The 65,338-nt window shown below is 35.4% G+C and overlaps 1 protein-coding gene across 1 annotated transcript; it reads left to right on the forward strand.

The window, feature by feature from the left end:
* The first annotated feature begins 24,609 nt into the window (after window positions 1-24,609).
* LOC123554086 (sodium/potassium-transporting ATPase subunit beta-1-like) lies at window positions 24,610-59,945 on the forward strand. The gene is made up of 7 exons (XM_053548490.1): window positions 24,610-24,740; window positions 39,982-40,060; window positions 47,286-47,396; window positions 48,196-48,292; window positions 50,041-50,134; window positions 54,313-54,414; window positions 56,811-59,945. Exons 1-7 carry the CDS (start codon window positions 24,681-24,683, stop codon window positions 57,048-57,050), a joined length of 783 nt encoding a protein of 260 aa, XP_053404465.1. The 5' UTR covers window positions 24,610-24,680; the 3' UTR covers window positions 57,051-59,945.
* The last annotated feature ends 5,393 nt before the right edge of the window (window positions 59,946-65,338 follow it).

The following is a 65,338-nucleotide window of genomic DNA, read 5'->3' on the forward strand; positions in this document are numbered from 1 at the left end:
TGTTAAAATCTAGGAAGAGTTCGAAAATGGATCATCTGCGGTCACAAACTAGGTCACTAGGTCAAATAAAAGAAACCCTTGTGTATGCGATAGAGGCTGTATTTTTCAATTGATCTTCATGAATTTTGGTCAGAAAAATAACCTTGATGAAATCTAGGCCGAGTTCGAAAATGGGTCATCTGGGGTTGAAAACTAGGTCACATCAAAGAAAAAACTTGTGTATGCGATAGAAGCTTTATTTTTCAGCTGATCTCCATGAAATTTGGTAAAAATGATAACCTTGATAAGATCTAGTTTAAGTTCGAAAATGGGTTATCTAGGGTCAAAAACTATGTCACTAGCTCACATCAAAGAAAAACCTTGTGTATGTGATAGAGGCTGTATTTTTCAAGTGATCACCATGATTTTTGGTTAGAATAATTATTTTGATAAAATCTAAGCCGAGTTCGAAAATTCGTCGGTCTAAAACAAGGTCACTAGGTCTAATCAAAGAAAAACATTGTGTATGCGATAGAGGCTTTATTTTTCAACTGATCTTCATAAATTGTGGTCAAAATAATAACCTTGATAAAGTCTAGTCCGTGTTTGAAAATGGGTCATCTGGGTTCAAAAACTAGGTCACTATGTCAAATCCAAGAGAAAACTTGTGTATGCGATAGAGGCTGTATTTTTCATCTGATATTCATGAAATTTTGTCAGAATGATAACCTTGATAAAATCTAGGCCAAGTTCGAAAATCGATTATCTGGGGTCAAAAACTAGGTCAAATCAAAGAAAAACCTTGAGGTTGTATTTTTCAATTGATATTCAAGAAATTTGGTCAGAATAATTGCATTGATGAAATCTAGATCGAGTTTGAATATGGGTCATCTGGGGTCAAAAGTAGGTCACTAGGTCAAATCAAAGAAAAACCTTGTGCAATTCGATAGAGGCTGTATTTTTCAATTGATCTTCATGAAATTTTGTCAGAATGATTACCTTGATAAAATCTAGGTCAGTTTCGAATATGGGTCATCTTGGGTCAAAAACTAGGTCACTAGGTCATATCTAAGAAAGTATTTGTGTAAACTCAAGAGACCACATTTTTAGTCCAATCTTAATGAAAATTGGCCAAAATATTTGTTTTCATACAATCACTAGGTTAAACATGTTTACACTGTTATAGTATGTTTTTCAGGTTATGAGCTAGGGCCATCTTGGCCCTCTTGTTCTGTCGAATTGTTCAGGTAAATCGCTTATGTATCAATGAAAAGTTAAACTGTAAAAAATCGCGAACATCATTTTGTATAGTTCACCTGAGCATGAAGTGAGTGCTCAGGTGAGCTTTTGTGATCGCCCTGTGTCCGTCGTCAGTCGTCGGTCCGTCGTCAACACTCTAGAGGTCACAAATTTTTGGCAAATCTTAATAAAACTTGGCCAGAATGTTACCCTCAATAAAATCTTGGACGAGTTCGATATTGGTTTATCTTCAGTCAAAAACTAGGTCATCAGGTCAGATCAAAGGAAGAGCTTTTTAACACTTTAGAGGTCACAATTTCGGCTTAAAGAAATTTTGTCAGAATATTACCCTCAAAAAAAAATCTTGGACGAGTTTGATATTAGGTTATCTGGGGTCAAAAACTAGGTCACCAGATCAAATCAAATAAAAAGCTTGTTAACAGTCTAGAGGTTACAATTTTGGACCAGTCGTAATGAAACTTTGTCAGAATATTACCCTTAATACAATCTTGGACAAGTTCGGTACTGGGTTATCTGAGATCAAAAACTAGGTCACCAGATCAAATCAAAGAAAAAGCTTTATAACACTGTAGAAATAACATTTACGATTGTATCTTCGTGAAACTTTATCAGAATGTTAACCTTGATGATCTTAAAGTCCAGTTTGAATCTTGGTCATGTGGGGTCAAAAACTAGGTCACCAAGTCAAATCAAAGGAAAATCTACTTAACACTGTAGAGGCCACTTTTATGATCATATCTTAATGAAACATGATCAGAATGTTAATCTTGATGATCTATAGATCAAGTTCACATCTGAGTTAGGTGGGGTCAAAAACTAGGTCACCAGGTCAAATCAAAGGAAAAACTTGTTAACATTCTAGAGGCTACATTTATGATAGTATCTTCATGAAACTTAGTCAGAATTTCAATCTTGATAATCTTTAGGTCAAGTTCGAATCTGGGTGAGATGTGAACGTTAAGATGGGAAACATGAATAATACCAGAATGAAAATCCAGCTTAAATATGCGTAAATATCGAGCAATCGTAAGCACCATGATGAATTTCTCGATAGAACCGGAAGCAGACTTTTTTTTCGTATTTTGGCGGGAAAACTGCACATGCCTTCCATGATGCTCCTTTGGAAATGACCGTATGCTTATGGAAAACTACACAGCGTTATACTTTCGCGTTACCAGAAACGTTACAGTGTTGAAACTTTCATGTAATTGTAAACAAAATGCTCCACAACCAAATGAAAAATGCATGCTTCAGAGCTTGAATTTATATTGTGTCTGTACGTCCGTGACAGGCTCTGAAATGTCTTTATTTATAATAGTGTTCAGTCGAGTTCTTAATATTATATTTATGTGCTTAACTTCCAAAAATAAATGATGTTAACGTTTAGACACTAACAGGCATGTAATGACGATTCTTTCACTTGTTCAAGCGACTCACTCCTTGAAGTGCAGGGTTGGAAGCTGTAAACGAATGTGTTTTACGGGTGACCTGAATGAAACGTGTTTATAATAAATCAGGTAGATGGGGAACAGACATTTTTCTATTCTAACGGCGAATTTTCCAAGCGGAATGAAGTACTCTGTGACTTTGCCGTTTTTGAGATATAGAAATGGGAAACGGTAAATACTACTCACCATGTTTCGATTTCTGTACATTTAATTAATGATTATAGGCTGAGGAGGCTAGTGGAAAATTCGTAATTATGGGTAGTGGGGTTGGAGGAAAATTAAAAATCATGGGTAGTGGGGATGGAGGAAAATAAAAAAATATGGGTTGTGGGGTTTTTCAAAAAGTGCCTTCCGACCCGCAACCCCCATACCATTAATTCTGGAACTGCCCTTAATCAATTTTAACAGTTGCGATAAAGTTGAATCATCCTTTCACCAAAGTACTGAAGAACGCCATAGACCGCCATTTTGTTTAAATTTTTGTTCTGTATCAGATGAAACAACAGCACTCGAATCATTGAAACGGGAAACACTGTTCAAGAGGCGTGGTTTAGTTTACTTGACTTGAGAAAGAGATGTTATTGATTTCAGTGAAATGATAAAACTTTGTAACTATGAGTCGGTTTTATATCAATTATTGATATGCTAATAAATTTAAGTTTTAGCTTCACTAAGCTACGCTTCGTTCCAGAAAATTTAATTTCATTAGAATATAAATAAATAATTTATAACCTATATCTATCATTTTCTGACCAGCATATGCAATTAAACTATATAAACATCACAAATGATACTTTTTCTGAAGCTGGTTTTTAGCTCAGCTGAGCACAAAGTGCTTATGGTGAGTTATTGTGATCATGCTGTGTCCGTCGAGCATATTTATATTTGTCAATATGGGTATATTTTATTTTGTAGTTTTTAAAGGCATCAGAGATAGTATTTTTTATTTAACGCCCACCCGCTTAGTTCAGTACGGAGAGCGCATATCTAAGGATCAAGGGCATGTGAGTTCGATCCCCGGGTGAGACGTATGTTCTCCGTGACGATTTGTTTATAATTGCTCAAAATCCAGGAACACTGGTGTAAGGCTAACTGCCCGCCATTATATAACTGAAAAACTGTTGAAAAAGAAAAATGGCGATAAACCGAAACCAAACAAACATATTTTTTACAGTTGAATAAAATTATTTAAATCTAAGAATTTCAAAGCATTATTTTTGATTATTTCATATACCAATCCTCTCCTTGACAATTTGTATCTTTGGATAGGCGGAAATGTTGCACAAGATTGCTTTTATACGTAGAATTATTTTCCTATAAGTATGCAGGGTCTTGGTTGCATGTTATGATATCCGGAAAAATAACATTATTTCATAATCATGTTGCGTAATTGTGACGCTAAGGTTGTCATGAACTACCTGGTATTAATAATGATAAATGTATGGAATTTAGTAAAACATAATACATATGCTCCAAAGTGCTCAGTTACAGAGTTGTTCAGGGTAAAGCTCGATGGCTTTGAACAACTTGTTCATCTCCACACTTGTGTAACAATCAAAATGTTAAGTTATAAGTTACACGTGTACATGGAATAAAGAGTGTCAAAAGCAAGATTGGAATCTGCTATGTAAGGATACTTGCCCCTGTCGTTCCCACGTGCTTCCCTATCAGGCTTACAATGATGTCTGAACTGCCTGTGGTTTTATCAGATAAGTTATCAGATAAGTTAATACATTTTTATTGTTGCTTCTTATTCGCACAAGGGGAATTAAGATACATGTATAAAATGGAGCTGTGTCTTCTTTGATATCCATGTGTATATACTTCTTAAAATTTTTGAGTTGATACTCTATACTGTCTAATTCCATATATTATATGCTTTCGTGTCACTGTATGTCATGTCATTGCGCTTGTTTATGGTGAAATTGCATATTTGTCTTAGAATCACTAATCCCAATTAATGTTTACTGGATTCTCGTAGGATTTAAAGGCTACGATTTATAGGTGAAACATGCATTGTAATCTTGAAATAAGTCAGTAGAAGTGTTCTTTAGGGCCCAATATAACTGAATCTAGTATAATTCTACCATTATGGGAAAACTGGTGATCTAAGACTTTGCATGTATAAATACCTTCATAACATTATTTTATATCGATATGTAGCACTGAATAAAAGTAAAGTTAAAATCCTAAACTATTAGTTTCTACAGAATATAAATCAAGAGCAGTACAGCAAGCAATATTGTTCCGCCGGCGCACCTTCCAAGATCCGGGAAGAGTTTTTGAAGGTTTAGGGTTCGAATGCAGAATGATCACAGTCCAGGCTTAACTTCTAGCAAAGGCTGTAATCCAGTCTACATATTTATTTTCATGTCATGATTAAGCAATATACAGCAAATACAATCAATGTAGAGCAACATCTACAGTAACTTTTGAAGTCGAGGTAGTCCGTTACAATAATATAGGTTGTTATAGGGAAGCTCTCCAGATGACCACTTAAATACATTGAAACAGGGTACATGTACTTCTCTGGTTTTCCTTCTCTTGGACATATAAACTAGTAAGAGGAGCTTAGTGAGCTGAATATTTATCGGTTTCGAGTTACAGCGTTCTGTACTGGAACTTTGGTAGAGACGATTGATGAAACAAAATGGCCAAATTTCGGGGTTTATACAGTCTTGGAATATGTTCCACTAATGTCACCAGTTAATGATATCAGGAGAGCCGCTCCACTTTGTTCGATTTAATTTGGAAAAGGGAATCGGTAAAGCCCATCGAGGTACTGAAGTTATCGAAGTAACCGAAATAGAAAACCAATATATGAGGAGCTGAAATTGAAACGTACGGTTGACCAATATATTGAATTAATATGGGTGAAGCATCTGAATAGTTCGATAAAGTGAAGATGGATCTTTCGATCGAGACCGGGTGCTGTAAATGTCATGGCAAAATAAAGGGTAGAACGATGAAAAAAAATCTGATACCTTAGTGTTCACAGACACAACAATTGATACATGCGGTTTAGAATGAATAAGTAGCATTCCAAGTTCTGACGACCTAGCCTGACAATATCTACAACATTTCACTGTATGCTGAAGTTATAATTACATCTAAATCAATTTATTTGCAACCTGTCAGTTTATTTATTACTTACATAGTGATGAAATGTGCCGTTAAAGAGCAGAACAAAGTCATTGCTGAATGATCCGGTATCAGTTATTATAACAGATTACTTTAAAGATTCGCTGAAAGAAACGTTTATAAAGTAATGAAAGGGGTGCCACCGAAACATTAACAAAACATTAAAAGGAATGACAGTATGTTGTCATAATCATAACCAAGTATAATTGTTTTTTTCAGTGCCTGTTGCTAACGTGAAAGATGTACTTATCGAACGTTTAAGCATCCTTTTTTAACAATTACGGATGGTGCAGTTTCTACAATGATCTATACATTGTATAATACAATGTAAAAGCATTACATTTTTGTTTATTGCTAAACGTCTCGGATCATTGTAATTTGTCTACCTTCGATGTCCTGCGGCTTTAAAAGTCGCCATATGACCTATCATGTGTCGGTGCGACGTTAAATCCAAAAAAACAAAAAAAGAACATGGTGGGGGTAAGAGTTTGGTAAGGTGTACTAAAAACCTGTTTAAGCTCCCGAGTGGTGGTTTCGCCACTGACCGTTCCAAGGCGGTGTCCCACTATGTTCCTTTGTTTGTTTTGTCCTAGTTGCATGTGTTGGTTGTGAGCACATCTTCATGCTGTTAGTTTTGTTTTTGGGAGGCAGCGTTTTTGGAACTTGGCATTCCCTGTTTGATGTTTATCCTAGTTTTCTTTCACCTGGCGGGGATAACGTTTATTTACAGTCTGGTGACTTCGGAATACGGTGGGGGTAAGAGTGAGGTTAGGTGCACCATAAATCTGCTTAAGCTCCCAAGTTGTGGTTTTCCAACTGACCGTTCCAAGGCGGTGCCCCACCAATGTTTCTTTATTTGTTTTTTCTGTCCTAGTTTGCTTGCATTGCTTGAGAGTGTGTGTTGATCGTGTGCACGTTCGCGTGTTGTCTTAACGGCCGGGGAGGCAGTGTATTTTGGAACGCGGCTTTCCCTGTTGGATAGTTATCCTTGTTTTGTTTTGTACAATATCGTTTAGAAAAAAAATGTGATTTTCTGCTTGTAAATTACTTTTCGGCAGAGAGAAAGCAAATATGGGTGTGTATATTAGAAAGGGGGAAAAAAGAGTCGTTGTTCAATTCACAAAATATACGAAATGCTCATAATGATATCATAACTAGTATATTGTAGGAACACACTCTTGTCCAGTATATCAAATTGAAGAAACTAGTTTCTTTGATTTTTGCATGTTCTATTTCTAGCATTCTTTGCAATAAAGTGAATCATTGCGGAGACAAAATGTCGCCTTAAGGATGTAGGATCAAATTTCTTCTCAATTAAAAACCTTTTCATACTGTGTGAGCTTGAGGAAGATTAGTTTCTAAAACTAATAAGAGCAGAAAAAGCACAGGCCACTGCACTCGTTTTCTTCACCTGCTGTTTAAGCTTCCTGAAATTAAGTGAAATTGAAAAATTGGGGCACTTTCTGAAACATATAATACACCACTTAATATAAAAGGGATTTCAGGTCTTAAAGATTACTATTAAAACGAGGTGAGTATTAAGCAAGTATATTTGTCACGAACAAATCTGTTTCATTTTTACATGTTGGCATAATTACCACCATCTACTTTTAAATGGAAAAAAGCGTATTTAAAACTACGTTTGTACTAAAACATCTGATATTTAGAAAAAAGTTCAAATACTGGTTCATTTTGATATCTTTGTTTTTGTTTTAATTTATGTTTCCTAGGTAATATAAAGTACTGTGTTGAAAACTTCTATTTCAAATGTAGCTTATCACTGTAATATATTATGTATTAGTGAACCGATCCTGATATATTTAAAATAGATATTTGAAAATTACTGACACCTGCCCCATAGGGTAACTTACATCATATTAAGGCAAATGTCAGCTTGTCAGCTAATAATAAGGGTGAATTTTCTCAACAGAAGCGGTAGAATATGTTGAGTTAAATGGCAAATCATAAGATGTATTTTGAAGATTTAGCATTTATTTTCGGCATAAATTTTGTAAGCGGTAGAATATGTTTGGTTAAATGGCAGAAACATTTTTTATTCAAAATGGCGGATATCCTGTAAAAAGAATGAACATACACTCGTTTCGATTTATAGTTGTTTAGTTTTAAAGTTTCAAGCTTGTCTAACAGCCGATCTTTCCCCTTTTCTTGCAAATGTAAATAAAGAATAAATACGCAAACAGGCAAAGGCAAATATCTTTGCAACTTAACTTTACGACCCAGTTGTAAAATGGCTGACGTATTGACCGGCTTTCACGATTTATATAAATTCTGAGAGAAATTAAATGAAAAAAAAAACATACGAAAAAAATATTCACAAAATTGATATGATTACTAATTTAAAAACAGGCAAACGCACAAGCTACCACCTCCTTATATTCAGCGTTATCGGCGGAAATTGAACCGACCATTAATTCGAAAGGAAATGAACAGAACGAGTAGGGAGCAAGCACATTGGCGGTTCTGTAGGGGAGTTGACAGTGCATTTGAGTTTGGTAAATGATACAAAAAGGTATACAACGGATTACATTGCATTGTTTATGCTGCAAAAAATGTTATTATGGAGGAAACAAGACGCAGAAACCAAAAGCCTAGCTCTGGCACAGCGTTTCTACTATCAAAACTTGTAGCACTTGAATCACCCTGTGAGTACACCTTTTTTCTCCAGTCAATGTAAGGTAAAGGTAACGGTTTTGTTTATTATAGTGTCACCCCTATTAAAAGGGCCAGCCAATTTAAATGAGCCAATTCGTTTTACTCAACCCGGGGCATGCCGGTCACGTGAGCAGCAAGAACATTTTTTCGCAGGTTTATTAATAAACGAACGTTTCGTCGTACGCCCGCCACGAGAGCTGCAAATACAAAAAATAATTTTCCAGTTTATTATGATTTTCTCTTGTGGCCAGTTCCAAAGTTAGCAAAAAGTTCTTGCAACTTATGTTTCTATATTTACTGGTACTAACACAAGTTTCCAAATGTTTACCCGATTTCATATCGCGAAAATATATGATTTGCCGCTTTGCCTATCTCGCAAGACCGGCGCACATCGGTGTACGCCGGACAGACCCGGGAAGCCAAAGGAACGCCTAGCCGGTTGCACGCGGCGAAACGGCGTACGCCGCAAAAGTGAAACGAATTGGCCCAATTATAAGACACCTTTATTATGAGTACCAAATACCTCCCAACTCCTACCACTATGCCAGGCGGTTAGACGTCGGTAATCATTCATTTAATAAGCTCGCGGCTCACGAACCAACCTTTTCGGAACGAGTCCCCCGGACAAACGCTCCCCATGGGGCTCGAACCTTCGACCTCCCGATCCTGAGGGGGACGCCTTAACCACTGGGCCATATGCTCGGATCAAGATAAAGTTTAATACAAGAATGCAATTAAAGACTTAGTTCAAAAAATTTTTAACTTGATTAATCAAAATATATCAGAATAATTGTACAAACGTATGCACTTCTAGAAAATGATCTTTTATTAAGTATTCATTTTTTTTATCAAACAATAGGACTAAATGTCAAGACATAACATATACTACACAAAAAAGGTTATACCACAACTATCTACACAAGTCATTTTACCTTTTTGGAACATTTTCAACAATATCACTTTTTCCGTAGTTTACGTCGGGTACGGTATATGAGATGCTCGAGTTCTAAAGAAAGTATCAACATCTACATGATGAAATTTAATCTGAGTAAATAACGTAAATGTAAATCAGGGGAAGTTTAAACAAGACCTGTACGAGCAAAAGTATTAATTATTTATGAAAATTAATTTGTTATTACAATAGAATCAACTTATAAAAAGCTAGAATGCTTGGTGTGAGATTTCTGACGTTTGCTATCTTCTATGACCTACTATTTGGGTAAAAAACTTAAATTTCTCGTGACATTTTGATGCTACGGTTCACTATATGTTTATGCATGAAAAAAATATAAGTTAAAGGTAACGGCATGTCTTATCAAAAATAGTTGGGTATTAATTTTGTCCGCCCCTGCGATCTCTAGACTTACTTCTTAGCTACAAGGTACGAAAAAGCGCAAAACATAATACAATATGTATAGGAACATGATAACTAAACGTTCAGAATAAAATAAAAGTCCACTTTTATTTTAAAAGGATAAAAACTGTGTTCGCTTACATTTCAGCACGGAAAATTTAATTGTTTTTTTTTTTATTTATTTCAGATAATTGTAGAATGTTCTTTAATTATTAAAACGTTTAGTTCAACACTTTGCCTTACATACATGAAATTCTTATACATGTATCTTTTATTCCTACCAGAACGAGCTAAACAATATCAAAGTTGGGCGAAAATATTCATAATTAGTTTTGTATGAACATGTTTGAGAATGAATAAAAAAAATATCAAAAAGAAATAGAGGGATTATCTGCTGTCCAGGATCTCTACGGCTGATTGTAAATAGTAACTGTGTTCTATAACCGCTTCAGTTGATTATTAAGAGTTACCGTTTTCATATCAGGCACCGAAGACCACAATTATTTTCACTATATGTTCTATATAGACACTGGACACAATTGCAATTTTGCATGCATTCCAAAGCCCCTTAAAGTACTTGAACTTAACAGAGCTATTCAAGAGAAAAAAAATCCAGCCACATCAAACATGGCGTTTCCACTATTTGAACCAAATCACATGCGTATGAAAAATACTCTCTAGACGGCCGCAAACAGGCAAAACTGGTCCTATCCTATCAAAAAGTCATGTTATGCATATTCTGACATTCTCATTCTGTCAAATTGTACACGTACCTACTATTTCACATCTCCTCTATTCAATTATGTCATTTACTGCAGCTCTTTCACTCAAAAATTCACCAATATTCACCATAAAACAGAGGAACTATTTTCCGCGTAACCACTTCCTTATAACTGTGATCTTGAGCCAATTTCAGTGACCGCTTCGGCTGATTAAGAGAGAGAGTAACCGTTTAGGGCAGTTCCAAAATTAATTGTATGGGGGTTGGGGAGGGGGGGGGGGGGTCGGAAGGCACTTTTTGAAAAAAAACCACTACCCATATTTCTTTTATTTTCTTCCAAGCCCACTACCCACGATTTTTAATTCTCCTGCAACCCCACTACCCATAATTATGAATTTGCCACTAACACCCACCACCTATAATTATTAAATGTACAAATATCGAACCATGGTGAGGCCTATTGTTATAACTGACGGCGGTAGTATTTACCGTTTTCCCTTTCTATATCTCAAAAACGTCGGAGAGTCACTAAATTGCTTCATTCCGCTTCGAAAATTTGCTGTTATAATAGAAAAATGTCTATACCCCACCCACCTGATTTATTATAAGCTTACCCGTAAAACATGTTCGTTTACCGCTTCCGTCCCAGCACTTCAAGGAGTGAGTCGCCAGAACAAGTGAAACAATCAGCATTACATGCCTGTTAGTGTTTAAACGCTAACATCTTTTCTTTTTGAAAGTTGAACACATATAGTATAGAGAACTCGGATGAAAAGATATTATAAGAGCCTGTGATGGACGAACAGACACGATATAAATTCAAGCTCTTAAGCATGCATTTTCATTTGGTTGTAGAGCATTTTGTTTACAATTACATGAAAGTTTCAAAACAGTAACGTTTCTGGTGACGCGAAAATACAACGCCAAAACGTAATTTTCTATAAGCACGCGGTCAGTACCGAAGAAGCATCATGGAAGGCACGTGCAGTTTTCCCGCCAGAATACAAAGAAGGAACTTCTGCTTCCGTATCTATCAAGAAGGCCCGATATTTACATATATTTCAGCTGGATTTTCATTTGTTTTATTATTCACGTTTCTTGACGTTCACATCTGTGAACAGTGTACGAAATTGTATATATCGATCTAGCACTGTTTCTACTAAAATATGGTTTCGGAAGAATCATGTTGAGTCATTAAAACATACATGTATCATGCGCTGACGCCGACAAGACTTGTGATGTCTTTGGACATGATTTATGGAAATTTAGTATTCCGTTTTTAGAATAATGATTTCAAGCAGTAGGTCTACATGTATTTGTAAACTTGCTTTAAAGGCACTGACCTCCGGGTCGTAGGACATAAAAAAAGAAGAAAAAAAAAGGTAGATATCCGAATATAATTGCTTTATTTCTTAAGGTTTTAAAACTTAGTTAATACTGACAGATTATGTAATAGAAACACTCAAGAATTTGTTGATTTTCTGAATTTTTCATGATAGTGTAGGTAAACTACCTTAATCATAAAGCTTTATATTTATTAAATTCCCGACTCGAGCATGTTGTTTTTATCTCTCTCTCTCTCTCTCTCCCTCTCTCTCTCTCTCTCTCTCTCTCTCTCTCTCTCTTCATTTTGCATCTTAAGACAGATTAGAAACAAAAGGTCGTACTCTTATGTTCAAAACATGACCAAACTCAAGCGAAACATCAAGCGAAAATCTGGAGGTCAGTGCCTTTAAATGGCTAAACGCGAAAGTACGACTTGTGATCTGTTTGTCCATATACCGTTTAACGTATAATGGAAATAATTAAGACAGGTAATGTTTAGAAAAAGATATGAAATATTTCGCATGTCACATTTTTTTACTTCAACGTAAAGTAAGTTTTAAAAAGAGTTTTCTTTTTTTTTTCGATGCTGGCTTTGTCATTAATACTTTAAACAGCAAAGAATGCACCTATTTATGATAGGTCTGTCTATCATTTGCATTAATCTGGGGGCAAAATATGACTGGAAACTAATAGAAGATAAATTCGCCGAACAAGTGGCTTTTGTTTTTTATCATGCTCAACTGAACAGTTCGACAGAAAAATAGATAAACCGCGTGTGCAATAGTTTGAATAGTTCAAATACATGTTAGGCCACGTACTAGCAAGGAAAACATTTGCGTAATACTGCAGTAAATATGATGTGTGCGACATTAATGACTTCCCATAATTATAACCGAGAATGACTGTCGGGAATATCGTGATGTTGGTTTTCTTAGCGACTACACATTTTCTTGTAAAAAAGGTTTCAAAATCGGCTAGTGGCTTCACAAGTATATTGATATACCCGAGGCAGATATGTCCTTAATATGGATGATGACAATATCTTATTTATCGGTCGGTATCATTGGTTTATAAACATATGATCATTTTGTGTGAATTTGCAATGACCGCTTCGGTTGATATAGAGAGAGTTACCGTTTTCCATGACCACTTCGGCTGATTATAGAGAGAGTTACCATTTTCCATGACCACTCCGGATGATTATAGAGAATTACCGTTTTCCAAGACAGCTTCGGCTGATTTAAGAGAGAGTTACCGTTTTTAACGACTGCTTCGGTTGATTATAGAGAGAGTTACCGTTTTCCATAACCGCTTCGGTAGAATATAGAGAGAGTTACCGTTTTCCATGACCGCTTCGGTTGATTACAGAGAGTTTCCGTTTTCCATGACCGCTTCGGCTGATTATAGAGACTTACCGTTTTTCATGACCGCTTCGGCTGATTATAGAGATAGTTACCACTTTTGACGACAGCTTCGGTTAATAATTGAGAGTTACCGTTTTCTATCCCGCTTCGGAAGATTATAAAGAGAGCTACCGTTTTCCATGACCGCTTCAGTTGATTATAGAGAGTTACCGTTTTCTATGACCGCTTCGGCTGATTATAGAGATTTAACGTTTTCTATGATCGCTTCAGCTGATTAAAGAGAGTTCCGTTTTAAACGACCGCTTCGGTTGGTTATAGAGCGAGTTACCGCTTTCTATGACCACTTCGGTTGATTATAGAGAGTAACCGTTTTCCATGACCGCCTCGGTTGATTATAGAGAGACTTACCGTTTTCCATGATCGCTTTGCCTGATTATAGAGAGAGTTACCGTTTTCCGTAACCGCTTCGGCTGATTATGGAGATTTAACGTTTTCCATGACCACTTCGGCTGAATAAACAGTGTTGCCGTTTTCCACGACCGCTTCGGTTGATTATAGGGTGAGTAACCGCTTTCCATGACCGATTCCATTGATTATAGAGAGTTACCGTTTTTCATGACCGTTTCTGTTGAATATAGAGAGAGTCACCTTTTTCCATGTGATTGTAGAGAGAGTTACCGTTTTTCCATGACCGCTTCGGCTGATTATAGAGAGAGTTACCGTTTTTCATGACCATTTTGGCTGATTATAGAGAGAGTTACCGTTGGTTCACTGAAGTGTGAAGTTCTATGTTACTACGGTTGTTCAACAAAGAACAGTTAGCATAAGAACCGGTTGATCATAAGACATAGATTACGGCATCTGTCATTTTGATCAATTTAACAATGTGTTAATACTACAACACGTGTGTGCAGTAGGTTGAGCGCAACAGTATAGGAAATCAAAGTGGCATACTGACGTTAACGTAAGTATTGCATTAACTATTCATTTATATGTCATGAATATTGCAATTTCCCTTCAGTATTCATTTATATTTTGAGAATGTTAAAATGACCGCTTCCGTTGATTATAGAGAGTTACCGTTTTTTCATGACCGCTTCTATTGAATATAGAGAGAGGTACCTTTTTCCATGTGATTGTAGAGAGAGTTACCGCTTTCCATGACCGCTTCGGTTGATCATAGAGTGGGATATCGCTTTCCATGACCGCTTCGGTTGATGATAGAGAGTTACCGTTTCCCATGACCGCTTCGATTGATTATGGAGAGTTACCGTTTTCAATGACCGCTTCGATTGATTATAGAGAGTTACCGTTTGTCATGACCGCTTCTGTTGAATATAGAGAGAGTTACCTTTTTCCAAGTAATTGTAGAGAGAGTTACCGTCTTTCCATGACCGCGTCGGCTGATTATAGAGAGTTACTGTTTTTCATGACCGCTCCAGCTGATTATAGAGAGTTACCTTTTTTCATGACCGCTTCGGCTGATTATAAAGAGAGTTACCGTTTTCTATGACCGCTTCGGCTGATTATAGAGAGTTACCGTTTTTCATGACCGCTTCGGTTGATTATAGAGTGAGTTATCGCTTTCCATGACCGCTTCGGTTGATTATAGAGAGTTACCGTTTTCCATTACCGCTTCGGTTGATTATGGAGAGTTACCGTTTTCCAATAACGCTTCGATTGATTATAGAGAGCTACCGTTTGTCATGACCGCTTCTGTTGAATATACAGAGAATTACCTTTTTCCAAGTGATTGTAGAGAGATTTACCGTCTTTCCATGACCGCGTCGGCTGATTATAGAGTTACTGTTTTTCATGACCGCTCCAGCTGATTATAGAGAATTACCTTTTTTCATGACCTCTTCGGCTGATTATAAAGAGTGTTACCGTTTTCTATGACCGCTTCGGCTGATTATAGAGAGTTACCGTTTTTCATGACCGCTTCGGCTGATTATAGAGAGATTTGCCGTTTTTCATGACCCTCTCAGCTGATTATAGAGATTGGTACCGTTTTCCATGACCGCTTCGGCTGATTATAGAGAGTTACCGTTTTTCATGACCGCTTGGGCTGATCGCAGAGAGTAACTAAGATTCAAGGCCGCTTCGGCTGATTGTAGACCCATTAATACGATTTAAACGCTTCGACTGATTTAAACTCTCTTTAGTAACCTTACCATTTAGACAATGGAATTTCAAAGTACACAGTGTTTAGGTAACATAACAACTATAAATTTGAAAGTAGTCTTATTAAGGTTGTATGACAAGGCGCATGTGTAAAAATGATTTAGAGATTATATGTTAATGCAAGCAATTCCTTAATAACACCAATGTATTATCGCACTTTTAGTCGATAAATTGCCCTATTTACCATGCCATTTACATATGAAATTATTTCACTTCTCGTAAAGCTTTGTTATCTTACGTGATTTGAATAACATGCAAACAATGTTCTGCATGATAGTATAAACTATTATTATTATTTCTCAATATTTGCTTTGTATTTTGTAGGTCAACTGAACTTTAGTATTCTAAAGTCGAACATTTTCTAAGGTCGAACATTCCGGAATTCGAAAACTAATCATGACCGCTTCTGTTGAATATAGACAGAGTTGTTCTACCCTCACATTGATTAGCTACGGTGTGTTCATCCGAAACAAAGTTCAAAATACTGTTACTTATGTTTACACTCGTTCCAAGTGAATGCCGATAAGTTACATTAAAGGGTCAAATATGTTGGTGCTTTCCGTTTCCCTGTACGAAATTTTACAGCTGTAAAAGACGTGTATTTTTGTTCAAAATAACAGTCATGGTTATTTCAAATTTACACCTGTAGATTTTATATAACAACATTGATTTTACAACTGTAGATTTCAATTTACAGCTGTAAAACGACTGTAAAACAGTTCGAAATATGCAAATGAGCTACAGCTGTAAAAAAAAAGTTACAGCTGTAAAAATGGAAATGTTACAGCTGTAAAATGCCTAAAGGTTACAGCTGTAGAAATATTATAGGTGTTGAAAAAGAGGGCATTATTTTAAGGGGCGAAAGCAGTCAGGTACAAAAAGTTTTAGGATGAATTGCAATTTTCAAGATAGGGTAGAAATTACTGTAAAAATGGCAAAATAACTGATCTAGTAAGTAAAGAACAATATGTAGTATGTTAACAGTATAGCAATTGCAAAGTTCAAGAGTAGTAAACAAAGTAGAAACCATGCAGATCTTGTTTATAAACTTTCTTTGTCGTGAAAACGTATCTTGTAATTATTTCTTTTAAACTTATTGGCTTCCATAATAGTGTAAAAAGTTAATGTGTGTACTTATACATGTCTTTTTTTACAACTATAATAGATAAATAAACATTTGTACTCACTCTATACCGCTTTAAATTCCAAACTTTTCGAAGATTTGATGTCTGTGTGAATTTCAGTTATATCCCGCCAAAATGCATTAAAGATGGCTGACATGTTTCCCTCCAAAAAAGTTACAGCTGTAATTTTGAGATGACTATTTCACAGCTGTAACTTTCAACAGTAAAATATTTACAGCTGTAAATTGAAACCTTCATGTTTTACACCTGTAAATTTCAACTGTATCTCTGATCATTTTTCCCCTTACAGGTCTTTAACAGCTGTAATTTCAAAATACAGGTCTTTTACAGACGTTTTACAGCTGTAAAACAGGTCCTGTTTTCGTACAGGTCATATTCAATTCTTGCATATATTTGCATTAATTAATTAATTATAGATATATAGTAGTATTCTGTTAATGTTTTATTTTTATTTTTAGGTACAAAAAAAAATGTATCACATTAGAACCAAACTAAGAATCTGACAGGGGCTATTACAGTATGAATTCTTTGAAGAAACTAATCAACACTATAGACATTGTTTTCAGTCCGTAATAAGAAGTAAGTTTCATTTGTTTTTCGCTTGCGGAGTAGAGTGCACAATTCATTTCAAATATCATACGGTTTCGCGCTAAGCCATTCATGCCTTTCTAGCTCCGTTCTGATAGGAGCTCAGTGACATCAAACTTGTTCTGTGCAAGAAATCGCCATCTTCATCGCAAGTAACTGACCACACTTATATATCTATACTACTATATTACTTGCATATGTTAGACGGACTATAACCAAATATGTTATCCTCTTTAAATAAAGTTATTATTATTATCATTACTATTATTATTAATATCATCATTATTTATCCGCATGAATGCGAGATGGGAGACAAAAAAAAAACACTTTAGATTATTGTCTTACCGTCTCCTTGAATTGCATTCGGAATCTCTACACATGGCTGGTATATTTTCTAACCGTTCCCCATGGCACCTGGTCAGAATTTGCATACCTGTTCATGACATATACTCGAAGTATTTTCTACTTGTTCTATATGACGCTTGTTTATACCAGATGTTCATGATACTTGGCCAGAATAGTTTCTATCTGACACAGCCTGGAAGTATTTTCTATCTGCACTTCATAACTCTTCGTGACCCTTGCTTTGGATATTTTCTATGCGTTCTTCATGAAGTTTTCCCGGACTCGTTGTCTTGTAATTCAAAATAAAGTTCGAAATATGGTCATATGAGGTAAATACTAGGTCACTAACTCAAGCAGTAGAATAAACTTGTTATATACTCTAGAGAACATATTTTCTTTGTCAGAATGTTTTGTCTATTATCAATCCTAGGTCGTGTTTGAAATTAGTCACTTAGGTATAAAGCTTGGTCATTGGGTGAAATCGTGGGAAAATATCGTGAACACTTTAGAGGCAATATTTTCTACATGATATTTATAAAACATGACAAGAATAATCTAGATCAGCATTAAAACAGGGTCACATGGCAGTCTAAAACTAGTCCGCTAGATGAAATCATAACAAACATGGTAAACACTCTTTGTGCCATATTTTCAACTTGCTTTGTCAGGCAATTTCTCTTTATATAAATCTCGATCACTGGATCAAATCATAAAAAAAACATAGATATCACAATTTCTATCTGATTTACATGAAACAAAGAAGTGTAAAATAATTTATTTTATAGCTCTTTGCATGAAATCATGTCAGACTAAGTTGTCTTTTAACTGATGTAAGGAAACTAGGTTATCTTTTATTAGGAACTAGGTTATGTGTGTTATGTGATTTGCTAAACGGTTTATATACAAGTTTAACGCTTATCATGCTGAATACGATTGGCACTGCCTATGCGACCAGTGCAGATCATGATCAACCTGCACATCAGTGCAGTCTGATCAATATCTGCACTGTTCCCCCATTCAGTATCTTTTTGGTAATCCCCGCTTTGACAGTTAATGGTACTGTCCAGATTGAAAGATGGACAAGTTCATTATAGAAATTTAAAAGGGTAAGGGTTAAATAACTTCTCCAATAATAAGACAAGTGTCACTATTTATTTTTCAATTCTACAGTTCATAAGCTGTTTGAATTTGCACGAATTAGACAGTCTCTCTGAAGTAATGATAATAAAACTTCATATATTTACATCTGCTTCTTGAAAATTGTTTACAAGGAGGAAATAAATGATGAAACGCCGACATAAAGAACAGATACTTTAACTTCTATCTCCTTTTTCAGTTGGTAATTTCTAGTTTATAAATCTCAACTTAATAAGTGCAATGCACAACCCGAGTGGAAAAATACTGAAATACCGGTACTTTTCAAAAACAAACGGACAAGAGAGAGTAAATTTAAAGGTTCCACAAATTTCCGTTGATACCAGTGCGAAAGAAATCATAACAAAATTTCCAATGCAGATGTGTTGCATAATATATTATACTTAGCACTTTATCTATCATGTGACATTTTTAGACTGCCGCGATTTGTTGTTTCTATGATACAAACGAGTAAAATTCCGGTTTCAGGGCACTAAATTATGAGGAAAAATGGCCTAAAATGCGCACCTTGCCCGACCTGTACCGTGACTGTCCTAAAACAGATGGATATTTCTAAAGCATGCGACCAGACGAAAATAATGGTGGTGAGAAGTGTCTCATAACCGTTTACCGTTTCCGCAAATTTGAGCTGAATCTAGATGTACGGATAACCGTTTCCATTTCGTCTGACTTCCACTACATCAGGTACAGAAGATTTTAGACCCGGCCGTCTACACGGAGCTAGGAAAACCGATTCAAGCATTAATTTATTTTACACAAGAATTACTCGTCCGCAGGAATCCTTACTTCTATAAATATCGTAGATAAGCAGACGAATACAAATGCCTTTAAAATACATCTATCTATTTTATTAAAAAAAGTACCCAGGCCGCAATACGAAACTGATCACTGCCACTTAAGAATACAGTAATTCAAACATTTGAGTAGTGTCTTAACATCATTTTCCCAGTTCAACAACACACGGTGGTCTAGTGGTTAAGATGTCGGCCGTTTAACACGGGGGTCGTGGGTTCGAGCCCCACTGGGGTCAAGACCATAACTTCTCAAATGACACCTGCACTGGTTTTACCAGGAAGCAGACTCGAGAATAGTTCAAATAAACCTCCTTCCATCACAATCGAACTAAAAGAAATTGGGGTAAACTAAAACAACTAATTTAAGCGACTGATCTAACTATAGCAGTTGTCTATGTTTTTTTTTTTCGCAAAACGGATCGAGGGTATTTAAGCATTAATTATAACTATCAAACAATGAAGGCATTTTTACTAGTTTTAGTTTATATCAAGAGTAAAGATCTCTACTTTTAATATGCAACACCAAGCTTATCATGGTGTACTTTCAGATCAATAACATTATTATGGAAACAATCATATAATTAGACAAGTGAATTTGTAAATCATTAGAGAGAACAGTTTTCTAGGCTTGTATATGTGAGAACATAGTTCAACTAACCTTTTCTTACTTTTATCAAAGCAACCACTTAAAATAAGCACCTATATATATGAGAATTTGCGCTAGTATTACTTAAATAATGACCTTCCTTTCACTAGAATATTAAATTTTGTTCAAAAGTTACCAGGAAGATTTCTTGTCAAAGCGTTTGTTTATTTACCCAAACATGAAGATCTGAACTTGCGATTTTTCTTATAGTTTCTACAACACATAATTACCATACCATGGTGTCCTGCTTATCTAATTTTCTTGTACTTACTTTTTGCAACCAGATACTGTTTTCTTAAATTTTTAGATGGCTGATGATTTATTACTGTTTTAAAGTATTTTTTTCACATTATTTTGATTTTTATACACTTTTTATGTTTGAAAAATCTACTTTTATCAGCAATGTCAACCATAAGTTTGTAACATTTTTCTGTCAACTGAATAACAACAAATTTTGTGCAATATTTGCTGCTAAAGTGTTAGACAAATGATACACCAAGCTGTGACACAAATCCATTTAAAAAAAATTCACTACCTGCACTGACCCATTGAACATACCCCGCCCACACATATTTTTCTTTCTTGATATTGTCTCTTAAAATCCCGTCCCCTCCAATACCGTATTTCCACATCCAAACGCCTCCTCCCCTTCCAGCCACCCTACCCCCACCCCCACCCTAAAAAAAAAAACCCACTCCCACCTACCCCCTCTCCCTAATCCCCCACACGTATACAAAATATTTCACTGAATAACTTCTATCTTCAGTCACATACTGTCATTCATACATATTTTCGTACTTTCATTTGATGTTTTGATGTGCCTTTCCTTTTTTCGACGGCTCTTGTTAGATTTGTTTTAAAACGAATTGATATATATTTAAAGAGCTTAAATATGTTTTGTAATTGCTCTATTAACATACATTAAGGAGCATGACTGATAATGATTGATAAAACACGTTTACATATTGTAGTGCATGAAAGACGATGAGTCGGCGTGTTTATTACTAGAATATTGTTTTGTTCTTCTTATGCTGAAATGCAGACACTTTTCGAAATCGTTAATGCATTTTCTATCAACGAACTAAAACGTAGTGGACAGTAGGACTGCCTCGTTAACCTAGTGGTAGAGTGCGGGAGGTCGAAGGTTCGATCCCCGGTCGCGTCATACCAAAGACGTAAAAATGGTCAATATTAAAAGGATAGTGCTAAGACTGATCAGCCCGGTTTCAGTATAATGTGACTGGGTAGGGTATCATGTCACGTGTCTACGGCGTAATATTCCAGTGAAGTGGGCATTGTGCTTACTGCTACAAATAGACACCCGTCATTTATATGACTGAAAAATTGTTGAAAATACGTTAAATCCGAACAAACACACAGTAGTTGACAGTGATTGATATTTCAAGGGGTTCCTCTTAACATAATTTAACTAAATTACATGAAGTAGGAACAACATGCCCTAATGATGATAAGGTTTGGCTTATTATGGTCAGCCCGGTGTCAGTATAATGTGACTGGGTATCATGTCACATGTCTACGGCGTGATATTCAAGTAATGTAGCACTATAAAATTGGACATTGTGCTTACTGCTACAAGTAGACACCGTCATTTATATGACTGAAAAACTATTGAAAAAGACGTTAAACCCGAACAAACACACACACACACACACGCACACAGCAGCTGACAGTGACTGAAGTTTCAAGAGGTCCCTCACAACATAATTTAATTAAATTATATGCGGTAGGATAAACATGCCTATAACGATGATAAAATTTGGCTTATAATGCGAGGTATATAGATTTAGCTTTGTCTGTCCCTCCGTCCATCAGAGAAAATTTGTAGCATACATATCGCAAAAAGTTTGTGACCTACACAGAAATATTCTTCAATATCAAAGACAGAGTGGTCATGCGAGCTTGTGTAACCTTATCTTCGTGGAGCAAATATCTACCAACATGGACAGATGACAAACTTTGTTGTGTAAATTAAGCATATGCAACATTTATGTATATCTAATTAATATACCAGATCTAAATTGCGCCATTTTCATGATAAACACGTTCACTCTGCTTACAAATTCAAAATTACTTATCTGGTAGAGCTTTACAATGCACTCTAGTTATCACTTCTGCTTATCAGGTTTGTTTATACTATTGTTTGCAGATCAAATTTCCCTTTCACCTTTTCTTAAATCGACGACTTGTACCTTAAATCACAAAAGCAGCGATGCTGAAGCTGTTTTTGGATCTCGTCTGTGAGTAAAAATACTGAATGAACTTGTTTACATTGGCTGCATCACCAAGAAATGATGATTTAAATACTGTTCGAACGGGTGTTTAACCGGATTGTAACAGATGTACTAGATCTAATCTTCATTTAGAATTTAAACGAATCTTGCCACAGTGCACACTACATTTCGGTAGCGTGGATGTGAATAAAGACACACTCTTATAGTTATACATTACAGGCCTTTTTCTGCCTAAATTTCAGTACTTTTTGCTGAAGAATTTTCTTTTAAATAATATATCTCGTGTTTAGCTTTCACTAAGATTAAAAAACGTGCCTGACTGGAGTTGTTGGATTCGCTAATCAATGACTGAAGGGCATAAGTTCGAATCCCGGAACCGACCATGCATCTTTAGTTGAAAAAGGTCGGCAATTTCTTATGGAATATGTGAGTCTTAGTCTAATTTGACGTGATCCTAGGAAACCGTTACGAGTTATTTTCTCCAGTCGAAAGAAATTGTCATCGCTAGATTTGGGTTTAAAAGCTGATTTTGTTGCGAATATGAGAAAAATTCAAATAAAACTTACATGTATCAAAAGGTAGTCCAAATAATTGTACTCAAGAGTTGAATATCGTTTACTTTTTGACTGATCGACATCCCATTTAGGTAGACAATGTAAAATATCAATATATAAAATCGGTCTTCCCGAGGTCTCATTATTCAGACTAATCAAAAGGGGGATTCAATTCCTCATTAATTTATTTAAAAGTTATCATAATTCCCCTTAACACGATTAACGTTACACATACAGTGCAAGCGATAAAACCAGTAACTTTACATGACGGTGTACTGTTATTTATCCTTAATTATTTTGGTCCTTTTAGAGTGACTGTCACATATATAAAACAAACTAAACATCAAATTATTTTGACTTATGTGAGTCTATAATGAACGAAGATAAGGCTTATCAACTGCTTGTATGTAAATAACTGAAATACTGTTTTAACGACTTCAAATAAATAGTAGATAAATTCACATACACGTAAACCCTACCAAAAAATAAAATGATAAAAAAGATCTATAATGAAGTTAGATTTGCGACAGTTAAGCTACGGAAGACTGCAAAAGTCTGAATATCAAATAAATCAGTTTTTCTGGATATGACAATTAGATCTACAAGTGTAATGTAGCTTGAAGGTTCAATGATACCTTTCTATTAAACCTTTTATACCTTCCGTGGTTGGAAATTTCGTCAATAATAATTGTCATAACAAACAAAAAAAAAAACAAACGCTGTTTTCATTTGAGCGTAGTTTATTGCGGATGAGAAGGGGTTAACCTGTCAGGTTTACTCCGAAAATAGCTTCAGCTTCACCGTTTTTGTGACGTAAGTGTGCAACTCTATCAATCTGAAAAAAGCTGAAGGGGCAATTTGATCTGCAAACAGTAGTAAAATTAACCACGTGGAAATTGCTACATTCTCTATTTCTCTAGTCTCTAGGGTTCTGTGAACTTCATTAACTCATTAACTCCTCCCGGCAAATTCATTTTTTGGAGTGCAGTTGTTTTAATTATTTAAAACAATACAATTTTATTTCTAAATATTTAGCTTAGTAGGTAGAGCGTCGGTCTACAGATCGCGGGGTCGTGAGTTCGATCCTCGGGCGGGGCCTATGTTCTCCGTGACTATTTGATAAACGACATTGAGTCTGAAATCATAAGTGACAAGTCCTCCACCTCTGTTTCATGTGGGAAAGTTGGCAGTTACTTGCGGAGAACAGGTTTGTACTGGTACAGAATCCAGGAACACTGGTTAGGTTAACTGCCCGCCATTACATGACTGAAATACTGTTGAAAAACGGCGTTAAACCCAAAACAAAGAAACAAAATAAATAATTACACCAATTGATAAAGAATGATTCAATGTGTACCAATGCAATTTGTATAATGTTTTGTACAATAGTTGATTCAAAACTTTGAAAAATGTCTCTCTGGTGTGAAGTATGCATAATTTATATCAAACCTGCCCCTAAGCGCCATTTTCTGTTTTTTGCAAACTGGGGGTAGAATCTTTATTTCGATCCTCTCAGGTTTCAGTTTCAGTTTCTTTCAGCAGTCATGATACATAGCATGTAATTTGATTTTATTTAAATTTTTCTAAAGTATTTTTTTCTTATAACTCAATATGTAGTGAATCTCTAAAAATAGATTCACTGCATCGGTTGACTGAGCACATATACATGTGTACCAACAGCCCGCATTGATTGTTGTAAACAGCTAGTTAGTATAGTGTATTTACAGCTAAAGGACACACTTTTAGTAACGATGAAAATTTTGTGTTTTATTGTGCTTCCTCTTTTCTTTTTCTCGCATGGATTGTGCCAGGTAAGATTCATTTAATAGTTAATTATCGCGAAAACTACGTACGCGCTTTCAGGTATTGTGTTATTAAGTAGCAGATGATATAAAGTAATAAACGTGTTTATCATTCCTGCAACGATCTGTTCATATTATTTGGTCACTCAATTCAATTTTATTTTTAAATATTTATTTTAACCGTAAAATTTGTAGTTTGCAAATAGAGCTATATTCATGATTAAATGTCGTGCAGTAACAGTTGAGAGTTTAAATGCTAATAGCGTCTACACATTTGTATAACAAGTTTATCTCTGTATGTGTTCAGTGTGTATATCCATATTTTAAGCCTAATGCAGTCCAGACTGGCGTGTTCTGTCATATTTCTGATATACAAATGTTCGTAATTGATAGTGGAAGCAACTCCAGCAGGTTGTTTCTATATTGACATTTTATTGCCCCTGGCTCCGAACATGTTCAGATAAAATCTGCTGTTTCAGAGGCTTAAACTTCACTTAATACAGAGAGATTTATTTGACAACCTGCGTGATGAATGCCTTTGTACTATGTATAATAGTCCCAAAGACCTGCCATAACGCGTATCACTTTATAAGTTCATTATCATTGATATTTTACATTTTTTTATTTTCCATGTCGAAAAAAGGCTTTGATAGTAAAAATGCACAGGAGCCTGAAATTATATCAAAAACCCACGAAAAGGCTGGATATGAAAAAAGACCCCCCTTCTATATAAAAAAAACACTAAAGGAATGCAACGCATTCACACCCACCCACCACGAGAAAACAACAAAATTTCAAAGTAAGCAGTGCGATTGTACTCGGGTGGTGTAATTGTCTAAAGGCAACTAAAATATATGCGAAACTGTGTTTAGTTTAAACATATTTATTCCCAAGAGTACATAACATAGATTTGTATATTTACAACAACAAGTTAACATGATACTAAGGAAAGGATAAGAATGAAAGACATGTCTTATAGAATTCTTCTCCTTAGGCGGACAATAAAGTTTGTATGTAAACACAAAAGAGCATTATATCATATTATACTCGTAGTGGGAATAGGTCGTGATACAAGTATCTGTATAGTGTAAAATGATAATGATAATTAAAAATAGAAAATAGAACAACGTTAAGTACTAAAGACTAAAGTAATCAGAAAGAGGAAAGGCAGAGAAAGATAGAGGGGGGGGGGGGGGGGGGAGTATTGTCTCGGAATGAAAGGAAAGGCATCACGAAAATCTCTTACTCTCAGATATGTAATTTTGAACATGCGTGAATATTATAGTATTATCCTGGTCTGAAAGGAATGGGTTTCCAAAGAGCAGTGTGTTGAGATCAATCTCATAGTTTTGTAGATTAAGTAGTAAGACGTTACGGCAAGCACTGTATAATCTACATTCGAAAAGGAAATGGAAGTTTGATTCAATTTTTCCACACGTGCATAAAGGAGACGGAGAAATGTTTTTCATAAAGAGGTGATGGTTGAGGGCACTGCATTTAGTGCGAAGTCGTGCGAAGAATTTGGAGTTTTCTGCTACCAACGTAATAATACTGTGGCGTTTTCGTTTTGTTTGTAAATTTGACTTTTAAAGGCTGACAAAGTTGAGCAGTTGCGAACGTCTGCTGGTAGTTGGTTCCAATCACGAATGACTGAAGGTAAAAAGGAGTTGTAATATAAAGCAGATTTGGCATGTATATTATGTATGTCATCAGAGTTTCTTAGTGAGTATCGTGGGTTACCAGCGTCGGGAATCAGAGATGAGAGATAATCGGGTGTTTGATTTGCCTGCATTTTATAGAATATAACGAGTTTGTGCTTGTATCTTCTTTCCGATAGGGGTTCCCAATTGATTTCCTGGTGTAGATTTTCCAAAGAGATGAGTTTTGTTGTCCCAGAAGCAATACGTGCACACTCGTTTTGAATTTTGTCAAGTTGATCGAATTCGTACTGGGCACAATTGCTCCAAACAACGTCAGCATACTCTAATATTGGCCGAATAAAAGATGTATAAATAACTTCTAGGGATTTACGGTCTAGTGAGTACTTTAATTTACGCATGATGTTAACACGTTTCCATGCTTTGTCTGTGATGTAGTTGATATGTTTATGCCATGTACAATCACTAGAAAGAAAAACACCAAGGTGTTTATGCTCAAGGACCCCAGGTATTTCTTGATTGAACATATGTAGAGGCGGATGTTGCGGACGGTTACGTTTTCTGGTTACAAGAAGAGATTCAGATTTAGATGGATTGAATGTTACTAACCATTTGTTGGCCCACGACGAGATTGTCTGGATATCTGACTGGAGAAGAGTTGCGGCTGAATCAGGCTGTTCTACTATTACATAGAGGCTAGTGTCATCTGCGAAGAGATTTATACAAGATCTTATTTCTTGTACAATATCATTAATAAAGATAAGAAATAGCAGAGGTCCCAAGATTGACCCCTGGGGAACTCCTGCTTTAATGTGAGCCCATGATGACTGAGTGCCAGGAAGTATAAACCCGTTGACGCCTATCTGATAGATAACTTTGAAACCAAGAGAGCAAGGGTCCAGTAATACCTGCATATTCTAGTTTGGATAAAAGACCTTTGTGCCATACTTTGTCAAAGGCTTTACTTATGTCAAAGAAAACGACACGAACTTCCAGCCCATCATCAAGAGCTTTGCAAAGTGTTTCGTAAATGAGGACCAGTTGATTGACAGTAGAGTCACCAGGAATGAAACCGGACTGAGCTGTAGTTAGAAAGTTGATATCTTGAAGATGATTAAAGACGTGCTTAAAAACCAGACGTTCGAACACCTTTTCAGTTGTGTTTAAAAGAGAAATTGGCCGATAATTGCTTGGAAGTGATGCATCGCCTTTCTTGTGAATAGCAGTTACGTGGGCCTCTTTCCAAGCTGACGGCAGTGTACAAGATTGTAAAGATGCATTGAATAATTTACAAAGAGGGAAGGAGAGCTCATGTGAAATTTCTCGTAGGAGTCTGTTACTGATACCATCTGGTCCAGCTGCTTTGTCAACTTGTAATGATTTGAGGACATCTTCAACTTCGACTGGGCGTAGAATTAGATTAGATAGAAAGGACAAGGAGTTGGGAGGGCCAAGGTCAGGTGCTTCTCTATTGTCGTCGTCAATATTTGTTTGCTGAACAAAGTAGTCGTTAAGAAGATTAGCCTTATCAAGGTCAGAGTATGTTATTTGGGTGGTGTTAATGTCTTGAAGAGGGGGAATGTTTATCTTATTTGGTTTAGAAATAAAGGATTTAAGAGTTTTCCACCAATCCTTGGACGATAGAGAACCGCGTTTGAGTTTGTCAGAAAGTTTAAGAAAATAATTTGATTTGGCCTCGCGTATCAATAGGATTGTTTCGTTTCGAACTGTTCTAAATTTTGCCAGTAGTGTTGTGTTGATGTTATTCTGGCCTTTCTGTATAAACGTTTGCGTTTACGTATATTTCTTCGAATGTCATTTGTCATCCAAGGTACATCAAGGGGTCTTACTTTAATAGTCTTGTTAGGAATGTTCTGTTTTGCAAGGTCAGATATAGTTGTTATTACTTTATTGGCATATGTGTTGATATCTACATCAATGTAGTTATCCCATGGATGATTTTTGACAGCATCTCTCAAACTATCATAGTCACCGCGGTCGTATTCCCAAATAAGTCTATCAAAGCAGTGGCGTTTTGGTTTTTGAAATTTAAGAAGTCCAAATACAGGAGTGTGATATCTTTGTTCTTGGTCAAGAAAGTGTTCACCAACACCAGAATAGAGAACGCTGTTCTTGTTGGAAACAAAATAAGATCAATCAAAGATTCGAGGTTCGGTAAAATGAGTTGGCTGATCAATTAGTTGCTCAAGATTAAATTGTTGTGTGATTGAAGTAATTTTGCGATTTGTTTATCGACTGAATACATTGTAGTTGAAGTCACCGGTTATTATGACATCAGATATATTTGTATCAATTGCAAGACCGATAGAATCCTCAACAAGATTGTTGTAAATAGTATCAGAATTTGGAGGACGATAAAACACTCCGAACAGAATATGTCTGTTACTGTGTAACGTTATTTCCACCCATATACATTCCAAACGATTCAACTCTAAATCAAGCCTCCTCCGATAGTGAAGACTGTCTTTAATATACAAGATAACACCGCCGTGGGTATCACCCACCCGATCTCTGCGTTCGGGCGTATGAAAAGATGATAATAGCAGATCTTCTGTAGGAACAGAATTGTTAAGCCAAGTTTCCGAAAAGGCGAGAATGTCAAAGTCACATAGTTCTGTGTAAAGGATATCAAGTTTGTGCTGTATACTTTGAACATTGAGGTGGATAAAAGAGAGATGATTTGGAATGTTTATCATTTCTGTTGATGTGGAAGACACCGATGAGTAAGAGGAACTTGGACCTGGATTTGAGTGAACATCTCCAGCGGTTAGCAGAAGTAGAGATAACCATGTGTAAAAGTTTACTACAAACAAAACCTTGAGAAGGAATTGTGTAAAACGAAGGTTAGTATAAAAATTCTTAGTGTACACAGAGACTTTTCTTAGGTGATGCTTGTTGTGTTTCTGCTTTTGAAAATATATTATATACGTGTAAAGTGAGAACGAATTTTCAGGTAAACTAGAAAAATGCATCAAAAACAAGATATGCATAAACATTGGGAAGTGCCCTTGGAATCTATATGAATGCATGACGGCTTCTTTTGAGATTTTGTTATTCATGTAACTGAGTAATAAACAGTCCAAACAGTAGGAAGACTTGAGAAGCCGCCATAAGCATTACAACTAAACCAGGAATACTATGATGCGTGAGAAGGAATTGCCAGCAAGTTTTGGACTGAGAAAACGAGACAGGTGTGATCGTGATGGAATAGAGAAAATATAGTGAGAAAGAAAAATAGAAAAGCATTGGTATCAAATAGATGAAGGGATTTTACGAGGGACAGATTCAACAAAATTACATTAAACAGTTCATTTGACAATGTTTTAAATAAATGAATACGGACAGATGTGGTGTTACCGTAATGATTTACTGTTCATGTTAAGTTATGAAGTGATGAATATTCCTTACATTTGGTAAAATACATGATGTTACACAGTAGTTCAAAAATGTGATAATGATTCAAGTAATATACAACTATGAAGGCTGCAAACGTAAGTAGAAATAACTTATCATTTGATGTTAGTGCACAATGTAGAAATAACTTATCATTTGAGGTTAGTGCACAATGTTATGCTGAGATAGTTGCAACTGATGAGAAAAAGGTCTAGAGCGAGAAGACAAAAAAAAAAAAAAAAAAAAAAAAATCAAAGGCGGATACAGAAATGCCTTCCGAGAAGAATTCTAAGGACTCGTAAATAGTTACATAAACAAACAGAGAAAATGTTATACATTCCTAGAACAGATCTAAAAATTGTACTACTTTGTTTAGGAAGGGAGGTAAATCAGACACAAACGATTAATCAACAAAAATACAAGATACACAAAACAATAGCTACTACGTGACATGGTATTTTATCACTGAAATGACAAATAAAGCCTGGTATGTATACATATTTTGCTAGCAAATACATGTGTACGCTAAGACCGTATACTGTACTTTAATTGGTAATAAGTTCATCGAATTTACACAAAACATAGTTACTAGAAGAATTCTAAGGACTCGTAAATAGTTGCATAAACAAACAGAGAAAATGCTATACATATCTAGAACAGATCTAAAAGTTTGGAAAGGGAGGTAAGTCAGACACAAACGAATAATCAACAAAAATACAAGATACACAAGACAATAGTTACTACGTGACATGGAATTTTATCACTGAATTTTATGACTAAAGCCTGGTATGTGTACATATTTTTTGCTAGGATATACATGTGTACGCTAAGACATTATACTGTACTTTACTTGGTAAAAAAAAAAATTCATCGATTATTACGCTTGAACTATGTACAATTATTTACTATTCGGAAATTGACAGCAAGGAATGTAATAACCACAGTGATCAACTCAAACTCAAAATCGTAAATATAAATCACAGAAAACTTGTATTCAGTAATGCGACACGTACATATTTCTGTGATTATTAAGCAAATGTATAGAAAATACTCATTAACTGAAACCGCCGATTGTGAAATAATATATATAAATGGCATGCCGGTCGTATGGCATACAGGTCATACAAATGTATAGATTGAAATACTCATTTGTTGAAACCGAAGATCGTGTAATAACATACGATTATTGAATGTCGACCTAGAGGCCAAATGCGTCGACTGTTAACCGACAAATCCTGGAACAAATACTTAATAGATAAGAACACAAATTAATCCTCGTATTATATTTTAGATATTGTTTACTGGTATCTTTATCGTATTAATTAACACGAAATCAACGATTTCAGCAACATTTCCTTCGTCGTCCAAACCATTGCGTGATGTCACACCTTCATGTATTTTGGTGGCAGGGGAGTGCAGATTTGCGAATTCCACATTGACGTGTGGGTACCAGTGTTGAATAATCCATAGAAATCTCGTTTTTGCTTATTTTTCTTTGAAACTACTATGGACTATTGCAGATACTATAGACTACATAAAGACGACTCTCCGGTCCTATGCACCTGTCGCTTTCCATGCCAGATGTAGTGAAAATTGGCCAAATCACCCAAATTTTATAGACCAAAATTAGCCTAACCGGGCCTCACTTTGAACTCTGCCATTCATCCGTTTTGTATTTTTAAATCCAATTTCGTAGCATATATGTATAGTGCGAACATAGATGCATACCCAGGTGGTGTGGAATGTGTCTCCCAACCAGCACTTTATTTCCCTAATTTTCACTTGAAAAAAAGTGGATGGATAACAGCCGAGCGTCTGGTCGACTTTTTGTTCCGATGTTTATGTTTTAGCCTCAACCGGAAGTACGGAGCTAGAAATTTTAAAACACCCGCCATGTAGAATCATTAACCGTTCCTCATTCCCCAGATATATTAAAGAATTAATAATGATAAATAACCAGTAAGATAGATATGCCTTTATATCTACCCTGTCCTGTTTATACAGAAAATCGACCGGGGCCAAACTACGAAACCGCTCCCCTGCCACCTTTCTGCACCGGAGTTAATAATGCTTTTGTGTAAATGCCAATATCCGGTCCGATCCGTACACAGTTTAAAATAGAACAGAACAGCATCGTGTAAACAATGTCATACTGTAATGTAATTTCAAAAAAGGTGCTAGACTATTGTTTTAAAAGACTAGATTATTCAATGTCTTGGAGAAAATATATTCATACTCTTTACCTTTTAAAAATGTTGAAATATAAAACTGACAAGTTATCGTAGCTCTAGGCAGGTTAAGACATAACACCAGGAAAACTACATCTTAATTTGGTAATCAACAGTCTGGCCGGTGCATATAAAAGATCTATGTACTAGACATTCGAGGAGGCAAGGCGGCAGAGCCACCAACCGTGGTTCTGCCAACGTAAGTCAAAATACCATTATGCCTCGTTAGGTTACCTTCCAAATATGTAGATTTCATGAAAGACAACTCAAACATAATTAGTTCTTAACATTTTACAGTAGCTAAATATTATTTGAAAGATGGACACTGAGACAATAAAACTACTTGTATTAAAATACTTTCTTTAACTACCTGAAATTAAATAAACATCAGAAATGAACTATTGTGTCTTCGATCTTATATATGTGTGTGAAAGTTCTACCGCAGGTAACACTGGTGTCATGTGGATTTTAGAGGCCATTACGCTACAAGACGGTTTTTGGTATCCGAGGACCAGGACGTTCTCTGCGAGATTGTTGCGGCCACGTATTACACGAAGTACTCTGCCACTATACATCACGCCGAACTGTGAAGACGACACGAGCCACTAGATCTTCGAAAACGCAAGTAGAAATGTCTATTTTCCTTTTAAAAGTTTTGGGCATATTTTGGGAGAAAAAATAGTTGAATTCAATCTAGCACGAAATGCAATTTAAAATTAAAACTGTTACTGAAAAGTTTGCCTTAATAAAATTATGTATCAAAATAGAGTTATGTATAAAAATACTTACAAATCTTGTAAGGTTGAAAACTGTAAATTAGCTAAATCGGGCAGACGAAAGCTGTCAATATATCAATGGTTATAAAACAATTGAAATATTACTTCATAAAGATATCGCCATAAGGTTTTAGGTTGTTTGATTTTTGACAAACCTAATATATGCTTTTTTTCTAAAGGTATGCATTAACAGGCGATGCCTATTAAGAAAGATATAAGACAAACAGTAGAGTAAACTTAACTGTTTACAAATAAAGTAGAAAAATACAAAAAAAAAGAGAATAAAATGAAATTACAAATGTAAAGTACATGAAAAAATTATGCTGCTGGCAGTTTATCTGTTTGAGGATTTTTATTAAAATTACAAGTTGTATGTTATGATAAAATTAAAAGCAAGTTCAGTTGTCAAAGTAACGTGTGGGAAATGTCATTTATGTTATAAAATTCAAATTACACCTGTCAAATATTAGTTAATATGTAGGTAACTGGTCAAATTTGCTTCTGGCAGTTCGCATGTCAAATTATATTTTAACATACCTGTACTTAATTTGAAATTCATAATTTAGACTATACTTGTTTTAAAAGTATTTTGGCATCATATTTTTTGGAGCATTATTTAGATAGAATGTTTGTATGGGGTTTACTGTTTCAAAAGAATGAAGGTTCGGATATTGTGATTATAGTAAATGTAACGTGGCAGAAATTAAGACCACGGCAGACACAGGAAATGTGTTTGATGATGACCTGTGAGCAGTGACTCACAAAGAACACTAGATTAGTGTTATTTTAGGTATAAAGGCTATGCTAACAGAAGCATGGGAAACCTATAGAATATACCTATTGAATAGTAGATAAGTATGTCTACGTAACGAACGTATATTTTTTATGAGCAGTGAACAATATATATGCATTTTGTCAACGTTTTGTTTTGAATTAATATGTTGATATATTTATCAAGTTGACAGAATTGATAACTTTTCATGTTAACCGAGCTTGTTGCACGTGTACAAGTTGACGAGTAGTGTGGAACATTATTAAAACTTAATAGATATGTAGAGAATATATCTTTGATGTGCACAAGTTATTCATATGAAAAGTTAAAAATACAGTTCATCAAAATAGAATTTAAAACGCATGGTAAAATAAATGTAAATGAAAATAGAAGATGATTAATATCAATATTTTCTTAAGGGCAAACATTTTTTATTAAGGCCTTTCACCAGCTGTCAGAAAGTTGGTATGTCATGTCCTCTTGTATTGAAACCGTATAGATCTAAATATAAATTACACAATATTAATATTAAGGAAGTAATAAATTGGGTGCAACTATTTTGTTCAAAATTTCAAAAACACGTAAGGGGAAAGGAAAATGGGCGAAGACACTTGCTATGTGTGCATAAAAATGCTGTGCAAATTTGTGAAATATTAGAAGTCATCATGGGAAAAATCATTGAAATAAAATGCAAAGTCATACTGGAAATTCTGTGAAACAAAGAGGAAAATAATTCATATTCAGATTGGGAATTTTGTCGAGCTCATGACACGGAGAATTCAAATAGTCGTTTTCACATGGACTAGCCTTCGAATTAAAAACTCCATGGAAATATATATCCATAAAAACAATGAATGTTTACAACAACCATGGTGACAAGATAATAAAATCTTTATAAGTTTATAACATGCGTCTTGATGGACATTTAAGCATGACCTAACAATTTTAATTTTAGACGGAGAAACTCTTTCAAGATCACAGCCGAACATATAAATGCCATTGGGAATGAGCTGTCGAAATTCAATAACAACATGACATTTGCTGATCATACTTTTAGTCAATTTCAGTATATAATAATTCACCGATGAGGTTACACAGTACATGCCGCTTGATGACACAGCCTACAACATGACGATGACTGCACGTAATACCACTGGGCAACGACGAAACACAGAATAAATAGTCGCGTGGAATTTTATGTACAATTGTATTACCATTTCAAATATTTACCCATCGCGTTTTGAATTTTTGTTAGCTCTGTGTCCATCAATTTTTGTTTTAAATCTGTATATTTGTCAGCAAAAACGTCTGATATTACCAATAAGAAACAAGCATATGTGTTCAAACACCTATTTTTGCATTACAATTCATAACATTCAAAAGTTTCCGAGGATAGTAAAATACCTTTTTTTTCATTGTTTTTTTTTCCGTGAAGAAATGAAGGAATTTGTAATGTAATTTCAAAAAAGGTGCTAGACTATTGTTTTAAAAGACTAGATTATTCAATGTCTTGGAGAAAATATATTCATACTCTTTACCTTTTAAAAATGTTGAAATATAAAACTGACAAGTTATCGTAGCTCTAGGCAGGTTAAGACATAACACCAGGAAAACTACATCTTAATTTGGTAATCAACAGTCTGGCCGGTGCATATAAAAGATCTATGTACTAGACATTCGAGGAGGCAAGGCGGCAGAGCCACCAACCGTGGTTCTGCCAACGTAAGTCAAAATACCATTATGCCTCGTTAGGTTACCTTCCAAATATGTAGATTTCATGAAAGACAACTCAAACATAATTAGTTCTTAACATTTTACAGTAGCTAAATATTATTTGAAAGATGGACACTGAGACAATAAAACTACTTGTATTAAAATACTTTCTTTAACTACCTGAAATTAAATAAACATCAGAAATGAACTATTGTGTCTTCGATCTTATATATGTGTGTGAAAGTTCTACCGCAGGTAACACTGGTGTCATGTGGATTTTAGAGGCCATTACGCTACAATACGTCATTTACAACACAACAAATATTTGATATCAGAAAACTCATTCCGTATCACCAAGCGTAGCTGAGCAGCCATGATATTCTTTTTTTCTGTTATGCGAGGCTTCCGTCAATGGTTGAGTTACTTCCCCTATTTTGTGAATGCTGGAGTTAGTTCCCATATTGGGTTTTTCCAACATGATTTGCCCAATCATTTTTTTTTATTTAATTGTTAAAGAAATTCAAAGATGTAATATTTATTGAAAGAAATATTAGAAATAAAATATGACATATACAGATATTTTTTACCTGATTCTTGAAACTATTTTTTATTCTCTCCGGTGCAGAAATATACATGAAGGTGTGACGTCACGCAATGGTTTGGACGATGAAGGAAATGTTGTTGAAATCGTTGATTTCGTGTTAGTTAATACGATAAAGATACCAGTAAGCACAGTTTCGCATATATTTTAGTTGCCTTTAGATAATTACACCAACCGAGTACAATCGCACTGCTTACTTTAAAATTTTCTTGTTTTCTCGTGGTGGGTGGGGTGTGAATGCGTTGCATTCCTTTAGTTTTTTTTTATATAGAAGGGGGGTCTTTTTTCATATCCAGCCTTTTCGTGGGTTTTTGATAGAATTTCAGGCTCCTGTGTAAAAATGTAAAATGTCAGACATCAAACGACTCATTATTATTTGGATTGTATGTATAGCGGCTTTGAACGTGTTTAGCCTGAAAATTGCGCTATTTAGATCTGGTATGATATTGATATTGATATAACATATAGGCTGAACAACACTAAATCCGGCTGTTCTTTATTCTATATAAAATCCACTCACTTAAGTGGCAGGGGCCAGTTTCGCATTTGGCCCGGGTACGTTTTTTTTTAAATAAAATAGACATATGTTCTTTACAGGCATATACATTAAACTGATTATTTATGATGTTTATAGACCTAAGGATTCCCGCGTACGAGCGGTTATTGTGTAAAATAAATATGTATAGATATACGTTGTGCATTCGGGCGTAAATGTACTTTTAATATTGAACTAATCCGAGTAAAGGGGTGCTATAGTTTACTGAATAAATATTTTATACATAAAAGACACCAACCAATCGGACATACTAAACTTGTCTCGTTGGCGCAGTAGGTAAGAGTGAACATCGCATGCAATTTATTAGGTGTAGGTGTGGGTTCGAATCTCGGAAAACAAAGACTTTTTTTGATAACTATATGTCCAACATTTTTCACGAAAGACGTTTTTAACGTTGATGATTCCACGAACGATTCAGAAACAGACACTGCCAGTGAATCTGAGGATTAACCTTGTTTTAATATTTGTGATTTTTTTCTGATATGAAATAAATTTTTAGAGAAAAAAAGTAACAGAAAACGAATGGGAAAACTGATTCGTTTGTTTTGGGTTTAACGTCGCTTTTAACAGTATTTCAGTCATGTAACTGCTGGCAGTTAACCTAGCCAGTGTTCCTGGATTCTGTACCAGTAAAAACCTGTTCTCCGCAGGTAACTGCCAACTTCCCCACATGAATTATCAGAGGTGGAGGACGAATGATTTCAGACACAATGTCTTTTATTAAATCGTCACGGAGAACATACGCCCCGCCCGAGGATGGAGCTCGCGACCCCGCGATCCCTAGACCAACGCTCTCCCTACTGAGCTAAGTGGGTGGGCACGAATAGAAAAAATGATGAAAAACAATTCAAATCAGTAAATATTGAAGTCCAGGCAATAAAATATGACACGTACTTTTTGAATTGTGATTCATAATACAATAAAAAGAAATTCTGTTGGGGTTCGAACCCACAGGTTGCGTGCACGCCATGTATCAGGGGCAATCGCACTTACCAATACGCTGTGCAGTCTTTGATCGCAACTCGGTTAATTTCTTACATCAATACCCATATCTTACGTAAATCATCAGCCGAGATAATCCGAAAACCAGATCAACCTTATTTAATGAACTCGCCCAAAGGTCATTTTTGAAGGTCAAAGTGTATCTATACATGTATCGATTTTCCTAGCCCCATATAGACGGCCGGGTCTAAAACTTTACCTTAGGTAACGGAAGTCAGACGAATTGGAAACGGTCATCCATCTATCCAGCTTCAGCTCAAATTTGTGGAAAAAGTAAACGGTTATGAGACACTTTTCTTCCCACCATTATTTTCGTCCGGTCACATGCTTTAAAAATATGCATGTGTTTTAGGTCAGTCATTTGCAGATAATACGGTACAGGTCGCGCAAGGTGTGCATTTTTGGCTATTTTTGTCTAAAAATTTAGTGTCATGAATCCTGCGTTTTACCCGTTTTTATCACAGCAGCAACAGAATCGGCAGGCTGAAAATGTCACGTAATGAAATGCTATGTCTCTGCAAGACATTCGCTCAACAATTGCCTTGAAATTGTCGAAATTGGATTTTGTTTATGATTTTTTTTCGCACTGGTATCAGCGCAGATTTGAGGAGTTTTCAAATTTACTGTACCTTGCCCCCATTTTAAAGGAGTTCATCACAATACTTTGTGCGCTGCTCAGTCGCTCAGCAAGCGATAACCGCTGTAAAGTTCATAATTGTCGGATATGCAGCGCACTCGCGCAAAAAATGTCGTATGTACTGACAATATAGGTCGTGCATCCGTATTTTAACTTTAAAAGTGATGTGTTTTATTGGAAGAGTAGTCGTAAGAAGTGCTCAAATCGGATACATTGCGGACAGCCAATTTGAAAATAAACTATTTCGTCCAGTAATGATGCAGTGGACGCCAAGTCAAATAAAATTTCAGAAAATCTTAACGTAGATCTATCTCCTTCAAGTTCAGATGTGACTTCCTAAAAATGTTGTTATACTTTTTGTGCCCCATCCCGCATTTCACGTAGTAAGACCAGAGTTATGGTCCTTGACAGTCCAATTGTACATAAAGGGTCTGAACATTTGTGTCGCATGTACCTCAAAAGTATATCCGTCAAGAGTCTTGAAACCAAATAAGAATAAAATTCAGCATGCGAAGTTGTGCACCAGTGCTTTTATTTGAGGTTCCACTCAGTAAAAACAAATTTGTGTCCCTTGACGTGGTCAAATATATACGTAAATGGCATGTGAAAGCTTGTGTAGCACGTATCTCAAAAAGTATTTGACTTAGAGGCATGCAACCTTAAAGGAGCATTATTCCGCATGTGAGTAAGGAAATTGGTTAAGAAACTGATAATAACATTGTGCAATTTGTTTTGTAAGAAAAAAATGTTCATAATTTTTAGGTGGGTGTGGTAATGAAACAATACTTTTGTAGGTGGAGTGAATATTTTTTAATATTTCTTGAAATCAAGCACGGGTTGATATTATTTTTTTTGGTTTAGATTTTTTGTCTTAGTTCTAACTTACATAATATAAAATTTGGAAAAATTCTGTCCGCTAGATTGTTCATATCATTAAGAAATACTTCGTGTTTTTCTCAGTTTCAGATACTTTCGACATCTGTCAAGGGTAATTTTTCTGAGTTAATATATCTATATGTTGACATTTTATGCATAGTTATAGTGGTTGCATTAATTGTGATGCATAAATAGTAACATCAGAGTGAAACTTTGAATAAATAGTTGTTTGTAGTAGTTTCATTATGACATGTATGTATTGTTTCTTCAGACAAAAATACCGATTTGGTGTTAATAAACTTTAAATATTGAAAAAGAAGCACGGGTACCTATCATTTTTATTTTTTATTTTAACTTGTCATACATAAATCTATAAATATGCAAAGTTACAAAAAATTCTGTCGGCTAGAAATAATTGTTTGAAACGGGTTTTCGATATTTTCTTGCATATCAGATTTTCAGAGACTTACATTCCCGTAATGAACTGTATCGCTACTTTAGAAAAACAAAAAGAAAAGGGAGTGTTAACTTTTATAATTCTAAGAAAACTACAGTTCGTTAAATACAACCCGCTAAATTTACTCCTTTTCGCTTCTTTTAATTTCTCTTTTCAACACATTAGATTCTTACGCCGCCATTTTTACATAGAATGCGATAGGAACATGCCGATTTCATAGAATGCAAAGTGATACATACTGAAACGCGGTAGAGTAAAAGTAAACGTGTTGCTGTTGAGAAAAGGTACTTGGAAAGGAAAAAAGATTAACTTACTATTTATATTTGGACTACTTGTGACTACACTAGCGGAAGCTTACGTTCTATTTGGTAGTGATCAGTCTATATAAATGTTGCATATGCTTAATTTACACAACAAAGTTTGTCATTTGTCCATGTTGGTAGATATTTGCTCCACGAAGGTAAGGTTATACTGTAATATTATTATATTGATAATGTATTTTACCATCAAATGTCCTGTTTATGGAGAGACCAAGGTTATCTTATACATATACTTTTCAGACCTACGATGTTCTTAAGGACAAGTTGTCAGAAAGGCCACACTTTGGAGGAGTCATGGGAAAATATCTGAATAACCCAGGTAATGTTCAGGACATTGCTTCAATTAAACAAGACAGAATGATCTCAGCTGCTAATCCAGCCATTGTATATGTAGAAGATATTACACGAGTGGCTTTTTATATTGAATTTATTAAACAAGTTGAGTTAAATAATAAAATACGAGGCTCTGCCGAGCATTTTATCAACTTTATTCAGAGTTTAATAAATTCAATGTGGAAAGTCACAAATGTTTTTTTTTTATTACATGGTAGCTTTTCCTGCGGAAACATCAATACTTCTACTTTATCTATTATAACCAAGTCAGTTTGACCAACGTTTGACACCGACGTCAAAGCTTTATTTCACTAGTGCATTATCAATTTATTCTGGCATAAAACTGCTATTCTTGTTACTTTTTGGGATGTTTTAACGGGGAAGAACAGAGAGTTTCTCGCGCTCACGTGCTGTTATAACGCCTTTTTATATATTATGCGCGCTCCGTGCCAAAGCGTATAACGGCCCCAAAACAGATAATTCAAAAGGAAATGACGTCAGCGTGAAAAAAAAACAGCTCAGATATTCCCGCGCATTTCATGGAAAGTTAATGACGTTGCGGGAGAATGTATTCATTAATTAGACTTTTTTCGCGTTTTATGCTAGAATAAGCTTCGGGCTCGAGCACCAACCGATCCCTATAACACCACAAAAACATGCGTTATCCCTACAGTGTAATGGCTTTATTTCACTCCGCGACGTCAAACATGATAAAACGTTTTATTTTATGCTTTTCAATGAAATACTGAAAATTATATGTGAAAAAAATTGATATTTTCAATGTTTTTAAACAGTGAAAATATCACTTTTGAGTCGGCTAACGCTGAAAGCGTTTGACGAGTTCTTGCTGTCGCCCGATTTCTCATTCGTCTTAAATGGACGAACAACACAGTGTATTGATGTAGTTCCATTAGACTGTCACTAATTTAAAAGAGTTTATTGACCAGATGATGTTCAGTTATGTCAATCCCATTTGATATGACCAATATACGATGTAATCTGTCACATTTATGAAGTGTATTTGTGCAATACTCGAATAAAGCCACGTTTTTTCTTCCGCGGTAACTCATTAAGCGTAAGCACGAATAACGATTCTGCGGGATTTGGTAATATAGTTTGCGCATTTGATAATGGTGACTAATTTTGTGCCCGTATGTCACAGAATAGCAAATATTATCTTAACAAATCCAAATAAAAACTGCATATTGAATTTATTAGCCAAATTTATCCATTTGTTACCCGCCCTTTCCAAAAAGTAATCTTTAAAATCATTGAGCAAATAACAATTTTGTTGCTGTGCATTTCATAAACTGCGCAGATTTACCAAGCTCGCGTAACTTCCAGCGAAAAAAACAAAATATAGTTCCAGAACATACTGCTAGTATTTTATTGAGTCGGGTACCTCTGAAAGCATTGGAATGTCTTTTATCAAAGGGTGTTTACCACATCGATGAAATTAAATTATGACAGCTTCATTTAAAATGACGCGAATTAGATATGTGCAATACGTTAATTCTTCCGCGAGACTTCGCGGATGAATCCTGATTACATATTCTGGGCACTTGTCGGCGAACACGAGTGACCTGTTTATAACAACGGATCATTGTCCGTAGATTCTTCGAATTTGCGTTTGAAAATTCGGACTACGATTTACAAAAATACAACGAAGATCGGCCAGATCAAAATGATGCAAAATCGCGAGTGGCGAAAATAGTAACGTTACATAGAACTTCGTTCTAAATCGTAACCTTTCTAGAATTTTGACTGGTTCGGATAATTTGCCTACGGTTCAGGTCACAAAAAAATCGATACAGATACCCATTCTGCGTTTATGTCATCTTGACACATGGGTTGAATTTGCAGTAAGTTAGCGGATAAATTATCGGGAGAAGAAGCTCTTACTTGTTTGTTTTAATTACTACTGATTAAATGATTTTATTTCTTAATTTTTGAGAAATAAACTAATCGGCGAATCATTATGTAGTTTTTGAAATCGAAAGTAGATCCCTTTCTTTCGAATGTGCAATTTTCCTGTCAGTGTAAACATTCATGACACTATATATTGACAGTAACATTTACATATCTTTAATCACAAAAGTAAGTATACTTTTAATTCATATCACTTAAATTATTCATGATTGCACAATACCTTAGACCTATGACACGGTTATCGCCAGGACCTTCAGCCGTAAACTATCTGAACAGTTATTTTGTCCATCCGTTACAAATTATATGTGACAATCCGCGCTATAAAATTTCAATATTCAGATTCTGTCACGTGCGAACATACCAGCCGTTAATTACCCGTTTTGATAATGTCGGAGGCAAATGTTTACTCGAAAAAATATATAGTTACAGTCATGGGCAGTATCTTAGTGTCAGCTGTCAAATTGTAGTTTGTACTTTCAACAGTTTTTTTTTTTTTTTTTAGAGAAATATATCGGGTTTAAATACATGTATAATATCAAACAAAGTTTTACTACGCATCGATTGAATGTCCTTTTAATTGATATTTATTGTAACGAAATCTCTGTTCAGTTGAAAAGAAAAACGAAAAAAAAAAACCCCTAAAACAAACTCAGACTGGTAGAACTTGTTGAACATTTAATATTGTCTGTTCCATCTTCTGTAAGCAGGCAGATGGCTTTTTCGATCAAAGTTATTGCAAATCTTTAAACTTTAAGATCAAAACCTGCGACTCTTGGCGAAAATCGGCCAACGGGAAACTAAAGAGTATTTCGGACAGCATATGTATTATATACTCTTTGTCTTTTTGTACACTACTTATGTACATGTATATCTTGAAATAAGATATCTTTCAAAATATACTAAAACCGCTTATTTGCCAGTGGTTATAGATTCACAATATAATGCTCGTTCTTTCCACTTCGCTGATATGCTTGTTATGGTCCCTAAAAGTGGGAGAGCATAGTTATTGCCGCCTTATCCACCAAACTTTCTGTCCAGAGGATATTGAAGATACCAAGTTGTAACTTTTACATGATATCCGTTTCGGTTTACTTTATTTCTAGATCTGATCCTTCTCAGATCATTCCTAGGTGGGTTTGTTAGAACTTTGATACTATTTATTGATGGAAATTGTGTGAATCTTAAAAATGATTAGTATTGAAGACTCAATGTACATACACCACTTTAATCGATTTCATTTATTTATTACCATACATAATCTGAGTGAGGAAAAGAAATATTTGAAATAAATTGCATGAAAGCATATTATTTTTACCCACAAAACCAGTCATCCATGTGCATCCTGTATTCATTATTCCTGTTGTTTGACATTATAACCTTGCCATTTAGACTATACTACCAGTACATCAATCACTAGCCGATTCTCAGGCCCTTCAGGCCTTTGATTTATTTTTCACTGGTACGGAACTACACTTGAATGCGGAAGAATATGAATTGTGAATAGATCTAATAGAGTATTCCATGCAAATATACTTCAGTAAAGATGTAGATGTAATTAATATTCACAGGATCATATAGGTATACGTTCCATCAGTATAGAATCTAAAAATAGTGTTCACTCGGTGAAATGTATTTCGATCTTACACTGAAACAAACAAATATCCGCTGTTTATTGCAGAAATTTGCGGTGTCTCTCTTCTTTACTGTATCTTTTTCATTGCATAGTTTTGAGTTTAACAAAGTCCGAAAACTCCGGCTTGAGTGTGATTTCTTTTAATCTCAAATTACTCTTTTGTGGCTTATTAACTTTCGTTGATATCGTGGTTGTGTCAGAATAATTTCGCAACAAACGCATTTGTTTTCGTTTTAAAATTAAAACATCTAATAACACAACTTCCTGTGCTGAAATAATATTCAATTTGTAGTGGCTAAAATCAGGCAATTGTACGAATTCATGGTATGCTGTACCGTTGTCAATGGAATGTTTTCATTTGATAAGAGCTGATTACACGTTACAGCGCGACATAAATGATCAATGTTAGCGAAATGTCAAGCTGGTCACAAAGCGGCCATGTAACGCTTGAAGCGAATGCGAAGGACACTAAATCATGACATTGAACTAAATATCAATGGGTAGCGATTTACTGAAGAAATGTAGCATTTTATATGATGATCCTGGTGATGGTAATGATGATTTATAATGATATTACAAAGTGCGGTAAAACATAACAATACTCCTCCGCTTTTTAAGATCGCGCTGATGTTAAAGTGTATAACAATGTCCTTGTAGGAGAAGCGTACCTACAGAATTTAATACCACGTAAATGTACTATATGCTAGTTGTATTCTTGTCATTTTTCGGGTATGTTTTAACAGTTAAACGCCTTTTTATATAAGCGCTATGATGGCATAATATCCACTTATTTATCTCAAAAAATGTTCGTAAAACGGTCACTTATTCAGTTGTTATCTGGCAAATGACAAAACTGCGCGATATCCACTTAAGTATCTTAACAGGACAAAACTGCATGTTAGTGTCCACTACTGCCATCCACATATTCACTTACGTTAACTAGGATCTTGATTTTTATCAGTTATGATTAGCAATATCCTGTAATCGTCCACTATCATTACGGAATGAATGAAAATACATAAAGAGGCATCATAAATATGCAAATTTATCATTCCTTCTGAATGTTATAAATCGCACCTGTAAGTTCATTAGGGGTGATGGTTGGGGACGAGGTGAATATACCCTCATTCATTCCGTATAGGGGCCGTTAATAGCCACTTTGGGTACGAATATTTAATAACTTGATATCAAGAAAACTTTCATAATAACCACTTATTTATGTAAATATGTGGATGTGGAGAAGTGGGTACTAACAGGCAGTTTTGCCACTTACCAGATAATAACTGCATATGTGACATTGTTAGAGAATACTGTCTACATAAATAAATGGATATGTGGTTAGAAGAAATATGCCACCATAATGCGCGTTCCGTGGCAAAGTGTTAATTATTCCCAAAACTGAAAATTCAGAAGGAAATGAAGTCAACGTGATAAAACAACGCAAACATTTCCCAGACATTTTATTGACGTTTAGGGACTGTATATCGATTTATTAGTTTCAAGTTACGAGTTTTATGCTTGAATAGCGTTAGCGCATGTTCATTTCGTGAATCGCTCGGGATTCTGTTGTTTTTGTCGTTGTCTTGGAGTGTTTTTTTTTTTTTCAGGCGAGTAAACGTGTTTTAAACGGAGATTCTCGCGCTGATGTGCTGTTAACACTATTTTGCATATGGAAGTTCCGTGGCCAAGGGCAAACGTTTTACGGCCCTTTTATGGATAGTTCGAAAGGAAATGACGTCCACGTAATAACAACGCTGATATTTAATGACGGTGCTGGACAGTCTTTTACGCATTTTATGATAGAATATCGATAGCTCATGTTTGTTTCGACATGTTATAACAAACATTCGTTATCTCTACAATATGACAACACATAAGATAATAAAAGTATATACACTTTGGAAATTTTGCAACGTAAAATATCGGCGTTTTATATGCTTTTGAAGGGATAAACAAAATCATGTCTTTTACGCCTATTTTTCGAAATTTTAATACCAATTTTCACGTCTTAGGTATTTCTCAATGTCAACTGTGCATTTCTTACAATTCGTGTGTTAATGATGGTTTTCACATGGGAAAGAGTAGAAATAATAAGATAATCTGTACATGCTGTAAAGTTTGCTATACATTTGGTAATTCAATCATGCAGAAAAGATGTAAATTTGTCCTGTAATTAACATTGCACTGTGCCAGTTTTGCTTGAACTTTATTCCTCACTTGTCATATTCACGCAGTCTGTAAAATTAATCTGGTTGAAAACTTCGTTTTTTAGCTCACCTGTCACATAGTGTGACAAGGTGAGCTTTCGTGATCACCCTTCGTCCGTCGTCCGTGCGTTCGTGCGTCAGCATTTTCTTTTCTGCAAGATAGTGGTTTCATTTGTGATTTTATTTTAAACAAACTTGCACATAACTTGTATCACCATAAGCTCTTGGCTCCTTTCTTGAACAGGCCAGATCCCATTATGGGTTCCAGAGTTATGGCACCTGAAAGGGCCAAAATTACCTATTTTGACCTTGTCTGCACAATAGCAGCTTCATTTTTTTATTCGAATTTAATCAAACTTGCACAAAACTTGTTTCACCAAAAGATCATGGTTTTTGTCTTGAACCGGCCAGATCCAATAATGGGTTCCAGAGTTGTTATGGCCCCTGAAAGGGCCAAAATAGCTATTTTGAACTTGTCTGCACAATAGCAGCTTCATTTATGATTTTATTTTAACCAAACTTGCACACAACTTGTATCACCATAAGATCTCGATTCCTTTTTATACGCCTAAAGGGACGTGTTATGTTATCGCCTCAATGTCGGTTCGTCTGTCTGTCTGTTGGTTAGCAATTTCCCTTCCGCTCTGTAACTCTTGAACTCCTTGAAGGATTTCAAAGAAACCTGACACATATGTTCACTTCATCGAAATGACGTGCACAGCGCATGTTTCGGATGACTCACTTCAAGGTCAATGTCATATGACTTTGTTTTGTGTGTATATTGCTCTGCATTTCCGTTGCATTGCAGTGCTCGTTCTTGTTTCTATCTGGCAAATCCTTATTTTGTTCACTTAAATATTTTTTTTAATTACTTCCCTTTTATGTTACTATAAATAGCTTATTTTGTAACTTTTTATTATTTGCCGTAAGGAAACACCGAGACCATTTTTTCTGTGGTACAACATAGATTGTACCTCCAATTTTTAGGTGCATTTTGACATATCTGTACCTTGTAAAAAAAATTTTCTTTTTGGTTGAATTCCTTCCCTTTGTTTGAATTCCTTCCCTTTGTTGTTTGACTTTCTTGTCTTTAAGTGTTATGATTACAGGTAAGCGATATAGGGCCAGGATGGCCCTCATGATTCATTTTTATGTTGTTTTTGCAATATTGGGATTTGTTTTCATTTTATGTTTTATCTTTGTAGCACTGGGGACTTTGTTTTCAAATCAAGACCTACATTGTATTTTATTCTTTCCTTTGATTTTTGGTCGTATGGTTATATCCGTTTAACAGTGTAACATTTAACAGAAGAATCATTTCAGCTCTAATTTATTTAACATCGGCAGTTTTGTCATTTTGTGGCTTAATTATGTATCATTGGCAGTTTTTTTCATTTTATATTTAGTCTCTGTAATACTGTGACTTTTCTTTTTCATTTTAGGTCTAATCTTTGAACCAAATGTAGCATCAGTGGATGGCTTGATTAGGTTTAATAAGGCTAGACCTTCGACTTATAAAATCTACACAAATCGTCTAGAGTCCATTTTATTAAGTAAGTACCTTAAGACATTCGTAGCCGAGCTGATAAGTTCTCCGACGTAAAATAACCAGAACCCCACTGCTGTGGATGCGATTGCCCGCTCTGTGTAGATCTTTTTTTTTCAAACCGCATATGCTTCTTGGCATCTGAAAGGTTTATGGTTCTGTTATGGTGTTCATACGTGCCTATATATATATTATAATGTAATGAATTGGTTGGTAGGACAACGAAAGCAATGGACTATTTTCACGATACCAAGATAAATCCGGGTTAAAATTGATCAGAAGTTACAGTTTCGGCGGTCAATAGTCATTTTATTATACTTATTTCGTTCAGTTATTATGTAATCAGATTGCATGATCCACAGTGATACATGTATATTGTATTGACTGTCAAGTCATTTATATTTGTGTCATTACATGACATTAGATTGGGCCTCCATTGTCAAGTGGTTAAAGTTGTTAGCCTGGTACCGATGAAGGTTCAGAAACTCGCTTTGGGTCTAGAATTCTACATGTGAGGAAGCCATCCAGCTGGATTATGGAATGTTGGTGGTTCAACCCAGATACCGGCTCCGGCCCGTGTCTGTAACAATCTACAGAGCTGCAGCTCGTGACTTCCTCCACCATCTATTAGATTTCAAGAGCACACTGTTAGTTAATTTGATTTTACAGGTGTTGCCGAGTAGAAATAATAATATAATGACGATTATTTTAAACCCAGTTTCATTTAGATCATGCTTAAAAATTGATATAATGATATAATTTTCACATTGTTTTTTTTTTGTTGTTTTTTTTTTTCCCTTTTAAAGAGTACCAAAATGAATTCCAATATTCTCTGGAAAATGTCTACGACTGTGCTGCCTATCAAGGATATAGACCTCAAAGCGAATGGAACACTATCTGCAGGTAGGTTCTGAGTTTGCTCAATGTCTCTGTTCCGTCAGTCTTCGTTTTATGATTTGTCTTAGTTAGAAGCTAAAGAGGTATTATTTGAAAACAGAACACTTTAGGGAAACTACTTTATCTAAATGTATCAAGATTTTATAATTACAGTGATGTTTTAGATAATTTTAGCACTTAATAATTGTAGAATGCCCAAGTTCTGAGGAAACTTACCAATTAGGTACACTAGTGAGCTATATAGTAAAATATTTAAGTGTTCTCATGAACCATCATCAAATTTGATTTTTGGCATCCTTGTACTTAAAGGGATTAGAAGAACGGGGATGGGGTATGATAAAAAATTTCTGCAAAAAGTATAAGGTTTCGGTTCATGGAATGGATACTGTTTCAACTGTTAATAGTACACAAAGGGATGCTCACTAAAATAAGGATGAAAAAAATCTCGAATAAAAAGTTGTTGTTGAATTACATATGCCTCCTTCTGAACATGCAAAGTTAACAATCAGTATGTTTTTGTGTCCACGTAATAGCACTTTATACCTTGTCCAAACATTTATCAATATCCTACGAATATTAATTTAAAAAAAACAAAACAAGTGAAACAAGTTCACACTATCTTTACTTTCATTTTGCATACACTGTATTTAGTTTGTTTACAAAGTAATGCATATGAAAAGATATGGTGGCCATAAGAAATAACAGATAAAACTAGATAAACTTTTAAATGAAATCTTCACAAACCACTTGTTGATCACCAACTACTTTTTCTCATAATTCACTAGATGATATCGCATCTTTGTACGGTCTCCTCTCAATGTAGATTCTCAGCTTCGGTCAAATGTGGGTCATTGGTGTCCTTTAGGGGTCACCAGATCTGAAATCAGATAATCCTTAAAACAACTGCTTGTCATGAAGCTTATCAAACTGTAGCCTCTCTCAGTTTGTTCAACTGTTTGATCTCGACCCCTTTCTGAACCAGAGCTAAAACAGACATTATCTTAAATAACTCCTTCACATGATCGTGACTTACCTCGCTTCAAGTATCTTTGTATGGTTTATATGAAAGGTATCTTATTGCATCATTGGATGGTTCTCTCTTAATGTTATTCCACTGCTTATTCTTGTCCCCTTTTAAGGACTATCACAGCTAAATTTATGTAGAAAAAAAATTTCAATGTTAACTTCTTCACACGAACTGCTTGTTGGATCGTCACTAAACTTGGTTGAATCTTATTTGTGACCAGTCCACAATTTCATTCAAACGATTCCACTTGTGAACTTTCCTATAGGCTATTAACAATCTGTCAGGGATGGTCAGTTTTGCTTGCCTAAACTGCCAGAACTTAAAATACAAAAGTAAAATACTGTTTAGAACTTTAGAATCATTATTGCATGAACTCTAAACTTATTTCAAATAGGCCGACTGTCAGAACTTAAAATCAAATAAAAATATTGTTTCGAATCATAACACGCGGATATGCAAAACTAAGGCATCTCATTGATGAATGGCCTATATCTGGATGTTGGCTGGGTTAAAATTTATTTTATATTCAAACTTAGAAATTAATGTTTTTCACATCATTACTAGTAGTAGATATATTCTGTGCAATCATTCAGTTCCACGGGCATTTTAACCAAAAAGGCTATCATCCTATTTTTCCCCTACATAAAATAATTGATTTTACAGTAATTAATTAGTATCCGTAATACTGCTGAATGTAAAACCCTGGCATGAGCTTTTTCCGTTACAGGCATGATCTGACTGAGTTAGGATCTATGTGCTCAAAACAACAAGGTTTTGGATTTGAAGACGGACAGCCCTGTATTGCATTATCTTTGGAACGGGTAAGTAAATGAAAGTAACAGAAAAAAATGAAAGAGTCCATTTTTAGCTCACCTGAGCACAAAGTGCTCAAGGTGAGCTTTTGTGATCGCCCTGTGCCCGTCGTCCGTCGGCGGCGGCGTCGGCGTCGTTGTCGGCGTCGTCAACAATTTGACTGTTTACACTCTAGAGGTTACAATTTTGAGTCAATCTTAATGAAACTTGGTCAGAATGTTACCCTCAATAAAATCTTGGACGAGTTCGATATTGGGTCATCTGGGGTCAAAAACTAGGTCACCAGGTTAAATCATAGGAAAAGCTTGTTAACACTCCAGAGGTCACAATTTTGGCCCAGTCTTAATGAAACTTGGTCAGAATGTAAGTTTTTATAAAATCTTGGACAAGTTCAACATTGGGTCATCTGGGTCAAAACCTAGGTCACCAGGTCAAATCAAAGGAAAAGTTTGTTAACACTCTAGAGGTCATAATTTTGGCCCAATCATAATGAAACTTCTTTAGAATGTTACTCTCAGTAAAGTCTTGGACGAGTGCGATATTGGGTCATCTGGTCAAAAACTAGGTCACCAGGTCAAATTAAAGGAAAAGCTTGTTAACACTGTAGAGGCCACATTTATCACTGTATCTTCATGAAACTTGGTCAGAATGTTAATCTTGATGTTCTCATGGACCAGTTTGAAAATGGGTCATGTAGAGTGAAAAACTAGGTCACCAGGTCAAATCCAAGGAAAAGCTTGTTTGCACTGTATAGGCCTCATTTATGACCCTATCTTAATGAAACTTGGTCAGAATATTAATCTTGAAGCTTTATATGTTAAGTTCAAATCTGAGTGAGGTGGGGTCAAAAACTAGGTCACTAGGTTAAATCAAAGGAAAAGCTTGTTAACACTCTAGAGGCCACATTTATGACTGTATCTTCATGAAACTTAGTCAGAATGTTAATCGTGATGATATGTAGGTTAAGTTTGAACCTGGGTCATGTCGGGTCAAAAACTAGGTCACCGGGTCAAATCAAAGGAAAAGCTTGTTAACACTGTAGAGACCACATTTATCACTGTATCTTCATGAAACTTGGTCAGAATGGTAATCTTGATGATCTCAAGTTTGAATCTGGGTTATGTAGGGTCAAAAACTAGATCACCAGGTCAAATCAAAGAAAAAGCAAGTTTACACTGTAGAGGCCACATTTATGTCCATATCTATAGGTTATGTTCAGATCTTGGTCAGGTGGGGTGAAAAATTAGGTTACCAGATCAAATCAAAGGAAAAGCTTGTTAACAGTGTAGAGTCTACATTTATAACTGTATCTTTATGAAACTTGGTCAGAATGGTAATCTTGGTTATCCCAAGGTCCAGTTTGAATCTTGGTGATGGGGGTCAAAAACTAGGTCACCAGGTCAAATCAAAAGAAAAGCTAGTTTACACTTTAGTGGCCAACCATTGTTCTTTTGCATTTTAGCTCGGCGATTTAACGAATAGTCAGCTATTCTACTCACGTATTCATGCATCGTCGTTGGTGTTGACGCCGGCGTAATGCTTTGCTTAATGTTTTGCATGAAACTTTTTATCTCCAAGAAAACTGAAGGTATTTGGTAGAAACTACGCACATGTCTTCGGGGTCAACAGTATCTTGCAAATAGGATCGCTCAAAAGCTCTACAGAGCTTATGTTAATTGTTTCACAAAGCGACGGTAAATAAAATTTACCTTTACCTTTACCTTGCCATCAAGGCCCATAACTCCAGCATTTGATTGACTGGTTCCCTTTCTACATAGAAATGCTGGTTAAAGTTTTGAGTGCCACTTCATGTCTTCAGTACTGCTGAAGGTAATTCGTTGAAACGATCAAGGGCAGTATCATACCATTAAGACACATAACTTTGTCAGGCATATTTACTGAATTACCCAGCTTTTTGCAGTTGTAAAATATTTATCCGATGGTTGCTTGCAGGTTCATATATTAAAGACTACTGCAGACTTTGTTTGAACGACTTTGTTTCAGTTTTTTAGCCAAATGAGATATTTTTCTAGACAAGTCAGTGATGGCAGAACGAAATTAATGACAGAATCTTCTGGTCGATGAGGGAATCTTGTAAATTTTATGTACATTTCCATTTGATTTTCTGATTTAAGGTAGTTTAAAACACTAAGGATCTGTTGAATAATATTTTCAATTGTGAACATTGTGCTCAAGACAAAGCAAGGGTCTCTTTGCGTTGAAGATGTGGATTGTAGCAAAGTCACATTTTGGAAAGCAAGCTGCATACTATTAGTATCTTCATCTTCATCTAAACTCTCAGTATCCTCAGATTCTTCCAGCTATTTGTGGACATCTTTCACTGTTTTTTTTTTTTTTTGTTTTTTGTTTTTTGAGCTTTTTAATGGGCGAAACGTCTTCTAGCCTTGAAACTGTGACTGTTTTGTGTCATCATTTGAAATTAAAGCCCTTTTAGAGTGTTTTGAATTGTTTGGAAATATCTTTGAAGTCTTTTGAGTATGAAATAGTTTCCTTTTGTAATTAATTAATTGCAGCGTTACAAACTCAGAACTCCGTTTTCAACCAATCTAAACTTGATAAAACCCAATTTTCTTTCGTATGTAGAGCCGATTTCGTTCTAGGCTGCGGCGAGTTTCATGAATTTTATTGTCTTAATGCTAAAATGATAATGTTGCGTATCATAGGACAGCAATAAAGTTTGTTGGCTACAATATACATACAGATTGACTTACTTACCGTTCAACAGTATGTTCATAAACACGAATTTTAACTCTACTGTCTCGACGCAAAAGGCTAACACTGAAATCCGTTCGCAAGATCCGGTTGGGGTTCAGTTCATTTATATAATGTGTATCATATAGATCTCCTTCTTTGGAATAAATCCAGGCATCGACCTGTATTTGAGAACGGGTCTTAAAATTCCAATTCCGCTGGGCCTAGCATTGATCAGTTTGACTTGAAACGGTTATAACTACGCAGCGCAGCGTAAACAAATAAAACAAAACAAATTCATACCCCCTTCCACCTAGCACCCCTCCATGCTAATTTCACCCTCTCTTCCCGTCTTCCCACGAGAAAATTGTATATTTTCTGACTTACAATTTATATGGTTTCTCAATATCCTCTGTCACTCTCACCTCCCACACTTTGAAGTATTTTACAGAAAATTTTTACCAGCTTGTTCGTATTATTCCACTTATTGCCAAAAACACTTTGCAGATTTAATGTTTCTTACGTGACTTTCTTCTAAATTGAAATATATACTTTTTTAATTTGTCAAAAGAAAAACACAGCTTCCGGAAGGTGGGTCTAGGTTTTTCCTGTATAGATCTATGGAAGACCCTTTTGTTGTTATATTTACAATCAAATGTATGTGTAAAGTAAAACATTCTATTTAAGAAATGATAAACCTGTTCCTATATTTTATCATTTTATCAGTTAATAGAATATGGGCAGGAGTTTGGATGCGTAATAATTAAATCACGAGTGCGTAGCGCGAGTGATTTAATTATTCGCATCCAAACGACTGCCCATGTTTTATTAATTGATAAAATTATTGGAACATATTTATTATTTCAATTAAGTCAGTATGACTTTTTATCATATTTGTGTTTTTGAAATGCTGTTTTCAACCGTTTGGGTGAGGAAGCCATCCAGCTGGCTTACGGAAGGTCGGTGGTTCTACCCAGGTGCCCGCTCGTGATGAAATTGTGCACGGAGGGGCACCTCGGGTCTTCCTCCACCATTAAAAGCTGGAAAGTCGCCATATGACCTAAAATTGTGTCGGTGCGACGTTAAACCCAACAAAATAAAATAAATAAATCAACCGTTTGTCCCTGAAATAATTGGTATGTAATAGAACTGAAGTAGAATCTCTTATGCCACAATCATAGGGGGTGAAATGTAACAGCCAACCATATTTTATCGTAGATTCATGTATAGGCGATTTAGCTATATGTTTATATAGCAACTGCTGCAGAGCGTGTTAGAATGATACTCTGTTTACATGGCTGGTTAGTAGGAATCTAGTTCTATGGAACCAGTTGTATTGTTATCTGACACAGAACAAAATATATAATCACTTCGTTACCCTGAATGAATTCTGTTGCTCAAACACGAGTAATAACCTTTTCGTATTAACTAATGAACACGTATTACTGTTCATGTTATCCTGTATTTTTTTCAGATAGAAAATTGGTTGCCGGAACCATATACAAATGACACTGTTCCAGAAAAGATTCGAAATGACTGGTACGAGTATGCAGTCACAGTTCATTGTGAAGGGGAGGTAAGGCTCGTCTGTTTGTTTTGTTTGATATTTACAAGGGAAGAGATTGAGATCAGATATGAATGCGTACCTTAAACAATATTTAAAGCATTCTTTGAAAACTGTTTTAGCTCACCTGAGCACAAAGTGCTCAGGGTGAGGTATTGTGATCGCCAACCGTCCGGCGTCTGTCCGTCCGTCCGTTGTACGTCCGTCGTCCGTCCACACTTTCCTTTAAACAACATCTCCTCCTAAACCAACAGGCCAATTTTAATGAAACTTCAAAGGGATGTTCCTTGGATGGTCTTCTTTAAAAAATTGTTCAAAGAATTGAATTCCATGCAAAATTCTGGTTGCCATGGCAACCGAAAGGAAAATTTTTAAAAATCTTCTTCTCAAAAACCAGAAGCCTAGAGCTTAGATATTTGGTGTGAAGCATTGCCTAGAGGATCTCTACCAAGTTTGTTCAAATCATGACCCCGGGGTCAAAATTGACCCCGCCCCAGGGGTCACTTGATTTTACATACTAGGAAAATCTTAAAAAATCTTCTTCTCAAAAACGAGAAGCCCTATAGCTTAGATTTTTGACATGTAGCATTGCCTAATGGACCTCTACTAAAGTTGTTCTAATGATGTCCTGGTGGTCAAAATTGACCCCGCCCCAGGGGTCACTTGATTTTATATAGGAAAATATTCAAAAAATTTCTAAAAATAAACCAGAAGGCCTAGAGCTTAGATATTTGACATGTAGCATTGCCTAGTGGATCTCTTCAACATTTGTTCAAATCATGACCCCTGGGTTCAAAATTGACCCTGCCCCAAGGGTCACCTGATTTTACATAGGAAAATCTTCAAAAAATTTCTAAAAATAAACCAGAAGGCCTACAGCTTAGATATTTGACATGTAGCATTGCCTAGTGGACCTCTACAAAAGTTGTTCAAATCTTGACCCCCCAGGGTCAAATTGACCCAGCCCCAGGGGTTACTTGATTGTACATAGGGAAATCTTCATAAATTTGCTAAAAATAAACCAGAAGGCCTAGATCAAATCATGGCCCCGCCCCAGGGGTTACTTGATTGTACATCGGAAAATTTTCCAAAAAATTTCTAAAATTCATCAGTTTGATATTTGAAACATGTAGCTCATATTACTTTGGTGAGCGATCCAGAGTCATCATGACCCTCTTGTTGGTTACTTGTAACTGCAACGTATACCTTCTAATTCCGTGGGAACAAACACAAACAAAAACGCAAACAGAACATGTTATCATAATATACTGGCCACTTGATCTATATGGTTAGCATAGTTTGTTTGTGTTGGGTTTAACGCCTTTTTCAACAGTATTTCAGTCATGTAACGGCGGGCAGTTAACCTAACTAGTGTTCCTGGATCCTGTACCAGTACAAACCTGTTCTTCGCAAGTAACTGTCAACTTCCCCACATGTACCAGAGGTGGAGGACTAATGATTTCAGACACAATGTCGTTTATCAAAGAGTCACGGAGAACATACGCCCCGCCCGAGGATCGAACTCACGACCCCGCGATCCGTAGACCAACGCTCTTACCTACTGAGCTAAGCGGGCGGGCGGTTAGCATAGTGGTACTAATACGAAACATTAGGTAAAACAAACAAAACACATTCATTAAATACTTATTCTGTACAGTATTTCATTGGTATAAAGTTATTGCAAAAAAATACCGTGCTGCATTATTTCTTCGTCATTTCAATCTACGATTTTTAACCAATTTATATGACAGAGTTATAATATCATGCCAAACAGTATGCTAATTATGCAGATAATTATTTTGCACCGCTTGACAAATAATCAGCTTAATTTTCAACAAGCCCGCCCGCTTAGCTCTGCAGGGAAAGCGTTGGTCTGCGGATCGCGGGGTCGCGAGTTCGATCCCCGGGCGAGGCGTATGTTCTCCGTTATGATTTGATGATAAAAGACATTGTGTCTGAAATTATTTGTCCTCCACCTCTGATAATTTATGTGGGGAAGTTGGCAGTTACTTGCAGAGAACAGGTTTGTACTGGTATAGAATCCAGGAACACAGGTTAGGTTAACTGCCCGCCGTTACATGACTGAAATATTGTTGCAAAACGGTGTTAATCACAAAACAAATAAATTGTCAACAAAAACTACTTAAACTGATTTAAAACTTAATAGCTTAAAAGTTTATAATATTACAGTACAGTAACGTAGAACCAAACAAAGGGTAAAAACGTGTTGAAAAATCTTATTAATCGGTTAATTGTTGTTCGGGAAACTTTGCTAGGAGAAAGGTCAAAATCCAAAATGTATCGTCATTTTGGTATTTTTAGTTACAGGCATTAGGTGGTTGAGTTGATTTGTATTCCTATTGACTGTTTATTATCATTATATCTTAATATATTTATCTTTAACTTAGGATCCAGTTTCAAAAGACAATATGGGTCCTATATTATATTTTCCTGCGGAAGGATTCCATTTCAAGTATTTTCCATACGTTGGACAGAATGGATGGAAAAGTCCAATCGTGTTCGTACGTCTTGATTCTGCCACACCTGCCACGGTAGTAAGGGTCACATGCACAGCTTATGCGAAAAACATGAAATATGACGACTTGCTGAACACTGGGAAAGTATCTTTCGATGTCATGGTAGATTGAAAAGCACTATTGTAGTTTACAGTCACAAATGAATGGCAAAGTATTTGCCTAATAGATCACTAGGTGTGTGTACAAAAGGCATAATTTGTTGAATATATACAAAAGTTCCATATTCTTTCAGTGTATCTATAGTTATATTGTTTGCCCCAAGTCAAGTTTATTATTAAATTCTCAGTATGTAAATAACATAAACATAAGATTCACATTTCAATAATTATAGTAATAATAAAAACACGTGATCAGTAGAGGACAACTTATTAAAAAAAGTGAAGGAATCGGCGTTTAAGTTTCATCTTACTGAGAATCTATCCAGTATTATGATTTTAGTGCATCGTAACCTAGTCTATAATTAGAAATTTTTATAACTTCACTCAGTATCTAAGTTTTTGATTGGTCAGATTATTTGCACGCGCTTCTGTGTAGAATTATAATGACCATAAATATGTTACTAGGTCAAACATATGAGTTATTATGTCATAATCATTGACCGTGTGATTTGTTTTGAGAAAAGCATGTTTAATTCACTTTTAATGTCCCTCACACGTGGTCTACCAGAAAAACGGTGTTCCGCGATTAAAAGGGGGCAAATTCAGTGGCACAAAATGGTGTTAATGCGGATAAAGATATTAATAATTAGAATTCACAGCAGTTGTGTCATTTTGTGGAATTTAAATTTTAAATCTTTGAAAAAGACAGTACTTTTTAGTCATTTAATTATTAGAGGTGTATGGCTATTGAAGCCGTGACTAATTAAACAATGCATACCAAATTTGTAAACATTTATATTTGCTCTAGTATCGTTAGCCGAAATGATTTCTGTCAAAGAAGATGGACAACACGTACAATTTACATAGTTTTGGTCAGCTTTGTCACGAGCTTCTGAAGGTTATGGCCATTCCTTCTTTTTATAAACCACTGATTGGTACATGCTATATGAAAGTGGTTTTGTTTTTCGTTCTTTGATTTAAATTTGTCTTCATTCAGGTGTACTGCTTTGCCTTGCAGAGAAATGACCGTTTAAGGAAATGATTAAAAACAAACACGTATAGCCACATTATAAGAACGTAATGTCTCCAAAACGGAACCATACCATAACGTTAAAAAGGATATAATTATGTAAAAGTTTATTTTTAACCAAAATTCATATAATAGGAAGAGCAGCAGTAATCGGGGATAAAAGAACAAACAAATAAATGATCAAATTGGAGCACCATCTTGGAACGGTCAATGGAAAGAAACAGTTAATGGTGCACTCTAAGCCAAACTCAGAAGTCAGCTATATTTTATATAATTGTGTACAATTTACTCGACTAAGTTATGGCAGACCTACTTTCTAAAGTGTCACCCACATCTAGTGGGAGAGACGTTTTGTTTCGGTGATGTCCGTCTGTCAGTCTGTTTATGAGTTTGTCTGTCTGTCAAAACCTTTGTCCACGCAACTCCTCCGACATCGCTGAACGGATTTACACCAAATGTCACAAGAATGATCATTGCTAAACATAGTTTTGCATATCATCGGCTTTTACCGGTTTGGTGTTTTTTAGCGCAGGTATGACCTTGGAATCATCAAATTTTGTGATGTTTTGGCCTCTCCTCTTATCATTGTGCAGATTTCCACCAGGCCTTACAGGAGTGGTCAGTGGGTACCACTTTGTGCAAATTATTGGCATTTTCCGGTTTCATGATTTTTATCAGGGTCATGGTCCTTCATTGTTCAAACGTTATGATGTTTTGGCCATTTCTCTCATATTAATATGCGGCTTTTAACCAAACCTTATAGGAGTGATCATTGCCAAGGCTCATTATACATATTTTTAGCATGTTCCGGCTCAGTGTGTTTTTTTTTTCAGTGGAGTTATGGCCCTTGATTTGTCGTATTTTACCTTGTCCGGGACACTGCTTCTATACCACCAGGATACATTACACTAAACTTCACAAAAGTGATCATTACCAAGCTTAGTTGGGCATACTGTGGAAAAGTTCCAGTCCGGTGTTTTCAGCATAGACTTGGGCACTGATTCGTCAAATTGTATGATGTTAGCCACTTCTCTTAAATTACAGGAGGCGAATATCTTCCAAACCTTGCGTGAGTGATCAGTCTCAAGTCTTATTTTGCATGTCTTCGGCATGTTCCGGTTCAGTGTTTTTCAGGGGAGTTATGGCCTTTTTCGTCAAATTTTATGATATTTTCTCTTACACCATTTGGCAGATTTCCAACAAACCTTTCAGGGGTTATCTGTGTCAAGCATAGTTATACATATTATTGACATGTTCCAGTTCAGTGAGTTTCGGCGGAGTTATTTGATTTGACCTGTTTTACGTTGTTTACATTACTTGCTGTATGCAATCAGGCTGAACTTCACCAAACCTCACAAGAGATTAGTGTGAAGCGTTTGTGTACAAATTACTGTCATTTTCTGATTAAATTATTTTCAGAGGAGTCATGGCATTTTATAAAATTCTTTGATCTGTGCTACTTCCTCCATATCACTCGTTGGAATTCCATCAAACTTCACACGAATTACTTCTGCCAAGTTGTTTGTGTTCATAGACTTTTCCTGGAGTTATAACCCTTATTTGTGTCATTTCACAATTGCTGCGTGGTAAGTGGGGGAGACATACGTGTTTCGTCAAAAACAAGCAATATTTTTTGTTTTAGTTATAGTTTAGATTTGCCTCTACCAGGTTTTATTTCTTATATACAAGAATTCCCGCCAAGGTCAGAAACCACAAAGTCACGACATGGTCAAGAACCACACACATTTTTATTTTGATCTGAATAAGCCTTATTTTATCTCATCCTATTTGTATTATATGATTTTAAAGTGCTACATTATATATAATATTGAATTTTAGCTTTTATGTAAATATTTTAAATAAATACGGACATAAATATGTTTGGTTTCATCGTTCTATTTACCCTTTAAATCATTTAATTATATGGCATTAAGCATTAAATATTTGATAATCAGTACTAGCATGGCGCATTTAAGGAAGGTCAATGCGCTATGTTGAATGCCAAATAATAAATAAACAAAAAAGCTTAATGTCAATTACTTAATGCTAAATGCCAGATACGTAATGATAAATAAATCACACCAATGCTATATGCCATATCATAAATGCCAAAATCCATACCATAATCCGGAATGTTTATTATTAAATGTCAAATGTTATATGCCAAATACTTATTGCTAAATTTTAAAAGCCAAAAGATAAATTTCTAGTATCTAATGCTATCTGATATGTATGGAAGGCAGATGCACAATGCTAATTGGACGATTCTGATACTGATTGTTTGAGAAACACCGATCTGATAAAAACTAAACTGTCATACTTAGTCTATCAAAATTTCTTCTAAAGTTCGTTAAAATAACAAAATTGTGAATATTCAACAGAAAATTGGTTTTATTACTTCTTCAGCCTTAAGTTTCAAACAAATAAAACTTGTTATGCTTGTTTTTCCAAGCGACCCTTTTACCTGCCATCAAAATTTTTACGTTGGACGTTACTTATCACGAACTGTCCGGAATGCGAAAATATTTCCACGCTGGGAACGCAATTTTTCCAAACCTATTAAATTATTGAGTATTTACGTTAGCGCTGCATGAAGTTCCAACTCTTGCAGACTTGCTATTTTCTCTGAAAGCAAACCATAAATTTACCCTCTCGTCTTACAATTTGCCATGTTTTATTGTAAACTTTTATGTGTCCCAAAGATTATTGGATTATTTGGATTATTAACGCTACATCAAGCCACAACTTAGTGAAAAAGAAAAACAACAACAGAAATGTATATGCATGTATAAAGAAGTTAAACTTAAATGTTATGCGACGCACATAGTAACAGACGTAAAAACGAGTATACATGTATATTAAAATCCTGCGAGCATTGATAACATAAAATGCAAACACAATCACACAGGGCAAATTGAGCCACCAAACACTTCAAAATATTTTTGATTCAGAACTGTAGAGACAAACATCTTCCGTTCGGATATTTTGGAAACCAGGTCAAGTTTTAGTCTACTCGTGTCCTGCGAAGTAATATATAGACTATAATGCGCGGCGTCTGCCAACCAGATTTACAAAGGATCGTGGACGATGCTTATGTCTTAACACCGTGACACTGTAAAATCTGAACCATGCATAATTTTTATTGTGCATCCTTATCTCGGGCGGTATTGCGTGATGTAAGAATTGAAGTTTACGACTTTGCGGAGATACAGGTGTTTGCGGACTATTTTATACATGGTAGTGTATAGGAGTGAGCTTGTCGGTCTGTCTGTCAGTCCGTTGGTTTTCATGGTTTCCGGACAATAACTCATGAAAGGCTTGACAGATTTAACAAATTTTTGGTACACAGGTGTAACATCATGAAATACAGGTCAAGTTTGACTGAGGTCAGTAGGTCAAATGATAAGGTCACAATGAACGGTTTCTGGATGAAAACTTGAGATGCTTCGGCCAAGGATCATAAATGTTGGTACACAGATGTAACATCATAAAATACAGGTTAAGTTCGACTTTTAGGTCAGTAGGTCAAGGGTCAAGGTCACAATGACCCGAAACAGTTCAACGGTTTCCGGATGATAACTTTAGAACGCTTGGGTCTAGGAAAATGAAATTGAATTGGAGGTTTGTCATGACCAGCAAATGACCCCTATTAATTTTGAGATCAGTAGGTCAAAGGTCAAGGTCACAGTGACCCGGAACAGTTAAACCATTTCCAGACTATAACTTGAGAACGCTTTGGCCTAGGGTCATGAGTGAGTGAGTGAGTGAGTTGGGTTTTACGGCGAATCGACACAGAATGGTCATATATATCGCCGAGGAGGCTCATGAAAGTTGATAGGAAGGCTGGTCATGACCAGCAGATGAGGCCTAATGATTTTGAGGTCATTAAGTCAAATGTCAAAGTCACAATGAACTGAAACAGTTAAACCATTTCCGGACGATAACTTGACAACGCTTGTGCCTAGGATCACGAAACTTAATAGGGAGGTTGATCATGACCAGCAGATAAACCCTATTGATTTTGAGTCTCGACTTTGACATTGGTTTACTTCTTTGACATGGCCGTATTGTGGTGGTATAATTCATCATTCCAGTGACAGCTCTAGTTTTATATTGCACATCATCGAAGGTCTATAATTTAAAGATTAAATGCAGGTACGTGATAATCTAGCCCCTTCCGATCTGTAATTATTGACTTTCATTTTCACGAAACCACGGTGTCCTCTTATTGTAGACCTGAAGTTTGGTTTGAATCAAGTTCAGTTTTACTTTTACTCTATGCAGGTACTGAGTAAATGATTACCACTCTAGGAACAGTTCTACAGCAAATAAAAATCAGGTTTTTGGTGAACGCCATTAAACGTCGAATATTAGCAACAAACATCAATTTCTCCAGCTTAGCAAATATTCCATGTCCCAAACTTTAGGTATTCGTTTTCCTGTAGCAAAAAAATACTTATTATAAATGTTTTAACAGACCGACATACATTGTAAAAATTTTAATCAATAAACATCGTCCACAAGGTACATCTTCAAAAGAATTGCGCTTTATTTTTAAATAAGTGTTGGAATGTTACACTACCATTATAACAAGAAGACATAACTGGACGGACGAAAACATGTTGAATGTAGAATCACGTGAAGGAACAATACGTAACATTGGATAATGCTTGTCATAAGTATCATACTGCAAACTTGTTTGTCTACATTTATCATCAAAATACACAAAGACGTGCGTTTCAGACTACTCTGAAACTGAAACAGTGTAAATAATAAACAAAATCTAAGTACATAATATAATAAAAATATAAGTAAAAAGCAACAAAACATTTTTGATAAAGCGACATTATTCGTAATGTAAGCGTCTTAGTAGCGACCCTATAAGAATACAGACCTCAAAGAACTATCCGATGCAAAATATTTACATTGCTTTTATTTGTAGTCTCTTTCTTCATGCAGTTAGTGTATAGATGGTGGTATAATAATTATATAAAAAAACATATTTTTATTTTTCATCATAATCAAGTGGTTTTACAGTAGCCTTTTTCCATTTGAAACCAGGTATCTTAATGTTGACATTCGGTGAAACCGTTTCATTATCCTTAAATATAACTTTATCTATATCAAATTGTTCATTGCCTTTAACACTTTTGACCTCATCGCTATCAGGCACGCCATTAATGAAGTCAATTTTGTCTTTACTGCTATCGAACTCTGCGTTGCTTTCACTTCTCTGTTTAGCCAGGCGATCTTTAAGCTGTTTCATCAGACGCATGTAGTATTTCCTATGCACCCTTAAAGAAGGGTTATTTTGCAATGTGTAGAAAAGGAACCATTTCGTTCTGGACTTTGAACTGGCTCTCGTCTTCAGTATTCTTATTTCTTCGTCTAAGTACAAATTAGAAATGATATTTTGCCATGTTTAGATGCAGGACATTCTATGACCTTTAAGCTGCATGGTATTTATATTTCGAAATGTGTGTACACATTAAACATAACTTCATACACATAACAAAATAGTACATACATGTATAATCTTATATACAATGCTCGTAATTAGTAATGGATCAACCCGTATTGTAACAACGTTACATCAAAACTAACGAAGTAGGGGCTTCATGTTCTAATAATTTTGAAAAATGCTTAATTCTTGGTACCTTCTTCTTAATACAAGATGAATTGTAAAAATAAAGTCCAGTTACCTTTCTCGTTAACGTTAACAACTACTGTTGCTGTTGGCTCGGGTGATACTCTTGACTCGGAAGACATATCTTGTTTTCTCTTATCGTTGTGCTCAACCAATATCGCAAAAATAACAACAAAACTGGTAGTGGGTAGGGATTATCTACATTCATGATCCCGCAGAAAAATTTGCAAAACCTTTTAATAATTTAGATTTCGTGTATACAACGAGTGGTCCACTGATGAAGGAGATTATCATTTATATATAATCAATTTTATAAATAAGAGATGTCGCAGGAGACAGCGTGCTCTACTATTTCGATGCTGGATAGAGAAATAGGGCAAATTCGGGAATGTTCAAGCTATCACTCGAGTGTATAATGACTCCAGTGTGGATGGTGATATTGGACAATAGTTTAAGCTTGAATTAAATTTATCCAATAATAAAAGAGAAAGTGAAATTGTATCAAAACAGTAATTAAGAATAAAAGGAAGATAATTCATAGAATATTTCTGCAGGAGTTTAAATCCTTTTAGTGATTCAATAGATACAAAGAAAGTAGCATCACGATTTTCAGCCGAACTTCAAATTAAAGGGCCATAATTCATAAAATATATTGCAAATTAATTCCTTGAAAATATGAAGTGGATGATGATGTTGAACACCCAATTTAAATTTTAATCGAATCCAATTTTAAACAACAGATATATGGAGAAAAAGCATCAAACGAAAATGAACTATTAAGTAAAAGGGCACTAAGTCCTGAAATGTATGTGACAGAGTAACAGACCATTGTGCCAACTCATTAAGGGTTGATATGCGAAGAACTAGTTTAAAGTTTGAAATAAATAAACAAAGTATAACAAAGATGTAGTGAAATTTCATCAAAACTAACCTGAAATTTTATGGAAAATGTGGTGGGGGTATAATTCATATAATATTAGTGCGAAAGTTATGTCAAATAATGTGAATAATGGAGTGAGGAACAAATGTTTTGAGTTTTTAATTAAATCCCCCTGAAAAATCAGAGGATAGAGTGAAACTGCACAAAGGTACAATTCATGAAGAAATAGTGCGAGGAGTTGTGCCGTATGGTAATGAAGAAAACCAAGTTCAGTATACATGTAAATCCATCAAGGAATAATAGATGAAGAGAAATGGTATCAAAACTTTAACTCATGTGTCGACGCAGACGGACGCCGACGCCAACGCTGGTCGAGTAGGATAACTCTCCTTATACTTCGTATAGTCGAGCTAGAAACTGAAATATAATTAAAGCCATTGAACTGCTAGTCGAATACTTGTAAAGAATTTGACGCGTTGCTATGGTGATAGTAAAGATGAATGATTATATATCATTTCGTATTTAGATTCCAAAACATTCATTTATACTGAAATAAGAATATTCAGTTTTTTTATCAACTGTTGAACGAGATATTTATGTGAATAACCTGTTAAATTATTGCTAAAGCGTACAAAAATGCGTTTAAAGACCAAGAAATATTGACGAACGAGTAATAGTAACGTGTTATTATTAATTATCATTATTTACTGACATTATGAAAAATTTAAATATCACTATTTCCAT

This window comes from Mercenaria mercenaria, chromosome 7 (genome assembly GCF_021730395.1).
Source record: "Mercenaria mercenaria strain notata chromosome 7, MADL_Memer_1, whole genome shotgun sequence".
Taxonomy (NCBI): Eukaryota; Metazoa; Mollusca; class Bivalvia; order Venerida; family Veneridae; genus Mercenaria; species Mercenaria mercenaria.

What these genes read in the sequence shown, in the direction of transcription:
- LOC123554086 (XM_053548490.1), top strand. Translation starts at nt 24,681, where the DNA reads ATGAAAATTTTGTGTTTTATTGTGCTTCCTCTTTTCTTTTTCTCGCAT. An exon ending in AAAATATCTGAATAACCCAG is followed by an intron (nt 40,061 to 47,285) that starts GTAATGTTCAGG and finishes TTTTCATTTTAG; the next exon opens with GTCTAATCTTTGAACCAAAT. An exon ending in GAATGGAACACTATCTGCAG is followed by an intron (nt 48,293 to 50,040) that starts GTAGGTTCTGAG and finishes TTTCCGTTACAG; the next exon opens with GCATGATCTGACTGAGTTAG.